This window comes from Populus alba, chromosome 16, assembly GCF_005239225.2.
Source record: "Populus alba chromosome 16, ASM523922v2, whole genome shotgun sequence".
Taxonomy (NCBI): Eukaryota; Viridiplantae; Streptophyta; class Magnoliopsida; order Malpighiales; family Salicaceae; genus Populus; species Populus alba.
This window is the reverse complement of record NC_133299.1, coordinates 7,575,964-7,648,052: the sequence shown is the minus strand read 5'-3', so window position 1 is coordinate 7,648,052 and position 72,089 is coordinate 7,575,964. Positions and strand designations below refer to the sequence as shown.

At 31.6% G+C, this 72,089-nt stretch overlaps 4 protein-coding genes across 9 annotated transcripts; 1 reads left to right on the top strand and 3 right to left on the bottom strand.

The window, feature by feature from the left end:
• The first annotated feature begins 3,468 nt into the window (after positions 1-3,468).
• LOC118063007 (uncharacterized) lies at positions 3,469-11,768 on the top strand. Its single transcript, XM_035076916.2, has 3 exons — positions 3,469-4,801; positions 9,661-10,803; positions 11,331-11,768. The coding sequence occupies exons 1-2, from the start codon at positions 3,561-3,563 to the stop codon at positions 10,757-10,759; spliced, it is 2,340 nt and encodes a 779-aa protein (XP_034932807.1). The 5' UTR covers positions 3,469-3,560; the 3' UTR covers positions 10,760-10,803; positions 11,331-11,768.
• Positions 11,769-14,914: 3,146 nt separating this feature from the next.
• LOC118062556 (heterogeneous nuclear ribonucleoprotein Q) lies at positions 14,915-19,798 on the bottom strand. 6 transcript variants are annotated; one of them, XM_035076369.2, is made up of 9 exons: positions 19,617-19,796; positions 18,148-18,952; positions 17,950-18,069; positions 17,617-17,757; positions 17,347-17,520; positions 16,765-16,972; positions 16,505-16,698; positions 15,756-15,841; positions 14,915-15,257 (listed from the first exon to the last, which is right to left on the bottom strand). In XM_035076369.2, the coding sequence occupies exons 2-9, from the start codon at positions 18,553-18,555 to the stop codon at positions 15,131-15,133; spliced, it is 1,458 nt and encodes a 485-aa protein (XP_034932260.1). In that variant the 5' UTR covers positions 18,556-18,952; positions 19,617-19,796; the 3' UTR covers positions 14,915-15,130. The 6 variants fall into 6 exon arrangements, with proteins under 6 accessions (XP_034932260.1, XP_034932264.1, XP_073261480.1 ...); XM_035076373.2 differs by having other exon boundaries at positions 18,148-18,589; XM_073405379.1 differs by having other exon boundaries at positions 18,148-18,564.
• Positions 19,799-47,311: 27,513 nt separating this feature from the next.
• Positions 47,312-54,607, bottom strand: LOC118062542 (signal recognition particle subunit SRP54, chloroplastic). Its single transcript, XM_035076346.2, has 15 exons — positions 54,357-54,607; positions 54,094-54,232; positions 53,744-53,811; positions 53,565-53,666; positions 53,022-53,174; positions 52,819-52,896; positions 52,319-52,444; positions 52,091-52,193; positions 51,370-51,470; positions 50,674-50,811; positions 50,454-50,597; positions 50,118-50,193; positions 49,177-49,262; positions 48,949-49,074; positions 47,312-47,713 (listed from the first exon to the last, which is right to left on the bottom strand). Exons 1-15 carry the CDS (start codon positions 54,534-54,536, stop codon positions 47,606-47,608), a joined length of 1,728 nt encoding a protein of 575 aa, XP_034932237.1. The 5' UTR covers positions 54,537-54,607; the 3' UTR covers positions 47,312-47,605.
• Positions 54,608-65,014: 10,407 nt separating this feature from the next.
• Positions 65,015-69,021, bottom strand: LOC118062502 (uncharacterized). Its single transcript, XM_035076284.2, has 7 exons — positions 68,882-69,021; positions 68,608-68,783; positions 67,439-67,509; positions 67,208-67,309; positions 66,916-67,071; positions 65,880-65,969; positions 65,015-65,360 (listed from the first exon to the last, which is right to left on the bottom strand). Exons 1-7 carry the CDS (start codon positions 68,953-68,955, stop codon positions 65,127-65,129), a joined length of 903 nt encoding a protein of 300 aa, XP_034932175.1. The 5' UTR covers positions 68,956-69,021; the 3' UTR covers positions 65,015-65,126.
• Between the last annotated feature and the right edge of the window lie 3,068 nt (positions 69,022-72,089).

Genomic DNA, 72,089 nt, shown 5'->3' with positions numbered 1-72,089 from the left:
AAAACTTTTAATATGGTCCCAGTTTTTCTGAATAGATTAAAACTTTGCTAAGGATAGGGTTTTTCCATGTGAAGACAAGCTGCAGGCATGCATATAACAATGACCGGCTCCTTTCACTCCAAAGACGCATTTTGGAGACTGACGAGCAGTTTTGAAGGCTACTGAAGTGGGCACAATTAATTTGTAGTCCTGAGATTGAGGTGGAAGAGTATGCAACAAAAGAGAAAACAGAGATCTAGATGTTTAGAACTGTGTTAATAGTTGTGTTTTTAAAATATATTTTATTTGAAAATATATTAAAATAATTTTTTTTATTTAATTTTTTTTTACATTAACACTTTAAAATATTTGAAATTTTAAAAAAATAATTTAAAATAAAAAATATTTTTTTTTTTATGGCCACCGTAAAGAAGAAGAAGAAGAATGATGATGATGAACGGAGCTGTTTGTTAAACAATTCTCCGTCCAGAGCTTTGGCATTTTGTGGTGTATTTAGTAAGAGAGACAATGATGACACAACTAATCCTCAACAAATGACCTTCTTTAGTCACCAAAAACGAGGAGATTGGGAAAGAAAAAACATGCTTCGATGGGACTTCTCTCCTACTATATTTATATATTGATCTCATTAATTTATATTTATGTTTGATGGAATATGTATAATAATTGATTTACATTTACTATTATGAACGCTGCCAAAGCCAAATTAAAAAAAAAAAACATGAGTTTTATCTTAAATTACTATCGATTATACTATTCATTTTACAAAAACATTCAGTTATCCATGTTCAAGTAACAAAAAAAAATTAATGAAGTTCTATAAAACTGATTTGAAACTTTAATCTAGTTGGAAAATATAGAATCAAGCTTAAAAATGTTTTTTTGAATTGTTTTATTTTTTTGGATTGATTTTATAGTGTTTTGGGGTTAAAAATAGATTTATTTAAGTTTCTAGAATATTTTTTTTAAAGTATTTTTAAGTAAAAACAAGTTAAAAATTGAGTTTTTTTTTAGTAACACTAATCCTAACTTTTCAAGCATCATTAATTGTTGAGATTTAAACTGGGTGATGGTGATGATACAACACGTTGTCTGACCATTTAAAAAAATAAAAGAGCTAAATGTGTTAGCCTGACATTGCAGGCAGATGCTTCCATTGACTTTATTTTTGGGACTAGCAAGGGCCTCAATCCTTTTAGTTAAATACCTAATCTTTTTATATTACCCTTTTATATTTTTATATTTTGATTCAAATTCATTATAAATAAAATATCATGTAATTTTGCCATTATTTTAAAATAAGATTATCTGTTTTTATAATGATATTAACAATTACTTTGTGAATTATATTATATATGAACCTAATATGAAAATTTTATAAGAAAATATGCTTATGAATGTTAATTCAAAATAAAATATTTATTTTGTTGTTTTTTAACTATTTTTTTTTAAATGGATACTAAAAATAACTGATATAATATCACTATTTACTCCAATTATCTCTCTCTCTCTCTCACACACACATATATGTTCCATCAATTAAGAGTGTGTTTGGCAGTGTGGTAGTGATTGCTTTTCAAATAGCTTTTCGTGCCGAAATACATGTCGATGATTTTTTTTTATTTTTTAAAAATTATTTTTAACATCATCACATCAAAACGATCCAAAAAGTATAAATCAAACTCAATTTTAACAAAAAAAAAATTAAAATTTCAGCAAACACAAGTTCAAACTCATTACCAAACGGTCTCTAAATTTGAACGTTGAAAGAATATCCCAAATTCTGCTGGCAAGGGAGAAGAACTTGCTAGCTTTTCCTTAAAAAGACAAAGAAAAAGAAAAAAGAGGATTATTGCATAAACTCTGCATTTTCCGCATGAGATATACATGCTCAAATTCAAACTCTTCTGATTTGGGTTTTTGCTTCTTCTTCTTCTTCTTTTTTATTTGGTGAAGAACAGGCAATCTTTTAACGTCAGTGAAGACGATCTCTCATGGAAACAAATCAGTAACAGAGGACGGCGCTTTGTAATGGCTCCCACCTGCACCATTTAACAGCCGCCAATAAGGTTTCTTGTCTTATTTCTAGAAGACGAACCTTTTCTAAAAGTTGCCTTCCCCAGTAACGGACAACGGAATTAGGCCAGTGTGCTTTTTTTTTTAAATAGATAGGACTATTATTATAGCTAGTAAAAAAAGACATTAAACTATATAACTCTGATTTAGGAATGAAAAGCTAAAAAAAAAAAAAAAGAAGAATCGGAATCGGAATTGAGATAAATAAATCAAAATAATATTTAAATTCTTAATTCTTTAGTGAAAATAATAAAAGAGACAAGAAGGTAAAATACCCTTTATTTTATTTTGCCAAAGATGGTTACAACTTCATCCCTAGAAAAGTGTTTTTTTTTTTTTTTTTTTTTTTTGTTAAGGAGAGCATAAAATAGGATTTAGATGGTGCATTTACTTCATTTATTTTTATATTTTAAATTTTTTTTTAAAATAAATATCCTATATTAAAAATAATATTTTTAAAATATAAAAAATATTATTTTAATATATTTTTAAATAAAAAATATTTTTAAAAAACAGCAAACATCCACAGAAAGAAGAGACAAACATTTCCTTCCTCCTATCGAAAGACTGTACGGTCGTTATCCAAGGCCCAAGGGAGAGGTACAGGCACCTAGATTTTCTCGGCTAAAACGTTATACAAGTAGAAGGGGCTAGAAAAAGTGTTTCGCTACTTTATGATAAAATATGTAAAACGTTTCTAGATTTTCAATTTTCAATTTTCAAACAAGAGCAGTGCTGAGAAAAAACCAGCCATGAGAGAGAGACCTCATGCTCATCTCTCCTTTCCTTTAGTCATTGTATTCAGTATTTTTATATGTTTGGCTGGCATTTCCTTGCCCTCTTTTCAGAGAGATTTGAAAGCTGAGAGATGGGGAAGAAAAGTAGCAAAAAAATATACACAGCTCCCTCCTCCTCGGGACGAACTGCAGACATTTAACTGAGTTTTTAGGCTAAAATAAATTGCCGATGTTTCTTTATAACCTTAACTTACTTGAATATTTTGAATATTTAACTATGGTTTATCATGAATTAGTGACTCGTTGCTGTACAATTTGTTTATTACGCGTGCCACAAGCACACATGATTGATGGGTTCTAAATTGCTTGTTTCTCCTGCAGAGACCAGGTTTCATGGTTGTAATGATGTGATTAATAGGCAACTTTCTAAGGGTTCAAATTGAAAGGATACTACAAGAATTGGGCCAAAAAGGAGATACAGGAAAAAGTAGGCAACACTAAGAGAAATAACTGAAACTAACGAGGGCTTTCTAACAAAACAATTAGACATTCGAAAATTTCGACCGTTGGGTCCGTTGCAGACAAGACACAGGGTAGCGGTTAAGTTCTTCGGAAAAGAAAAGGAAAACAAAAAACACTCCCCCACTTACTTACGTGCAGTTATCTCTTTCAAAACTGCAAAGAGATCGAAGAAACCACCAGACGAAAAGTAAAAAAAGGAGAGCAAACCCCACAAGATAAGAAACAATGGGATGCGTTTCTTCAAAACTCTTCAAGAAAGAACTCCATCAACAAATCATATTCAACAATGGCGGCCACTGTGTTGACCACGTGGTCTCTCTCACTTCTTCAACTTATGGTGCTCTCAAACTTGACTGCAACAATCAACATCAACAACAACCACCACTACAACAAGAACAAAAACAAGAGCCCATCAAAGAAATTGTGGAAGAGAGTAAGAGATTGCAACCAATATCGCCAACAAAAGAAGATCCAGAGGTTGTTAACACTTGGGAGCTAATGGGAGATCTTGAAGAAGGAGTACCCGTTTCAAGTCAAACCAAGAGAAGTCCAAATTCGAGGGTTTTGCTTCGTGGGTTTGCTGATTTGGACCTTAGGAGTCCACTCAAATTCTTGAATCAAATTGGGTCTCCAAGAAAGGCGAAAAGTTATGGTGGCAAAGAAAATAAGGTGAAGAGATCATCAGATTTTAGCCCTAGACCGGTTTTAAAGGCCAACAATTCATCAGGGAATTCGTGCAAGGCAGTGTTGAGATTGAGTTATCCTGTGAAAGCGTCTCCAGTTGGGGCTAAAACAGAGAATTTTAGAAGAGAATCTGGATTCTCTCCGAGGAGGAAGAGTAGTTTTATTCCTCTGTTCGATCCAGAACTTGTTGCATTATATAAGAAAGACTTGTCCGAAGAAGAAGAAGAAGAAGAAATCGAGAGGATAATTTTACCAAGTTCAAGAACCACAAAAGCAAAGAATTTGCGAGATTTGGAATCTATCCTCCAGTCTTTCGAACAAAAACACCCGCCTGGAGGCGAAAATAAGGTCGTGATTTACACTACTACATTGAGAGGAATTAGAAAAACATTTGAAGATTGCAACACCGTAAGATCTATTATTGAGTCACATCATATTCATGTTGTTGAAAGAGATGTTTCCATGGATTCGGGCTTTAAGGAAGAGTTAAGAGGGCTAACGGGTACGAATGAAGTCAAAGTTCCACTTGTGTTTGTTAAAGGGAGGTTGATTGGCGGTGCTGACCAAGTGGTAAAGTTGGAGGAGGAGGGAAAGTTGGAGATTCTGTTTGATGGAATCCCGAAGGGGCTCGCCGGAGGATGTGAAGGGTGTGCTGGGGTTAGGTTTGTGATGTGTGTGGAGTGTAATGGGAGCTGCAAGGTTTTGCACGAGGAGCTGAAGAAGATGGTTAGATGTGGTGAGTGCAATGAGAATGGGCTGATGCAATGCCCCATCTGTTGCTGATTGACAATGAGGTGTGTGTAGAATTTTATCTAACCTTTTGAATTGATCTTGAGATTGTGAGATTTTGACCAGGCTTGGTTAATTCTTGTGACTGTTCCTCGTCAGGAATTAACATAGATTTACTTCATGATGTTTCGATATTGAAATAGTGGAGGTACTAAAGTGGGTTTTAGGCCTCTTGTCAGATTGACTGCTTGTGTTTCTGGACATTAGCTGCTTAATTTGCTAATGTATTATATATTTCACGGATTCTTTAGAAATTCCTTGCACATATAAGCACTAAACCTTAATTTGTTAAACAAGTGTTTCTGATGCAAATTTGCTTTTGAGCTCCATTAACTTTGCAATTCAGTTGGTTCTAGATGTTGCGATGAGGATAACTTCTGTGCCTAAGCAATTAGACATGAAAACCAAATGCCATCAGTGTAAAAGCTCGTGTAAGTGATTCAGTGGCTCGCCAGTGAGGTACTGAATATTGGTGAAGTCTGGAGGCTACAAGAAAGAAAATGGTTGGTTATTTGGAGCTGCTCCTAGAACTCTAGTTTCTGGGGGATTTTCTCCCGCGATCATCTTACAAATTAATCTTTTGCTTCCACTTCCTTGATTATTGTGAGAAATTTGCCAACTGAGTCACTGTATTCACAAGAAGATTAATTGTGCAGATAAAAAATTAATACATCTGTTCTGCAGAAAAAAAAAAAAGAGTGTTGAAGAATTACTGAAGCAGAATAGAGAGATGTAAATATTCTCCATCTATTATGCATAAATAAAACTCAAGATTATAAATGAGGTTCTGTTTTGGGTTTTATGTTCCCTGTGTGCTGTTCAATAATCTCTCTTGTTTTAGATATGACTTGATGAAAAATTGATCACGGTGGTGATTGATATATACCGGCAACCTTTCCCTGCTCATTGAGCGTCGCATCCAGGCACACATGGAAATATTAATCCTAAATGCATAGCAGTAGTAACTTAAGGGCACTATCATCCTCATGCTTAGCAACTTTTTTGGAAGAAAAAGAAAACTGAAAGATTCAACAGTGTGAAAATCGTTGTTACGTTAACACATGAGAGGATACATGCCACTTACGTAAAGAGGGGGCTAAAAGGTTGAAGTGAAGATTAGCTAATCAATTTTACTTAAAATTGGAAGCAATTCTTTTAAATATTATCTGAATGATCACCGTAGAAGGAGAATAAAATTGCACTCCCAGTAATTAAGAATAAAATCCTACTTAGGATGGAATTTTATGTCCAGTTGAAAGCATGGACTTCATCAAAAGATGGAACGTTTCCATATAAACTTAGAAAACATTATCATTTAATGGAGGTTTAACATGAAGCTGTTGTGCATTACAAGATTTACTATAAAATTTAAACACGAATTACCATCTTTCTTCTCTTTACCACCAGAGACATTGTCAGAACAGCCTTAAGAACAAAGCACCAGGTCTCTGGATACATGATTGAAAATTACAGGCTGATGCAAGAGTATTTGATAAATTTGTATATAGATTTACTATAATATTTGAACCCCATGGATACTCTATCTCAGCATGGTGTATAGGACACCCACCAAGCAACATAATTATGGAGGTGGTGGCTTAGTGGTAAAAAGTTTTCAAACTCTGTTAGTCAGGACCCGTGGGATTAGTCGAGATGGAGTTGGCCCGGGGAAAAAATATTATTCTCTTTCTATTCCCTTTTATTTTTCTACAACATGATTCTTGAATCCTTTGCTAATAATTGGTTCTATCCCAACTTACGCATCATCATTGGTATTAGAGCTCAAGATCCTTTCTAATGGTGAAAAATGTTAAAATACAAGACATCCTTAAGCTTGAGAAATCCTTCAAGTTTTTCATGTAAGAAAACATTGATAAATTTGATAGGTTTATAGGGGAAATTGAAAATAGAATGTGAGAAACTGGCAAAATCATAAAAAATAGGACGAATATTCTTAACTTGTTACAGGGCAATCATCGACCTTCCAAGGATATCTCCAATAGCAAGTTTTCACCTAACTATAGATATACTAGCACACTATACACTATAACGTTTACTTAGCAAGCAACAAAACACTTACCTAGCTAACCCTGATTTTAGATATTATAGGTTTTAGGAGCTTCTTCTTTATGAAGAGATGCAAGGCTACACATTCATTTTAAGTTTGTGAGCATAAAGGCATTCATATAATGATAAACATCATCTTCAACCTAAAAGTTTAGACTAATAGGTTATATATTTATCTTATATATAAGCACCTATGTTTTTTATTTATTTTTAATATGGGATATTTACCATTCATACGTGCACTCAACAAATCTTTCCTTCATATATATATGAGTCAACTCCATTTAAACACAACTTCTTTCAGCAAAAGTATATAACAATTAAAGTGTGATATCTGAAACTTGGAATTTATCTATTTTTCTTAACCATAGGTGAAGCAAACAAAGACATGGGATCCTAACCAAAATCACTCATCTAGCTAAACCATCATTTTTTTATATATACCAGGTTTGTTAGAGAGCTTCTTGTGTTTATGAAATGCATGGACCTTTGTTTATAATGGATTTGCACATAAAAAGGCTTATATATAATGACTCAAAAATCTAAATAATAAGTTATATATATATATATATATATATAAAAGTACCGTACTATCCCATTCCTTTTTAATGTAAGATATTTACTACTCATATGTGCACTCAATCTATGAGCCTATATCATTTTTGTAAGCTAAAAAAAAACCTCCCTACTTTTTATGGAAAAGACATCAATCAATAGGTTTATGAACACAATTTGTTTCTTTAAAATCAAACTCCTATATGAGTATGAGAAGGTTCAGTATGTTCTACTTCTTAGATGATAAGGCTTTGCTTTACAAAACCCATAAACCAAACACCTTACCTATGATTTTTTTTTTTTTTGTGTTGTAAAATAATAGAATTATTCATTCTATACCTAAATACTCTAGTAAAACCAAAAAGTAGCTAAACTTAAAAATCTATGAAATTTGATATAGTTGATTAAGTGTTGATTTTTTATACAATTAAATTGATATTTAATTACAAAAAGGGTTATTAGATTTATCAAATTATCTAAACTACAATTTAATAATGTTATCATAACATAAAGAAAGAAATAGAAATGCTTTGTTGGGTCCAATTCTTCTTACAAACACATTGAAACTATAATGATGTACTTAAAATGGTTAAATTCATACAATGAACGTTTTTATAATATTGAATGAACAATCTTGGAATTTGGGTTTATAAAACCTCATGTCATTTTATAAAAAAATTAAATATTTTTATTTAAAATCATTTTTTATATAATTTTAAATTATTTTAATGTACTATATCAAAAAATATTATTTTAATATATTTTAAAATATTTTTTTTTTTAAAAAAAAATAGTCCCTAACGTTACATACAAGAATGCTTCAACCATTTACCACCTTGCTCCTTACAAATGGTGCCCCATCAAAGTTAAAAATTCCACAATGTGTGCAAACATAACATAGTTAACAGCTACAGTTGAACTCTTTTCTGATGAATTTCTCTCTTTCTTTGTCTTGAGTCATGACTTGCCATGTAATGCCCATCTGGCATTTTCGCTTACGTTGCAAAATCTCATTGGAGAATGGTTATCCCTAGACAGTGGATATTTCAGATATCACAAAATTATTGTGTACACGTGTAGTCACCATGATTCACTTGGGTGTACGTAGGCAAACATGGGAATCAATATGGTAAGCATTACATGGTTTCTTTTGTTTCTACATTTTCCTCTCTCTCTCTCTAAAAACTGAGTTGCCTCATTCAGTACTAAAAGAGAAGAAATGGGTGGTAGAAAGAGAAGGAAAGTGAAATTGTAAGTTGGGTTTTGTTTCTATTAACTGAAAACACTATGAAGTTTGTTACTTTACCATTTGTTTAGCATAATTTGTGATTTAATTGCTTTAGTATTAGGGTTTGTTATTACATCTTTTTAGGGTTTTAGATTTTTTAATATGAAGGGGTTGTGTGCTGATGCAAATTGGTTGTTTTAGACTCTGTTTAGTAGTCTTTTTTATTGAATTGTGGGAAATTGAATTAAAGTTGAGTATTTTCATTTCAGTGTGATGTGGGTGTGATTTAGTTATGATGCTTTGGGTTTAGAGTGATTTCACTTTTGGGTGATGTGGTTTGGAAATTTGAATACTACTCTCAAATTTGAACATTGATCCTAGATGGGTTTCCTAGAATTGCCATATTGTGTGTCATGATATTGTGATTTTTATCAGTGCTGATTCTTTTATTGGGGGTGCTATGAGCTACTGATTTATGTGATTGATTTCTGGATAAAAAATGAATTATTGTTTGAATTCATCTTTGGAGATTGTGTAATTTTTAATAATTTTGTAGCATAGAGTGATATTTCGCAATCATCGTGATCATGATTTTCTGTAAACCAATTGCCATATTGATCTTGTAGGTGATACGCAGTTACCATGATTATGTAATTTGTGCCCTTTTGCTGCAATCAATTCCTTTATAATGGCAGTGGTATTTTATGATTGCTTGTAATGCTGTCTCCATACTGTTCTTGATTTGAGAAATTCCACTTTTCATTTAAGGTCCAAATCAATCACTACTCTCCCTGAAACTGAAACTGCAAATGAGCTATTTTATTTTATAGTCTTTTACTTCGTCAGCCTTTTATTTATAAATTGCAAATTAGAAATCTATCTCATGCCAGTCAAAATAAATAAATAAAAAAAATTGAACTTTTATTGGAGTTACAACTTCTTTTGAATAATTTATAGTTGGCTTTGCATTTTATTCCCATATATGTGCTTTCCATGACCTAGGTTATCTGCAAGGGTGGTGGATGGTAAAAGAAGAAAAACAATGAATAAGAAAGCAATGTTGGAAATGCAAACTTGGTCTGATCTTCCCATAGAACTTCTGGAACTGATATTCTGTCGCTTGTCGCTAGAGGATAATATCCGTTCCTCCATTGCTTGCAAGAGATGGAACACTGCTGCCATTTCTGTTAGAGTGGTAAACCATTCACCCTGGCTTATGTATTTTCCAAAATTTGGTAACATGTATGAGTTCTACGATCCAGCTCAGCGCAAGACCTATTCTCTTGAGTTGCCAGAGTTGTATGGGTCAAGAGTTTGCTACACCAAAGATGGTTGGCTGTTGCTATACAGACCCAGAACAAACCGTGTGTTTTTCTTTAATCCTTTCTCACGGGAAGTTGTCAAACTGCCAAGATTTGAATTGACATATCAGATAGTTGCCTTCTCTTGTGCCCCAACATCTAACACCTGTGTAGTTTTTACAGTTAGGCACATCAGTCCCACAATTGTTGCAATCAGTACTTGTCATCCTGGGGCAACTGAGTGGGTTACTGTTAATTATCAAAATCGCTTGCCTTTTGTGAGTAGTATTTGGAACAAGATCGTTTTCTGCAATGGACTCTTCTACTGTCTAAGTCTCACTGGTTGGCTTGGTGTGTTTGACCCACTGGAGCATACTTGGAATGTTCTTGCTGTGCCACCCCCTAAATGCCCTGAGAATTTTTTTGCAAAAAATTGGTGGAAGGGAAAGTTTATGTCTGAGCATAATGGAGACATTCTAGTTATTTATACATGCTGTAGTGAAAATCCCATAATATTTAAGTTGGATCAGTCAAAGATGTTCTGGCGAGAGATGAAAACCCTTGATGGTATGACACTTTTTGCCAGTTTCTTGTCATCGCATTCAAGAAGTGACCTCCCTGGCATGATGAGAAACAGCGTCTACTTCTCTAAAGTTCGTTTCTTTGGGAAACGCTGCATATCTTATTCTCTTGATGATTGTAGATACTATCCTCGTAAGCAGTGTCATGACTGGGGAGAGCAAGATCCTTTTGAGAATATCTGGATTGAACCACCTGAGGACCTCTCATCCTTCATTTGAACAGAATACAAGCGATGCTTGTTATGTATATTCGAGTTATGCAGGTATGCTGCTAAAACTAAAGTTAAACCATTTCTTACATGAAATTATATTTTCTTTCTTGCACATAATTGAATGCCGCTGATGCTCCTTGTATCTGTTGTAGCTCATGGAAATGTGATTATCCTTGAAAGGACTTAAATAAATTCAATGCTTATGTTTAAAATACTTGTCTGATGTAAAGCTAAAAGATGTACTGATTTATGAAGATTGAAATACAAGAACAGTTTGAGCAACAAATATTTGCTAACAATATAACCAAGGGAAACTTATAAGTGAGATTCACCAATACAGGAAAGAGTGACTGCTGTTTATCAGTGACACTAAAAGCTTAGAAATGTCAAACTTAGAGTTATGATTAAATCTGGGCCTCTATATTTACTCTTACGTTTGACACAAGGATCTGTCTGAAAATGTCTTTCAAATGAAGGCTTTGGATGGTTGTCGTCTTTGTATTTGTGTCCCTTAGTACTTGATCTACATTGTTTAATATTTAGTTAAATGTTGTTCTTTATCACTGCGTTTGCCGCAGATCGTGGAGCATATTTAGAGTGTTTACTAACTCGCATTGAGATGAAGCTGTGCATTGAAGTCTGAAAAGCTTTATGATGCAGTAACACACACATGCAGCGCGGTTGAAACATATATTAGAAAGTCTTCAAATACAGGGGAGTGAGTAGCCTTGAGGAATACCGAAATCTACTCCACACAGATATTCTGCCCTTTTAGGATCTCAAATTTAAGATCCATTGGAAGGGCCCCTGTGTATGATCATCTGTGCATTCTTAGACCTATAATCTGTGTTCCAAATATATTTCAAATAAATATGTTAGCTATTTTTTGTACTGTTGTATTCCTAATATTATTTACTAGTTTAACGAAGTTGGAAGTTTGGTAGCTTGAAAGATATTGATTGGTGGAATCAATATGAGAATGTGGTGTTAGTCGGCCTAATTTGTTTCTCTGGAAATTCCTTGTTCTCGAATCTGAAGTGTTCCAATTTGAATAAACCCTGGAAACAAGAATGTGATCGTATGATTGTAGTTTTAGTTATCAAACGATAACCAGTATATTAGAGTTATAGCGCCCTAGCCTGTTACATTAACGCAACAGTTGGTAATATGCTAGCCATATGACCCTGTGACCTGTGATTTGCAGCTGGTCATATTTATCTTTTTTTCCAACAAGAAAAAAAAACATATGCAGGCTCTATTTTTTTATATATAGTAAATGAAAAAGTAAAACATAAAAAAAAAAAAGGGGTGAAATTGAAAATAAATTTTTTTTATAATTAATTTTAAAAAAGACATGAGTTAAGCACAAATAACATATTAAACTCACGTTATATTTCATTAGATTTAATAAATATTTTTTTTTTTTTTTTAAAACTATACACCAATAAGGTGCATGAGACTATTTTTATATATCAAACAATATTTTTTTTCAAAATAAAATAAAATTAGGGGTTGGTCGTGGGACCGGGAAAGAATAGCCTTAATTTTTTTAAAAAAAAAAAATTGATAACACAAAAAGGGTTTTTTATTCAATTCAAATAAAAGACATCTTTTATAACCAAACAAATGATGAAATAATGTATTCTTTTTAATTTTAAGGGTTAAAATATATTAAATTAAGAAAAATAAACAAGTCAGGTATGTGGATCTTCTCACATGCTTAACTCATAAAAAATTATTACTTCCCATGTTATACCCCCACAAAAGAGATCTAGCCTGCAAGCTAAACCTTTTTTTGCTATCAACAAAGAGTGGATGATGTGTCATCTTTGACATTTAATCTAATTTTTTTTTTAATTATAAACAACACAATTGACTACTAACCTAGTTTCTAGTAATCAAGAGTTATCAAAATTTTAGGCTCTTTGTATTTTTATCCTAAAAATTCAATTTGTAATCTATTTTTTACCCAAAACATCTAGAAAAAACTCCAGATATATTGATAAAATCATTCATGACCTTATGAAACCATAAAAAAAAAAACCTAGACAACTTAAAACCAAAAATCTTCCCCAGTTCAAATATATATATTTTTAGGTAATTTAAAGGTGAAAAAACACCTAACTGGAATTCCTCACATCAAAAGAACATTTTGACACCAAGATCAACTATATTGGTGAAAATAATCAGTCAGGTGATTTTTCTCTAGACCATCAAATCAAATAACTTTCTTTTTTCTCTCTCAAAGCATAGATTGAAAAAAAAAAAAAAAAGTGTTGGATAAAAATTGACTTTTTAAAAATTTTACAAATTGGAAGTACCTAATATTTATAATTCATAAAAGTGAGGACTACAATGAACATTTCACCGCACATTTCCTCTTTCTTTACTTTGATCCCATGTATTGTAATCTTACCCTTTCCTAATAAGAGTGATAATAATAATAATAATAAAAAGAGTTTAGGGATGAAAAAAGAATTGCAATGTGGAAGTCTAAAAAAAAATAAGACCGAAATAATCTAATAAAAAAAATCAAAATAAATTATGAAGCAAATTATATCAAATCACTTGGGTTTTTGAGATTGGTATAACCTCATAGAAAATAAATCAAAACAAATCATAAAGTCTAATTTTTAATTAATAAAATTCTTGACTAGTGAATTAAAAAAAAGGTCAATTAAAAGAAAGGAAAAATCAAGTCAATATTGTTAACTTGTCAAATCCATAACCCATGTTTTTTGGTTGTGACAACCTCATAAAAATTAAATCAAAACAAAATTATGATGTCAAATATCCAACAAATAAAATGTTGAAAAAATGATATTGAAATTGAAAAAAAAACATAAATAGATTTTATTTAAAAAAAAAAAAACAAAATACTATTGAAATAAATAATGTTTTTGTGAGGAAGTGCACACTAAAAGCACCACCTTTTTTAGTGTTTTGTTAACTAGATTGGTGGTTCGCACTATCATGGGCCAGATCAAGCTTTTTCAATGCAAAAAAAAAAAAAAAGGATGCTCAAGATTAAAAAAAAAAATGACAACAATAATAAATAAACCAAACAAAAAAAATTAGCACTGGTCAACCTGAGTAATCTGCTAAACTCGTGACTTGGCACATGAATATGAGATAACACTAAGAGAAGAAAAGGAAAAAAAAAAGTCAAGCCTAAGCCCCAACAAACCCAATATTGAATAATAAAAATGAAAAACAAAATCAATTGTAAAAAAAAAAAAGTCAATCTATGCTAAATTTTTAATCTTGTGACCAATTTTGAGGTCAGAATTACACTATATACAAGAAAAACACAAAAAAAATTATAAAGCTAATCTCGATTAAAAAAATTCTAATTAACAAAATGTTGATTGATGAAATTGAAAAAGAAAGTTTCAATGAAAAAGAATTTTTTAAAAAAAAAATAGTAATTAAAAGAATAAAGATAAAACTTTACATAAAAAATAAATGAAATAAACTGTTGAGGGATGCATTTAAAAAATAAATATTAATTAAAAAATGATTAAAAACAAAACAAATAGCAATCAAAATAATAGGAATCAAATCTAGCAAATAAAAAAAATTGACGAGTAATGAAATAAAAAAAAATACTTTTATGAATTATTTCAAATAAAATAAATAATAATAAAAAGAATAAGGAATTAAATCAAACAAAAAAATAAATTGAAGAATTTCTTTAAAAATTTTATAAAATCTAGCACAAAAATTAAAGAGAGAAAAAAAAATCATTGATGCTAAATCAGAGGTTCATTAACCGTAAGCAAGCATGCATCGCATAGTTATAAAGAGCCAAAACAATTCAAAAACTACTGTGGATGCTTGTGTTTTGATATCGAACAATGTTATGCACGTTACTTGAAGAGCATGAGTGTATCTGCATGCTTCTAAATGATAAATAAATGCCAACAACTTTTCAATTTTAAACAATATTTTACGTGTAAAATATTAAATTTACCCTAACCTAACCTTCTTATATATAAAAAAAGGATTAAAAAAAAAATCTTTAGATGCTAGTTAAAGGAGATTTAAATTCAATGGTAATTTAGTCATCTATTATGCTGTCACGAATAAGTCAAAACAACCCCTTGGTTTTGGTTAATATTTTTTTTTGCTTTAAAAAAATTGGCTGCAAAAAAAAAAAAAATTGAAAAAAAAGTACAAGCTGTCTTCAGTCGCTTTACACATGTAATCTATTAGTTTTGAGAATTCATTAAACTACTCAGACTGCCCTGTGAGTTCAGTCTGAAAAAAACAAGGCAAAAGCCGTAGCGTGTTTGCACGTCAGTTTTTCTGTTCATCCAATTAATCAAATGTCGAACAGCAACATTTAACTCTCCCCCTTTGCATTTTCACTACCAAATCAGTATGGGTTGTATCGGCTGCGTCCACGGTCATTACCACGTCTGCCACCACTCGAGCTGCCAGCACCACGACCCCTGCCACCCTGTGGCTGCGGAGAGCTGTGTGCTTGCATTCCAGGCTGTTGGCTGTGGAAAAATAATAAAAGCATCTTAAATTTTGGTTAACAGGTCATCATTCTGCAGCTAATCAAATTCAGGATTTTCATGGATTAAAATCACTGGTCTGGTAAGTCCAGCATATAGAACATCTTTTCACAACATAGTAAGCTCAACCATCATGTACATTGTGCTCCGGGTATGATATAGTCAGATGGTAGTGGTGCTCAATTCGCAGTTTGGCACACATTTTAGAATAAATTTAAAGGTAATCACTAATGCAACATGAAAATACAGAGAGGTAATACCCAAAATTCCAGGTGCAGCAAGAATTTTGAAGCAATGAAGGGAGGTTGTTGGGCAAACAAGTAAATGAAAGGATGATGACAAACAATCAGCCAACCACTAGAAAGAGCGTGCACAAGTCATGGTATGGAATAGCAAAACACAGAAGACTGACTTTTAATTTATATATCTGGTTGCTGTTGGGTGTGCAACTGATGGTAAATAAATTAAAAATGTACTTACAGGACATATCCAATCCTTCCGTCAGGCAAAAGCATAGGCATCATTGCCATGCCAGCAGGAGTCGGTCCCCTGCCATAGATAGCAGGCTGCAGGATTTTGTCATGCCAATGAGCAAATATACTTGATCAGAAAGTTTGAGAAAATTTCAATACTCGCACTAGACATCTCATAACAAAGATAACTGATTAATCCTTATCAATTACACAGCTTGAATGAAGATCTAAATTGCAAACTTTTAATTGAAAAATTACTTATTATGAGGATAATCCATTGCTTAATGCAAAGCCATTTATTGTTGTCATTTAATTATGTCTATTGTGGTAAATTCAAGTATGCCTTTGGCTCTAAGTTCCTCAAAAATATTGTCAATCATAATAATCATACTGAATTAAAATCAATAATAGTTTGCATAAAGTAGTTACCGACTGTTAAATCCTAGAAGCAATTTTGTGAATCTTAAATCATACAAATTGACATTAATAGGACAAATTCCTACCAGTAGTAAGCATAACCATCTTTATTTCTGTCTTGAAATGAATAAAAATGAAACAAGCTCTTCAGCATCAAACCATAAAATGAAAAGTTGAAATAACTCAGACTTTCTATGTTGACAAACTTCTCAAATATTTTGTTCCTTAATAAATCCTAGCAGACCACCATACACATGCTTGTTCCATGTGTCAAAGTGGTGCTGTGCTGTGTGTGTGTGTGTGTGTGTGTGTGTGGTGCACAATAGAACATCAGCTTACTTGTGTAAAGCCAGCAGCGCCAAAGCCTGCACCGAAAGCACCATATGTACCCCCAGCTAAACCGTAGCCAAGTTGAGGTGGAAAGTTTGAGTACAAGGATGAATTCTGTGAATTTGGCCCTCCAGAAGGCTTCTGATCAGTATGAGGTTTTGCAAGAGAACAATCCAAAACTTGACCTGCGAATGAAGAGGCACCTGTCATTAATAGAGAACATTCATAAGTGTAAATAAAGACAGATAGATTTTAAGAGGAAAAGTTACCATCAATTTCATATTTCTCAGTGTTCTTCAATGCCTTCATGGCACTTGACCTCTCTGCAAAGTGCACAAAACCAAATCTGCTCTTTTCATGTCCTGGTTTTGCAGGTGGAAGAACTACTTTTGTGACTTTTCCGTGATGCTCAAACAGCTGCCTTAGACGATCCTGAGTAATATCTTCAGGTAAATTCTTGACATATACTGCCTTGACCTGTACCAAACATATTAAGTCAGTCATGACTCAAAAACTTCCCAAAAATAAATGATTTGATAAATATAACCGCACGGTGACTTGCAGTTGCACACAAACAATTGTCTAAGAAGTAAGAAATCAATAAAAAAGTGTTAAAAAAAAAAGAGCAACAATTCAGATGGAAAAGTTGGTCTAGTGTTGGATCTGGAGATGGGGGAAAATGCTGCTCCTCATTACCAGTCAACATCCCAGAAACAGGAGCGTTTGGCATCAATCAAGAAGGCAGCAAGACAAATGCAGAAGCATCTCAAGCAGATGAACTAACTTTTTTGATAGCCAGAACAAAGCCCTACTACATAAAATGGAGAACAAAAAATGACAATGCAACAGACCTGAGACGCAGCAGAAGATCCTGCATTTTTAGGATCTGCCCAGCTCACAGTAGGAGCATTATCATCAAGTTTAAATTCTGGGCTTGACATCTTTTTTCTTGAGTATTCTGCACATGCATGATTATAATACTCAATGAATGCAAATCCCCGATTCCGGCTCGGGTTCTGTGGGTCCTGCGCAACCAAGAAAAAATAGAAAGATCACTGCACAATTCATCATCAGACTACGTTGTCTATGCATGTATACACAAAAAAATAAAGCACAAAAACCTTCAACAATTCCACCGAATTGACTCCAGGCCCAATCTTTTTTACAGCGTTCTTCATATTTTCTTCTCCCCAGTTTCTTGGGACATTGCCAATAAACAGTCTATGATTTGCTTGAGATGTTGAACACTTTACCTTTTTACCCTGAAGAGAAAGCAGGAGTTAAAAGAACATTCATACAAAATACCTTATACAAGAAAAATAAAAAATGAAAATAACATCCATACAGCCTAAAGTGAGAAAGATAATAGTGAGCACAAAGTCCATTGCCAGCATGAAGAAATGTTTTTTCTATGACTAATATCGTATCTATAAAGGAACTCAGAAGCAGGATACCTTAAACTCAGTATTGTTCAACTCTTCAATGGCCTTAGAAGCCAATTCCTTTGTTCTGAAAGACACAAAAGCATAACCCTTTGACTCACTTGAATCTTTTCCCTTCATTATCCTTACCTGCTATCAGCATATACAAGATTTAGTCCATCCAAACAAAAGAAACATAGACAGGGCATTTGCAAAGACAAGATCAGTTACCTCTGTTACTTCTCCTATAGATTCACAGAATTCCTTCAAATCCCGTTCAGAAGCACTAGGAGGAATGCCACCAAGATACACCTCTGATCCATGAGGAGGAAGTGCAAGAAGCTCAGCATGTTTTCTTTGCTCATCTATCTCCTCTTCACCATCTGCGCCCTTTTTCGAATCTGCTTCATCAGCAGCCTCTTCAATTTCTTCCTCTTCTACCTCCTCTTCAACCTCTTCCTCTATCTCTTCCACTTCCACTTCCTCCTCCTCTTCTACTTCTTCATACTCAACTTCTTCTTCCATTGTCTCCTCAGCTTCATTGTCACCATCAAGGTTAACCTGCTCTTCAGGCTCAACAGACTTTTCAGGGATATCTGGTTCATCAGCAGATGCACCACTCCCCCCTGATCTTGGCATCTTATGTATCTAACAAAAGAATCTTGCAAGGAAACTGTGAAGCAAGCACAGAAGCCAGAAGCATTCACAGCAGGAAGAAAGCAAGTATGGAAAGGTGGAAACAAAATGAGAGGCCAAATGGAGTTGCAGGATAAGAATCTCGACAGAATTTGTGCCATGAGATATTGATCCAAGGAGTTTTATGCGAATGATAGTCAAATAAAGGGATCACGAAAAATTAGCAAATAGCTCCAGCGTCAGGCAAGAGAGAAGAAGGAATGACAAAAGAGAGGATAATGATCGATGATGATGATGTTCGACAGATGAAAAAAATACTTAAAATGAAGTGATGAATTTCTTGAAATTTAGATATTGGCACTGGCCCAAGAAACAACAGCCAGTTTAATAGTTTAAATATCTATCCGGATCAGTACATCCAACCAAAAAACAAAAGAAAAAAAGAAAAGAAAAAGAAAACACAAGTAATGAGAGATTGAACGAAAGTGATTCACATCATAAAACATAATTATTATGAAGCATGAAGTAATGAAACAAAAACAAAGAAGCTATATATTCCCATATAAAAATAGTCAATATAATAACAAGCAACAGACACAATCTGATCTTGATTATCATTCGAACCTTTTCCTTTTCAACCTAGCCCCCCGTCCTCCCCTCTTAAAAAACCCCAAAGCTTAATATCTTCGAGAATCTTTTGGGACTTGCAGCTACATTGCTACTACTGAAAAACACCTTCATGCGCCAATTGATAACATTTTTTTCAAGAATTAAGTTCAAGTCATCCAATTCCTACCATTTATGAGCTAATTCTTCACCACTTTTTATAATTATGAATTCAAATCAAACATTCAAAAAATCCTTCTTTTTTTATATATTAGCAGGAAAAAAGGAAAGGAAGAAAGAAAAGACAAGTTCTTCCAAAATAACATAAAGAAACTAAAAACAAAGCCAGCAGAACCAGAGAAACCAAACCCACAATCTAATTCTTGACAATAACCAATTAGTTTCGATTAAACCAAAGTATCTCACATTAAATTCATCAAAGAAGAGAGAGCATTTACCTTATTAGCAGCACGAAAATTTGAGCTGAGAAATTACAAATGAAGAAGAAGAAGAAGAAGAAGAAGCTATGAATGATCGATTTTTTCCTTGAAAAATGTTAAAACCTTGTATTTCTTTTTATTTTTTCCTATCAGCTCTTTATTTTCGCGGACCTTGCAATCTAAAAAACAGGATGAGGCGCTGTGCCCTAATTTAATGGGCCAATAAAGAATAACGCCGCATTGGATAATGGATAACATTATCGAATAAGATACCTATTCCAAGGGCCTAATTAAGGATATGCTTAAAATAATAGCTTTTATTTTTTTAATTATGATTCCAAACCCAGCAGCCAAAAAACAATGCCCCTGTACTAACCAAGGTTATTTCTCATGTTTTGTAGTAGGTGTTTGCCCGTTTTTTCAATTGGAACGAAATTGTTTTTTTCAGTTTAAAAGCGGAGTGTTTTGTTTTTTTTTTCAAAGCATGTTTTATTTTTAAAAAAAATTTAAAATCAAAATTTCCAAAATATTAATGGTTTTTTCAAAGTTTGAATTTAAATTAACTTTTAAAAAATTAAATTTTTAATAGTAAACATATAAAACTGAAAATTAAAAATATTAATATAAATAAATTTTAAGTTTAATTTTAAAATATTTTTAACTTTCATTTATTTATTAAATTTTATATTAGTTTTAAATTAATCATATTAATTATATATTAAAACATCATAATTATATTATATAAAATATCTAAATTAGTTACATAATTTTAAAAATAAATTTGGCCGAAACATGAAAATATAAAAAACCGGAATGGTTTCGGCGGAATTTGACCATTGGAAATTTCCAAAAAAGATTTAAAATGAGCCATGAAATTTGTTCCGTTTTAGTTTCGTTTTTTTGCATTGGTATGAAAGGGATTTCGGCCATTCCCGGACGGAATGGAACGAAATTTGACAATGCCCCTTGGTACTAACAACTAAAAATAGCTTGGGATGAGAAATTTCTTTTTCATTTAGTTTCAAGTTTAAGTCTTGTAATTACTAATATAATAATTACTGAAAATTTATATAGTTATTAATTTCAAAAGGGTCAGATTAGTTGAGGAAACACATAAACTAGTTCAAACACCCACGTTAATAAAAAAATTAAAAAAAGTGATTTAATAATTTTTATGAATGGTAAACCAGTCAAATATATTTTTTCAACCATTTTGTTACCAGCATCTAGTCGTAACTTAGTAATATAATTTTTTATTTAATTTTAATTTTTAGTATTAGATTGATAATTAATTATTTTTTATTGTATAATAAAAGTTTTTTACTTTGTTTTGTTTAATGGTTTTTATTTATCGATTTTATTCTTTAATATGTGGTTTTTTAAGTTCTTGATCCTTTTATTTTATTTTTTTTATTTTTTATATTTTAATATGATGTTTTTATTAAATTTTATTTTTTATTATTGAGTTGATTTTTTCTTGAGCCTACCAAATAAATAAGGTTACATTGAAACAAATCTCATCTGATTTAATTTAAAATTTAGGCTAAACAAATAATGTCAAAAAAATAATTTTAATGAATAAAATATTATTTTTTATGTTAAAAAAATTAATCTAAGCTGCAAAGCACAATCAATTAACTAATAACTATTAACTATTAACAGTTGTTAGAAATTAAAGATTGAAAAGCTAGCATGGATTTTAATAAATATACACTGTGTGTTTTTCCTTCTTATGAGCAAAGGAGATGTCTTTGCTTTGATGATATTAGAGTAATTGGTTCATGCTTTGTTGTTGGTCATATTAAAAAAATATTTGATAGTAAAATCTTGAGAAAAAAATTAAAATTCAATGTATATGGAGTATAATTTTTTTAATAACGAGATGATGGCTTTTTCAATCAATTTAAATCAATTTAATTTAACTTGTCAAATTGGATAATTCAAGTTATGAATTTGATTAAATTTAATAACGTTATTTTGCTGAAATAATTTTTATATAATTATATGACAATAAAAATATATGCTAATGAAAAAATAATTAGATAATATTTTTTAAAAAATAATGATGGGTTGGAAAAAACTTGCTAATATTAATAAAAAAAAACTGTTATATTTTTTATTTGAAAACAAAATTAAATGGGATTTAATAAAAAAAATATTCAAAATACATTTTTAATTAATTCAATAATTTAATATTTTAATAACATTTTAAATTAATTAATTAATTGTAAAAACACTTGTAAATTTAAATTAATGAAAATAAAGCAAGCTAGACATGTGCCTGGCTTGAATTAAAAAGTTTAATTAACCACGCCTAAAAGCTCATGGCTTGTGTTTTAGCCTTTTTTATTTTTATTTTTTTTAGTAATGATATGTTGTCTGTTTTATTTTTTAAAATAAATAGATGATATATTACTTATTTTTAGTTAGAATCTAGCCACTATTTTATGACTAAAAAAATAAGAAGGGACTTTTTTTCACTAAAAATTTATATTTTAATATATTTTTAATCAAAACACCTAAAAATTACCATAAAAACCACTCATCGGACCCAAAACACTCCAAAATAATTTTTTAAAAAAATCATCTAAATCTCAAAAATTAAAATCAAAACCCAATATGTTGATCTCGTCATGTTTAGAGAAAAAAAATTATCACCATCAAACTAATCTTGTCGAATATAACCCTTTGATACCAAGCTGGGCTATTTTGATTGCCTAAATCACAACCGATAACTCTCTCTTTTCTATCATTTTGCAATAATTTTTTATCTTTTCTCTCAAATTCAAGGATTAAAAATTAAATAAAATGAATTTCTGAACCAAAATGAAAATAGTCACAAAATTTAGAGCGAGCCATGTATTTTCTGTGTATTTTACATTCGTGTTTTTTTATTTTTAATTTGATAATTTTATCATAATTTAGAACCTAATTTCATCTAAAAAGGATTGAATTTAAAGAAAAAAGTTTGAAAATAAAAAAAATATAAAATCAGTTGCTTTATTATTCATATAAATAGTGAAGAACTTGGAAAAAACCCCTAGATATTTTAGTTTTTTCGGTAACGAGAACTTTGGTTGTGCTTGTTATTTATTGTTTAAGAAAAATTATCAAAGAGGATATTTAAAATTAAGAAAAATTATCATAGAGGATATTGAAAATTATGGCACATTTTATATGTTGTTTTTATTATAATATTACACTAGCTACTTGATATATGCTCCATTGTCAAATATATTTAAAGTGTTTTTAACACAACAAAATTTATTGTTGTTGTTAACACATTTTATAGTATCAAGAAAAATTTTAAATTTTAAATGTAAAATTAAAATTTGATTCATTTGTTTAGTAAAATAAATTAAAGTTTATGTTTTTCTATAAATATTAAAAAGAGTTGTTAACGTTAACTAAAGATCAAGTTAGTAGATTGATAAATAGATAAAGATTAATACATTTGATCTCATGTTGCAAAAAGCCCTTTAATTTATTTTTTGTTTAACCATATGAAAATACATTTTTTTTTTAAAGAAAAGTACGAATTTACATTCCATAAAGTAAAAAACTAAAACAACTTTTATGTTCTATGTTCTCCATTTAATAAAAATCAAAACAACCATAACAGATATGAGAAAAAAAAACATAAATCAAATTTGAAAATTTAAAATAAAGATAAAAAAAACTTATCCCTCTAATTAAAACCCCTTTATCCCCTTAACATGCGCAATTGTTTTGGATATTTTTTTGACTATTTTATTTATTTATTGACAATATTTTGGCATAATCATAAAAGAAAGTTTTAATAATAAAATAATATAATAATAATTTAGAGGTGAATGTATTAAAAAAAAGAAGCATAATACAATGCTGGGGGTGTTGTTGAGAGGAACTTTTTAAACATGCTATTAAACTTAGCTTTGCTTGGCTAGTCAACATAAAGACTCCCGACCTAGCTCCTTGTTTTGCTCATGATTTAAATTAAATTATGTAAAAGTTAGTTTTATATACCCAATTGACTTAACAAGTCCAAACATGACCTAATTGACCGGGTTAAAATATGATTTGACTTTAAAGAAGGGTTTCATTACTCTCTTTTTAAAAAAAACAATATATATTAAGATGATAGTTTTTTGGATTAATCCATATGAACCTGTGTTAACCTATTAAATATATGACTGAGTAATGGATTCAATTAGGTTTAACAATTTTTTTTTTTTGAAATCTATTTTTTATTCATTTATACAATAACAAAAATAAACATGTATAGTAACTAACCAAATTAAATTTAAGGAAAAAACCATCACAAAGGCCAATTAAAAAAGGAATGTTTCGAATATTAAAAAAAAAAACTATAATCTAATTTGAAAATAAAAAAATAAAAAAATAAAAAACTGAATATTATCTAATAAAATAATATCTCAAATATATTAATTTTATTTTAATGAATGTTAATAAGATTGAAAGAAAAAAAAAATAAAGGTAAAAAAAGACCATATATTTAGGCCTAAATGAGCCATTACACCTAACCCATTAAAAAAAAGGCCAAATGCTTGTGCTTGCTTGCTTGGCCACATGTTGTTCACCCTTAAAGCGGGAAGATGATGCGTTGTCATGAATGGTTTTAAAGATAGTAGACAATACGTGGTTCACGTCGAGTTCTAACTTTTTGGATTCAAAATATTTTTTTTTCCCAAAACACCTAAGAAACACCCTCTAAATCTCAATAAATCTATATCTAACCTTAAAACAGCCTTTAACTAGTAGAAAAACAAAAATAACCCAAATTAAAAAAATCCAAGCCCCAATATATTTTTTCAGTAAGTTAAAAAAATACCTAAATATAACTTTACTTGTCAAACAAAATCTATTGACACTAAAAGCAACTTTTTTTATTGTCAAAATATAGACAATCAATAATTTACTTTTATTTTTGTTTTGTTTTTAGTAACTTTTTTTCTCTCACAAAAACTAAGAACTAAAACGCAAAACAAATAATATTTAGAATTGAAACGTCAAAATTTTCAATAAAAAGAAAAAAAATGGAAAAACCGTTGGGACAAATTTTAAAATTTGTGCCTCATTAATTGTAAAAATAAAGAAAAAAAACACATTTTTTTTAGTCATAAAATTGGTCCCCCAAAGTTTTAATTTGTTTTAAACAATAAAATTAAATTTTATTTTGTGAAATCAAGTATTAACTTAATGCTATTTTTTAAAAAATTAGATAATATATTTTTTTTAAATAATGATGGGTCGGAAAAAAACTTGCTAATATTATTAAAAAAAACTATTATATTCTTATTTGAAAAAAATTAAAATTAAATGGGATTTAATAAAATAACATCCAAAATACATTCTTAATTAATTCAATAATTCAATATTTTAATAATATTTTAAATTAATTAATTAATTATAAAAAAACTTGTAAATTTAAATTAATGAAAATAAAGCAAGCTAGACATGCGCCTGGCTTGAATTAAAAAGTTTAACCACGCCTAAGAGCTCCTGGCTTGTGTGTGAGCCTTTTTTATTATTATTTTTTTAGTAATGATATGTTGTCCGTTTTATTTTTTAAAATAAATAGATGACAAATTACTTATTTTTATTTAGAATCTAGCCACTGAACCTTGCTTTACTCAAGCTTTCACGTGGCGCCCCAGGGACTTTTCACGTTACTTCTCCACGCCGCCGACTGAACTATTATTGGGAGGCCTTACTAGGGGGAATCAACTCCTTCATCCAAAAGCAAGAACTCGATTGAATCCAAAAGCAAGAACTCGATTTGGGTGAAGGTTCATCTTTAAATCTGTCTCCTTGTAATGAACAAACGACTTTTTCTGCGTTAGAGCGCAAGGTGCATAGAAGATTCATTTACTTTATGACTAAAAAAATAAAAAAGGACTTTTTTTCACTAAAAAAAATAAATTTTAATATATTTTTATTCAAAACACCTAAAAATTATCATAAAAACCACTTATCAGGCCCTAAAACACTCCAAAATAACTCAAAAAAAAAACAAAATCATTTGAGTCTTAAAAATTAAAATCAAACCCAACATGTTGATCTCGTCATGTTTAGAGAAAAAAACTATCACCATCAAACCGATCTTTTCGAATATAACCCTTTGATACCAATCTTGACTATTTTGATTTTCAAAATAACAACCGATAACTCTCTTTTTTCTATCATTTTGCAACAATTTTTTATCTTCTCTCTCAAATTCGAGGATTAAAAAATAAATAAAATGAATTTCTGAACCAAAATGAAAATAGTCACAAATTTAGAATGAGCCGTGTATTTTCTGTGTATTTTACATTTGAGTCCTCTATTTTTTAATTTGATATTTTTATCATAATTTAAAACTTAATTTCATCTAATTAGGCTATAAAAGGATTCAATTCAAAGAAAAAAGTTTGAAAAAAAAATCAAATGCTTTATTGTTCATATAAATAGTGAAGAACTTAGAAAAAACCTCTAGATATTTTAGTTTTTTAGTTAACGAGAACTTTTGTTGAGCTTGTTATTTGTTGTTTAAGAAAAATTATCACAGAGGATATTGAAAATTATGGCATATTTTATATGTTGATTTTATTATAATATTACACTAGCTATTTGACATGTGATGAATATATTTAAAGTGTTTTTAACACAACAAAATGTGTTGTTGTTTATTAACACATTTTCTAGTATCAAGAAAAATTTTAAATGTGAAATTAAAATTTGATGTATTGGTTTAGTAAAATAAATTAAGGATTATGTTTTTCAATAAATATTAAAAAAAAGTTGTTAACGCTACCTAAAACCCAAGTTAGTAGTTTGAGAGATAGATACAGATTAATACATTTGATCTTATGTTGCAAAGAGCCCTTCAATTTTTTTTATTTAATTATATGAAAATAATTTTTTTAAAGAAAAGTAAGAATTTACATTCCATTAAAACCAAATAATTTGCTAGTATAATATCTCATTTTCTTATTAATATATTTTTTTTTAAAATACAACTTTTATGTTCCATGCTCTCCATTTAATAAAAATCAAAACAACCATAACCATAACATGTATGAGAAAAAAAAAGCATAAACAAAATTTGAAAATTTAAAATAAAGATAAAAAAGTTATCCCTCTAATTTAAACCCCTTTATCTCCTTAATATGCTCAACTATTTTTGGTATTTTTTAATCATTTTATTTTTTTATTGACAACATTTTGGCATAATCATAAAAGAAAGTTTTAATAACAAAATAATATTATGATAATTTAGAGGTGAATATATTAAAAAAAACAAAATAAGTATAATACAATGCTCGGGTGTTGTTGAGAGGAACTTTTAGATGTGCTAGTTGGTCATCATAGTTGGTCACCATAGACACTCCTGACCTAGCTCCTTGTTTTGCCAATGATTCAAATTAAATTAGGTGAGAGTTGGCTTGATATGCCTGATTGACCTAACAAGTCCAAACATGACCTAATTGACCGGGTTAAAATGTGATTTGACTTTAAAGAGATTTCAAGATAGGGTCATCATTACTCTTTTTTTTTTTTTTTAAATAATATTAAGATGATTGTTTTTTGGATTAATCCATAGTAACCTTTATTAACCTACTAAATATATGATGAGTAATAGATTCATTTGGGTTTAACAACTTTGTTTTTTGAAATTTTTTTTTATTAATTTATACAACAATAAAAATAGACATGTATATTAACTAACCAAATAAAATTTAAGGCAAAAACCATCACAAAGGACAATTCAAAATAGAATGCTTCTAATATTAAAAAAAGCTATAATCTAATTTGAAAATAAAAAAAAAACTAAATATTATCTAATAAAATGATATCTCAATTATATTAATTTTATTTTAATGAATCTTAATAAAGATTGAAAGAACGAAAAAACACAAAGGCCAAAAAAAGACCATATATTTAGGCTTAAATGAGCCCATTACACCTTACCCATTAAAAAGAAGGCTAAATGCATGTGCTTGCTTGTTTGGCCACCTGTTTTTCACCCTTAAAGTAGGAAGATGATGCATTGTCATCAATACTCTTAAAGATAGTAGACGATACGTGGTTCATTAGAGTTGAGTCTTGATTTTTTAGATCAAAAATACTTTTTTTTCACCTCAAAACAATTAAGAGACACCCTATAAGTCTCAATTAACTCATATTTAACATTCAAAACAACCTTTAACTGTTAAAAAATAAAAATAACCCAAATTAAAAAAAATCTGAGCTTTAATCTATTTTTTAAGTAAATTAAAAAAAATACATAAATATAACTTTTCTTATCAAACATAATCTATTAACACTTAAACTAACTCTTTTGATTGTCAAAATATAGACAACCAACAATTTTCCTTTTCTTTTCTTGTTTTTAGCGACTCTCTCTTCTCATAAGAAAATAAGAATTGAAACGCAAAACAAATAAGATTTAGGATTGAAACATCAAAATTTCAATAAAAAGATACAAAATGAAAAAACCTTTCGGACAATTTTAAAATTTATGCCTCATTAATTGTAAAAATAAAGAAAAAAACCTTCTTTTTTTTTTTTAGTGGTAAACTTGGTCCCCCAAAGTTTTAATTTGTTTTAAGCAATATTAAACTCTTTTTTACCAAATCGAGGATTAATTTAATGTCAATTTTTTTTTTTACATTGGGAGAACTTTATAATAAGTTAATTGAAACAAGTTATGAGTTTCAATTCCTGGTCAACTTAACATGGATGAACAAATTTCTTTTTAAAAAGTTTTGTGATTGAAATAGAAAATGTTTCAAGAAAAAAAAAAATATTGTGCACTATGTGTTGTGCAGTCAGATTTTGATTTTTTGGTAATAGTCATGGTATGATTTAATTATGTCAAAAGTATTGGCTGAGGTGAAAATCTTGTAATTCTAAAACTCATCTTGAGACTTAACTCATGATTCAACTGAATTATTTTAGGTTAATATATATATATATATATATATATATATATATATATAAAATGTTTAGAAAAAAACTTTTTTTAAAAAAATTAAAATTCCAGTAACACAATTAAAATTTCCAAATCCCAAGCCAGTTTAGAGCATAGTTTTGAAACCCGACCCAACGATCGACCCGGTACAACGACTAGGTTACGGGTCAGATGGGTTGACCTGGGCCAACCCGGGTCAACAAAAAAAATGTGTTTTTTTATAGTTATAGTTTAATTTTCTCTCAATTTGTTGTTAGCACAAACAAAAACAGGGCAAGAAACAGAGCCCAGATTCAAGCAAATTGCTTGCAAGAAACAAAAAAGGATTGACATAGAACTTACATCCATGAAGAGAAACGAAACCAGTGAATATAAAAAGGAAAACTCATTTTAAACAGGGATGGATCAACATCCAATAGTATGGTGGATCATCTTCTTAATTTTCAAATACAAAAAGGAAAACATAAATTACCCATGTAATTAAATACAACGAATTAAAAACTAGAAAACCCAGAAACCAGAAAAGCCAAAAAGCCACAATGGAGAAAAAATAACAAGGAAGAAAAGGATATATAGTTTACCTGCAAAACGCGGTTCTCCAAGTGTATAGTTACTGGTTTGCTTCATCAATCAGTAAAGAACAAAAATTTGAGAAAGAAGAAAACTGAAGAGAAACAACAAAAGTTAGAGTTTGTTGAGGCAAAAGAGAGACGAGAACTTACCAGCTATGACTTGCCTTGAAGTTTTTTGTGGGTGGAGATTCCTCTGCAACTGATATGGCTTGAACTTTGAAGAGATTAGGATTATGTGAATTGTGAATTTGTGATTCTGTCTTCACATTGTAATGCAAATGGTTTGATAATTTAACAGTCAAAAAGATAACACGGTGACGTTTTATTTATACATATGAAAAAAACATAGCTGGGTTTCATCCGACCGGGTTCCGGGTCGACCCGCCGGGTCAACCGGGTTTCACCGGGCCATCTCCCAAACGGGTTTTTACCTATACCCGGACTGGTCCTAGGCCCGGGTCAGCCGGGTCCCGGGTCGACCCACCGGGCCGGTCCGGGTTTTAAAATTATGGTTTAGAGAATCGACCTGATAATCCGGGTGACAGAACTATGAAAAATATTGTACAGGGCAAGCATCATCATGAGACTCTGACAAATAAAAGGTTTACTTGTAAACTATTTATAAAAAAATTTGCTCAGCCGTTATAATTAGATCTCGTTAAGGATCAGATTAATGTCAATATTCAAAATCCCCGCTGCAGATATATATATATGTTAGGGAAAATATTATTGTTGTTGTTGTTTTGACTTTTGAGATAGAACAATTTTTTCCCTCGTGTTTGCAGCGAAAAATCAATCTCCTCCCTTTAATTCATTTTTGATTAATTTCCTCGATAATTGAGATGTGGAGTCGAAATGGACAATTCGATAATTGTTTTCCAAATGTATCAATTACCTCACAAGGAAGAAGATTGACTTTTTTGCTACGTACGGGCCTAATTTGGCATATATATATTTCCCCAATTTAGTGGGAAATTGGCTAAAAATAGAAGAAGAAAAATAGGTATATATTTTCTCCTTTTGTTTCGTTCTAACAGAGCCATTTGTTGCAATTCTGGTTCATCTTCGGTTTTTCAGCTGAGTGGAACTTTATCTTTCAATGCCTGCAACAACGCTTTGAGTTCATAATTGTATCACGTGATGGCTGCAATACTCTTGACGTATTCCGGTCAAATAAACCAAGGGACGGAAAAAGGCATGCGTACACACTGCCATTGCTGAATTAATGCTAGCGTGTAGTCTGAAGTTTGCACTCTGACGCATGCATAAGCCATTAACGTCCATGAGAAATCGAACCAATCAAAGTAAAATGTTTCGGCTAGATATGTGTACAGGTACTGGATCAACATGGAATCAGTTCACAAGAAATCATGACTTTTTTATTAATAAAACCAGAAAAAAGGGAGAAAAAAAAAACAGCACGCAGAACTTTCAACTACCAATACATTGTTGAAGCTGGAAAGGATAAGTTTTGAATGATTAATCCAGCTAGAAAATCGTCTAAATGTGGGAGGTCCAATTTCTCGTCTAGCTGCACAGGATTGAATCTTGAACGCAAGGGCTAAAAGCTCAGTTCCCGTCAAGCACAAACTACTGAATGTTGCTCTATAAATACCCAACATCAGGGTCTCACAATGTACAACAACATCACACAAGTAAGAGAGGGAAGAAGATCAGAGAGATGGCGTCAGACTGTCAAGGTAATTATGAATAAACTCATAGTTCATGATTCATTAATGGCATTTGTTAATGGAATGTGCATGCATGTGTTGTAACAAAAACATAAAAATATTGTCTTTGCATTAATTTGCAGGTAAGAGTTCATGGCCAGAGCTCCTTGGAGCACAAGCAAGGGTTGCTGTAGTGACAATTGAGACGCAGAACCCTTACGTTGACACTCAAGTCGTGCTGGAAGGAACGCCGGTGACTAAGGATTTCTCCTGCTCTAGGGTTCGTGTTTGGATTGACCAAAACAGAATTGTTACTCGCGTCCCTGTGATTGGTTAGATTTCAAGCATGCTGTTGCTGTAATTACCATAATAATGCACTGATCGTCTTTCTCCCAAAAATGAAATAAGGAGTGACGATTCTCCAATGTCTGCCCTTTTCTGGTTATTGTACTCATTAATAAGAGAGATGGATGTCTGCAATATTATTATTATGCAATCGTGTTTTCGCACAAGACCAGTTCCATTACATATAATTTACTAAATTTTATTATTTTTCTTCATTTACAACAAGTCTCTCTCACACACATTAGCCATGATTATCCAAAATTTACATTTACAAGATTCATGTCGAAGAACCTATCGGGTTAGTTATTTTATTTGATAAAATAGAGTTGTTTTGTTAGTAATGTTTGTCAAAAAAATTTATTAGAGGTTAGAAAAGGGATAATGGCTTTGGTAAAAATCGTATACTCGCAATATTCTCCATGAGGACGAGGGATGAGGACGAGGATGTACTCTTAATTTCTTAATTAATTAATAAGAAAAATACTTATGTGCCATAGACTTTTATATTTTACAAGCTTCAATGTTGTAATGTTGTTGCTCTTTGGTTAATTGTTTTTTTTATAAAAATTACTCTTAAGGTTTTATAATTGGTTCAAATTATGATTAATTATTATACTTTAAAAAATTATAATTTATATTCTGAATTTAATATCCTCCGACAAAAGACTTGATAAAAAAAATCTTGATAAAAAAATTGTTTTTACATTTAATGACTAAATAACTTTTTATATTAAAAATTACAACTTTATCATTAAAAGTAAAAAAAAAAACCAGCCACCACCTTCAACCTTTTCTTCTTCTCTTGTCTAAATCCTAACCATAACCCTAAATTCTCAAAACTTGTATGAGATGTTCTCGACCCATATATGATTCTATGTGGTGTTTTGCTGTTGTGGGTTATTGAACCAAAAAGGTTAAAGACGGCTGATATTAAATTCAATTTCCTCACATTTATAATTTTCAAGCTTCAGCATTGTAATTTTGTGTGCAACATGTGTGACTTGCAACAGCCAATGGAAGAAAATTTTCAAGGTTTTGTAGGAGCTTCACAATTACATGTAAGCAAATACGAGAGCAAGGTTTTGTCTATGAGAAAGAGCTTCCTTTGTTGCCGAGAGGTTATTGAATACTAGGAGTGTTCAAAAAAACCGATCAATTAAAAAAATTAAAAAAACAAAAAAAAATTAATAGAAAAAATCGAATCGAGATGAAAAATCAATTAAATCAATTTTTAAAACCATAAAATCAAACTGGTCCAATAAAAAAACCCTAATATCTATAAAAATTAAGAGGGGTATAAATTAACCTAACCCTAACATAACCCCCTTAACCCCTCACAAAAAGCTGCCACCCAAGAATACTTCTCTCATTCTTCCTTTCATTTTCGTCTGCTTTGCATATCATCTCCATCTCATTCTTGGCTTTCACGATCAATTAGTTCAATTACTTATGGGAAATTCCCATCTTTTTTTTTACTGGCCTTTTTATTTGCTCTGCATCTCATATCATCTCTATCTCATTCTTTCTTTCCCACATTATCTAGCCGAACACAAATCCATCTTTCCATCTCCCTAGCTTCACTCTTTGGTTCTCTTTTCTTATTTAAAGGTAATTTTTAACACTATTTGTCCATTGTAAACATTTGTAACCTCATGTTTCTGCAACATGACTTTGCATTAAAAAGAAAATAATGAAAATTGAGTCCTCCTTTTTAATGTTATGGAAAAGATGGAAAAATTAACCAGCATGGACATAAAGCATTTGAATAGATATAATTGTACTAAATCGGATCTCATATTATAAATCTTATCAATTACATTATGAAATTGTTTGAAGAGAGAAATTTGATTTTAACAATGTTATCTGATTAGATTTTAATGGATTAGGTTTACTAGTGTTACTTAAAAAAAACCAAACCGAACCAAACTAGTTCGGTTTTAACTGGAATTCGGTCCGTTTTGTATTTTTCATAATCAATCTAATTCGGTTTGGTTGGTTTTTTTTGTCCAAACCAAACTGTGAACACCGTTATTAAATACCAATTTGTATTTCTTATAACCTTTTCTCTCTCGATATTTATCCATCCTTTGTAATGCAATTTTATTGAATTGATCGAGGTAGTGTAAGAGTGGGTGTAATTAAGTTTATGATTTGCGTGTGCTTGTTTTTTTTTTCCTTACATCTTTTTTTTTTTAACTATTATAGATTAAATGTTAGATGCCTTTTAGTTATAGATATTTTTTTTCTTTGTTTTTTTAATTAATCTTTTTTTGTTTAATTTAGTTTGTTAATATTAAATTATTTATTTATTTATTAATTTATTACACTTTCATGACACGGATCCCATGTTTGACGGATTAAACTGGTTTGACAAGTTAACTTAATTGATTTAGATTTTTTTTTTTATTTTTTAATTAGTTTTTTCTTTCAATTTCATATTTTAATATCGATTTTATTGAAAATTAAATTTTATGATTTGTTTTAATTACTTTTCATTAGATTATCATGATATCATGAAGGGATTTTATTGTATCTCTCCTCGCAAAGCACTATTCATTTGAAACAGTGTTTGCTTTGTTTTTTTTCCTTTTTAAGTATTTTTTTTTTAATTTCATTCTTTAATATTACTTTTTTTTTTTAGTTTTCGTTATCATACTTTCATGACACGGCCTTGCAACTAGACCCACATTCAAAATTCTTGGGCCTAACACTGTAACTAGACCCACTTAAACTTGGGTCATGCAAGTTTAATATTATTATTGTCGCACCCCCAAAAAACTAACAAAAAGAATTTTGTTTGCGACATTCGACTGTCGACTTTCGTTTTGTTCTATTTTGCTGATTTGGTTCTTTGGAGTCGCCACCTAGTATTTTGGTCACTAGGAACCCTAACTGGTCTTTCAGAGATTCTAAGGCAAGGGACTGGTTGCGTAAAGGGAAGGTATTAGCACCCCTAGTACGCCCTACCTAAGGTAAGCTGCTTGGTGTTTGGTTTGCTCTATAATTGCTATGGTGTTGGTATTTTCTAGGCTCGTCAATTGATTTGGGATAGAAATCTAAAGAGATTCCATGTGCTTTGAAAGCTCATTTTCCCTTAGTATTTCGAGAGTTTGCGACTCGTAAATCGTGGAATAAAAAAATTAAAATTTTGAAATGCCCTCGATTATAATCAAGGCTTCTTTCAAGAATGTGTGCGGATTTATTACTCCCAATAATATTTTGGATATTCATCCTTTTAAGGATTTCTTTATCCAAACATTAGTGGTGAATAATAAATAAATTCCCCCCTCAAAATAAAATTTTTATAGTTTTTGGAATATTGGCCAATACCCTTTGGAGTTTTACAAACATGTTGTAAAATCCAGAAATGCAAGAAAATAATTTGTGTTTAAGAAATCTATGCGAAAACACATTTTTCAAAACTTCCAATATTTTTTTTTATATAAAAAGAACATTCAAAACATGTTAGAGTATTGGCCGTATGCATGAAAACAAAACATTTTTTTAAATAAACATTTTTTTTTTGTTAACGAAAACCGGGTATTTTAATACCGGATTTGTATCTTTACAATATAAAAATACAAATCGATATTGACCAAAATACAGTAATAAAATTACAGAAAAATCACAAATTTCTTTGAAATAATTTTTGAAGATTTTTTTTTTTTTAGGGCTGGACCCAGCAGGGCCCACGTGGCTGGGCTGAACCTAGCAGGCCTCATGTGAACAGTGAATAGCATTTCACTGTTCACGTTAATTATATTTATGTGAGCAGTGAATTAGCATTTCACTGTTCAAGTGAATTATATTTCACTTGAACAGTGAAATGTAAGGAAATGGTGCATGCACAGCGACGAAGGGGGTGCAAACCTGGTGGCAGAAACGATGTTAAAGACGATGGCAAACACTCCCAGTGATGCTGGTGGCGGTGGAGAGGCAGTTGACGAGGTCTCCCGGTGGTGCTGACGGTGGCAGTGGCTGGGAAGCGCAACTGTTTTCTGCAGTATTTCTTCTTCTTTATGTAGACGCACGTACCTCTGTCTTCCTCCTTTTTGCTTATGTCTGGTTCTTCTCCTCTTGATCCCGGGTGTTTCCTTCTGTCAGCTGTTCATCCTTCTCTGTGTACAATGGTCTCCCCTCTCGGTCGTCCCCTCACTGTCTCATTGCTTTTTTTTGTTTTGTTTCCTCCTCCCTCTCTTCTCTGTCCGTTCCTTCTCCGGTTTCTTCTCTCTCTCTCTTCGGGTTCTCTCCTCCTCTCTCTCTTCGGTTTTCTTTGTTTTTTCTTTGGGTTCTTTTTTTTTCTTTTCTGTCTTCTTCCCCTTCTTCTCTCTTTCGGTTCTCCATTTATAGAACCAGCGGGCGTGGCTTCACCGTGGAGCCAAGGAGCGGGTCGAGGAGCGGCTGTCCAGGCGGGCCTCCCTCGGCTTCGGCAGCGCGGCGGGTGGTCGGCCAGTGTCTTCTGTCGGTGGCCCACCGGCGTGGGGCCTCGGTCGGTGACAAGAGGGACCTGCAGAAAAATAAATAATGCAAACTTTTCCTTCTTCCCCGCTGTAATGTTCGGGGGAAGAAGAAAGTGAACAGTGCCGTTCAAAACGGCACCGTTCGGTCTCTTTTTTTTTTTTTTTTGCATGAAACGACGTCGTTTTGGATAAAACACGCCGTTCCATTTTAAAATAAAGGTGCCAGAACATTTCTTGAATCAGTCCTTAATCATCTGTGTTCAATTCAATTTCGTCCCTTCCAATTTCGGTCCGTCCCCATAGTTGGCCGCGTTTTCCACTTTGATCCTTGGCCTCTGATTTATGCAATTTAGCCCTCAATTGATCAATAAACTTCTAATTTCTTCAATTAAGCCCCTGGATCAAATTCAAACAGCCCCCTCTATCTTTGCACCTTCCCCAAATTGGTCCCTGGTTTCGGATTTTTACAATTAAGTCCCTAATTGGCCATTAAACTTCAATATTTATGCAATTAAGCCCCTGATTTGACCCAATAAATTCCTAAAAAATATATTTTGGCCCCAGAACTTAAATTTCTTCTAATTAAAGCCCAAATTGACTTAAAAATCAATTTTTCTTGCCATCAAATCTTCTATAAATTCAATCAAAAATCCAATTAAGTCCATAAACATTCAAATTTGGGCTTTTCTCCTTAAAATTCAAATTTTCTTATCCACCAGGGTCCTCATCCTTCAAGAATATATTGTCAAAAATTCAATCCTTGTATTTTTTAAATTCCTTGACAAATTTTCTGACTGTTTTCTGAGCGCTTCTGCCTCCTGTTATTTTTTCTAAACTCTTTTGGCCATTTATTTTATTTTTCATGGGGACCCAAAAATGGGTTACAACAATTATTAATATTAAAAATATTATTATTTTTATTATAATGAATATTGATAATATAATAATTAATAATATGAAAAAAAATATTACTAATATTGGAAAAAATAACCTATAGATTTGTTTTGAAGAATAAAATTAAAAAACTATAAGAACTTAGGTAAGATATGTTTAATATTATTATTAATATTATAAACATTATTATTGTCGTTATTATGAATATAATTATTAATAAATTTTAAAGAAAATCATAGATTTGATTTGAATGATAAAATTAAAAATTATTGTCGTTGTCGTTGTTGTTGTTGTCATCGTCGTTGTTGTAGCTTCTGTTGCTGTTTTTGTTGTTGTTGTTATTATTATTATTATTAGTGTTATTCTTATTCTTCATATTTTTATTATTATTAAATTTGAAGAAAAAATATTACTATCGAAAAAAAACCATAAATTTAATTTGAAGGGATTAAAAACTATAAGAACTTGGTTTAGACAAGTTTAATATTATTATTAATATTATAAATATTATTATTTTTATTGTTATTAGGGGAACCAAACCCCAGAAACTTGGGTCTAGCTAGGGCACCAGGCCTAAGTTTATAATCATTAGTATTATTTTTATTGTTATTATTATTATTATAATTATCATTAATAATTTTTTTAAAAAAAATATTATTACTATCGAAAGAAACCATAAATTTTAATTCACGAGATAAAAAATTATAAGAACTTGAGTCATATAAGTTTAATATTATTATTAATATTAAAAATATTATTATTTGTATTTTAAATATTACTATTGGTATTATAATTAATATTATAAATATTATTCTTGTATTAGGCATTGCAGCCAGACTTAAGGCTCTTAGGTCTAGCTTTGCAGATAGACCTAACGCTATTGGATCTTATCTTTTTTATATATTTTTTTATGCCAAAAAAATTGATTCGCGGCGTAGCGCAAGCCACCTAACTAAGCACTACACTAAAATAAGTCGGTTTTTTTTTTTGATGTTTCACTATTCATATAAACAATGAAGAATCTCAATATATTTATTTAATCCAAATGATAATAAATGCATATCATAATTCAGTTGGTTTGTACATATATCTAGACTTCGAGAGCTGTTAAAGTCAATATTTTCTTTAAGATGATAAATGATATGTCATTTGTATTTTTTTTTCAAAAAATAATAAGGAGCGAACAACATCAAAATAAAGAAAGGCTAGGCCCATTATTGTTGGGCTAGGTATTAGGCTTGTCATTTTTTGTTTTTATTCTTTGGTTTAATATTTTGACACTTTGAATTTTTTTTACCAGATTAATTTAGTTCTTTATTTTTTTTATTATTTGGCTAAATATTTTGCTTCTTTAATTTTTTAATTGATTTTTATTTACTTCATTTTTTTTAATACTAGATTGATTGGGAAATGGGCTTTATGATTTATTTTTTTCTGCTTTCTACAAGGTTTATCAAGGTCTCAAATAAACATCTATTTTAAGTTTGATGCTTGATTTTGCAAGAACATATATATATATATGATTAAATAAAATAGTTTACAAAAAAACAAAGTTAATAAATCCAATGAAGGTCATGAACTGGATTGCAGGGTGACCAAGGTTGATCAATTTGGCATCTTCTTAATATATTTTTTAAAAAGTTATTTATCTTAAAGTTTTTTTGAAAAGTTAATTCATGTTTTTACTAATCATTCAAGTTATCTTTGAACTAAAAAAATCAACTAATTTATGTTTGGTCAACTTTTATGTGGTTTAAAAATGATTTTTTTTTTAAAAAAATCATAAATAGCTAGATATAATGTGTGTGGAATACATTTTTAGTTTCCATGCCGCTACCACCGCTGACACATCCATTATATTTAATCCTCAATGGTCAAAACATTTTTTAAAAAAAAAAAAAAACCCACACACACAGAAGCATCTCCCGATAGCTAACATTTGTTTGTCATTCTTATGTAATATTCTGGTCAAAAGAGTGGATGGAGGAGAAATAACTTCATCATCATCCATTCAATAGCAATGCTTTACTCATCAAGGAATCTAGAATATGTGCAAATTCGGTTACATATATACCAGATGTTTTGCAAGTATCAAAGCTTGATGATACTGTTCGGAAGGGTGGTATGTTCTGTATTTGGATGTTTTTTTAAATTATATTTATCTTTAAAAAGATTATTAAATTGAATTTTTTTTTTATGATTTTAACATGTTGGTGTTAAAAATAAAAAAAATATTTTGATGTATTTTTAAATTAAAAACACTTTTAAAAACTTTCTTCACACACTATGAAACATAAATAAAATCTGAAATAAAACAGCAGAGCAGATTTTTTTTTTTTTTTCATAACCCAATTACCACTTAAGCTGATAAGGTTGATATTAACATTAATCGAATTGAAAGGGTCAAGGTACAATGTTTACTCAGCCGATATTTATCTATTGGAAGTCTTATGAAAATGTATGACTTAATTTTCCCAAAGTAAAATCATTTTTTTAAAAAAAAAAAAAGAGAAAAAAAAAAAATAAGACTGCACAATTTCGTTTTTAGCTGTCCGAGAATTGAATTTTAAGGCAAGGGATAAAATATCAGCAACGGTCAAGCACAGGGGCATCAAATGCTGCTTTATACTATCTCAAGGATAAAATACAAATATGAAGCAACAGATAGGAACGATACTACAAGGAATTGAAGAGCATTAATTAAGAAAATAAATGGCATCAGAATGTCTGGGTAATGACCAAAACTCCATCTATAGCTTATAAATGGCAATTCTAAGCATAATATTAGTAACTAACAGTTTTGCTATATATAGTAACAATTGAGACGCAGAAATCCCGACGTTGTCACCCTCATGTTGTGTTGGAAGGCGAACGATTGCGACCACATAGTAATTGTGCATATGTTTTGTAATTAATTACTTTAATGACATACATACACACTGTATTTTTTAATTCCAAGAATAATGCCTGCCATTGCTGAATTAATGCTAGCGTGTAGTCCGAAGTTTGCACTCTGACGCATGCATAAGCCATTAACGTCCATGAGAAATCGAACCAATCAAAGTAAAATGTTTCGGCTAGATATGTGTACAGGTACTGGATCAACATGGAATCAGTTCACAAGAAATCATGACTTTTTTATTAATTAAAACCAGAAAAAAGGAAAAAAAAAAAAAAAAAGACAGCACGCAGAACTTTCAACGACCTATACATTGTTGAAGCTGGAAAGGATAAGTTTTGAATGATTAATCCAGCTAGAAAATCGTCTAAATGTGGGAGGTCCAATTTCTCGTCTAGCTGCACAGGATTGAATCTTGAACGTAACGGCTAAAAGCTCAGTTCCCGTCAAGCACAAACTACTGAATGTTGCTATATAAATACCCAACAGCAGGGTCTCCCATGTACAACAACATCACACAAGTAAGAGAGGGAAGAAGATCAGAGATATGGCGTCAGACTGTCAAGGTAATTATGAATAAACTCATAGTTCATGATTGATTAATGGCATTTGTTAATGGAATGTGCATGCGTGTGTTGTAACAAAAACATAAAAATATTGTCTTTGCATTAATTTGCAGGTAAGAGTTCATGGCCAGAGCTCCTTGGAGCACAAGCAAGGGTTGCTGTAGTGACAATTGAGACGCAGAACCCTTACGTTGACACTCAAGTCGTGCTGGAAGGAACGCCGGTGACTAAAGATTTCTTGTGCTCTAGGGTTCGTGTTTGGATTGACCAAAACAGAGTTGTTACTCGCGTCCCTGTGATTGGTTAGATTTCAAGCATGCTGTTGCTGTAATTACCATAATAATGCACTGATCATCTTTCTCCCAAAAATGAAATAAGGAGTGACGATTCTCCAATGTCTGCCCTTTTCTGGTTATTGTACTCATTAATAAGAGAGATGGATGTCTGCAATATTATTATTATGCAATCGTGTTTTCGCACAAGAACAGTTCCATTACATATATATGACTTCTCATTTTTTCTTCATTTGCAACAGGGCTCTCTCACACACATTAAGCCATGATTATCCAAAATTTACATTTACAAAATTCAAGTCAAAGAACCTATTGGGTTAATTAATTTAATCTAGAATGGGACATACTATAGTAATTTGATAAAATAGAGTTTTTTTTGTTAGTAATGTTTGTAAAAAAAATTTATATATATATATTAGACATAGAAAAGGGATAATGGCTTTGGTAAAAATCGTATACTCGCAATATTCTTCATGAGGATGAGGGACGAGGACGAGGATGTACTCTTAATTTCTTAATTAATTAAGAAGAAAAAACACTTACGTGCCATAGACTTTTATATTTTACAAGCTTCAATGTTGTAATTTTGTTGCTCTTTGGTTTTAATCTTTTTGCAAAAATCACTCTTATGTCTTATAATTGGTTCAAATTACGATTAACTATTATAATGAAAAATTATAATTTATATTCTGAATTTTATATGCATGCCACCACCAACAAAAAAAAAAAACTGATTATTTATATATTTATCATTCTTTTGTATTCAATAACTAAAAAACTTTTATATTAAATATTATAATTTTATTATTAAAAAAAAAAACTAAACTAGCCACCACCAACAACCTTTTCTTCCCTCATCTTTCCTTACCTAAATCCTAACCATAACAGTAAATTCCTAAAACTTGTATGAGATGTTCTTGACCCTTATATATGAATATACTTGCTACCCTAAATATATTAAATATATTAAGATTCTTCACTATTCATATAAACAGTGAAGAATCTTAATATATTTGTTTAATTCAAATGATAATAAATGCATGCCGTTTGTTGGTACGTATATCTAGATATCGAAAGCTATAAGAATCAATATTTTTTTTAAGATGACAAATAACATGTTGTTTTTATTTTTTTTAAAATAAAAATAAAGAGCAAACAATATGAAAAAAAAAAAAAAAACTCTCCATTTTTGTTGGGCCAAGTGTTAATCCTGTTATTTTCTATTTTTATTCTTTGTTTAATATTTTGACACTTTGAATTTTCTTTAATTTTGTTGGGCCAAGGTTTAATCCTGTTACTTTTTAATTTTGACATGACTTTTAAATAATATTATAAATTTTTCATAAAGTTTTAATAATATTTTTCAATTGTTAATTATATGATATGAAAATTACAACAAAAGCTAAAAGGTTTGAAGTAAACAATATTGTTCCTAGCTCCTATATAAACACTATGGATTACAAAATAGTAAACCATAATGTTTTTTTTATTGGTTTATTATTATTATTATTATTAACTCAATGCTTATATTATATATGTGTTTAATGTGATTTAGAGTTGACAATTTATTTTAATAAGTCTTTTATATAGTTATAGCGGTATTGAAAAAATATCTTGACATCATGATATGGTCTATGTTTTTTTAAAAAATTTGTTAAATAAAAAAAGTCTTGAAAGACCCTAAGATATTAAATTTTGTAGAATCAATTACGTAATTGTGAGCTTGGGGGGTAACTCGGGTTTCTTTGATTTGCAGTTTTGCTTATGTACTTTGTTTTTTTTTTTTAAATTGAAATTAGTTTTATGATCTTTTATTTTTACAATATAGTTAAAAAAATAATTTCAAAAAAACACCATTTTATTAAATATTGGAAGGTCCATGGATCTATTCACAGGTTTGACAGGTTTAACTCTTATTTTTTAAGTTAATTTTTTATTTCACTTTTGATATTGGACTGATTGAAAATTAAATTTCATAATTTTTTCATTCCACTTTTTATGAGGTTATCAGGATCTAAGAAAAACATCCTGATATTGGGTTGCTAATCAATTTTGCAATCATCTATTTTGTTATTATATAGTTAAATAAATAATAGTTTCCAAAAAAAAAAAAACAAGTTCTTAATCCCATTGGAATCCATGACCTGGTTCACGGACTTAACTTGTTGACTTGGGTTACCCGATGAACGAGTTTGACAGGTATACTCATTGAATCCAATATTTGTTTTTTTAGTTTTTTCTTCTTTATTTTTTAATTGATTTTTCTTTACTTCACCCTTCTTCAATATTAGATTTGTTGGAAAATATACTTCATAATTTATTTATTTTTTGCTTTTTATAGGGTATTAACAAGCTCTCAAATAAACATTTATTTTAAAGTTGATGCTCGATTTTGTGAGCATAATTTTTTTTTCATATGATTAAATAAAAATAGTTTACAAATAACAAAGTTAGTAAACCTAATGGAGTTCATAACCTGGATCGCAGGGTGACCATGGTTGGTCAATTTGGCATCTTCTCAATATTTTTAAAAATGTTATTTGTCTTGAATTTTTTTTAAGCTAATCCATATTTTTACTGACCATTCAAGTTGTTTTTGAACTCTAGAAATCGATCAATTCATGTACGGTTAGCTAATACATGATTTAATTAGAAAGTCGAGCTAAACAAGGAGCTGCGGTTGGAAGTTTCAAGATTGATCCATTTATACCTGAAAATATTGTCATTTTAAAAAAAAAAAATCCATTAATATTTTTCTTTTTATTAACGTATCTCTTGTTTATCTTAGCGAACGAAAGGATTTTAACTAGAATTTTTATTTTTGTTAAAAACAATTATGATTATTAAAGCAAGTTGATAAAAAAATATCAAAATAGTATGTTCATATTTTATGTGTGATTGAAAGCTAAAAATATCATAATATAAGCTAAAGATAACAAGGAAACGTGATGAAAATTGAACATTAACGAGGTATTTATATTTTCTAAAAATTTAAAAGTTATTTTTTTTTAATTTAAAATTAATTTTTTTTTAAATTATTTTAATATATCAATATTAAAAATAATTTTTTTAAAATATTTTGAATCATAACAATTGCTACACTTCTCAACATCAGTTTAAAAATCAGAATGTTAACCTTGAGGGGTGTAACTCAACTGGTTAGGTTTTAGGTTTGCTTCCTAGAGGTCACCGGTTCGAGTTTTACAAACCTCAAGGTCACTGGAGGCTTACATGATCATTAATTTCAGGGCTTGTGGGATTAGTCGAAGTGTGCATAAACTGGCCTAAATATCCATATTAATTAAAAAAATAATCAAAATATTTATTCCACAATATGAAATATATTTTTCTATGCCGCTACACCGCCGACACATCCATTTCCTAATCCCCAACGGTCAAAACATAAACCAAAAAAAGAAAAAAGAAGCAGCTCCCGATGGCTAACGTTTGTTTTTCATCATTGTTTGTCATTCTTATGTAATATTCTGGTCAAAAGAGTGGATGGAGGAGAAATAACTCCATCACCATCCACTCAATAGCAATGCTTTACTCATCAAGGAATCTAGAATATGTGCACATTCGGTTACATATACACCAGCTGTTTTGCAAGTATCAAAATTTGAAGATACTGTTTGGAAGTGCGGTATGTTTTGTTTTTGGATGTTTTTTTAAATTATATTTATCTTAAAAGATTATCAAATTAATTTTTTAATGTTTTCTATTTTTATGATTTTGGTATATTAATGCTTTCGAATAAAAAAATTATTTTAATGAATTTTTAAAAAGCTTTAAGCACCATAACATCAAATACAAATGAAGTGTGAAATAAACCACAGAGCAGAATGGTTTTATATATATATATATATATATATATATATATATATATATATATATAACTCAATTGCCACTTAAGCTGATAAGGTTTTGATTAGCATTAATTGAATTGAAAGGGTCAAGGTAGAATGTTTACTCAGCCGATATTTATATATCGAAAGTCTCATGAAAATGTATGACTTTTCCCAAAGTAAAACTATTTGAAAAAAAAACAGAGGAAAAAAAATTAAGACTGCACAATTTTAATTACAGTACTGGTTTGATAACTAAGAGTTAAGCTCCCTCGTTAATGTCAACATTCAAACTAGGTTGTCAGAAGTGAAATTGTCGTAAATCCTTTAGTCTTGATATGGATAATCTGCTTAATTTTGACCAGACCGAAAACTAGACATAGTGTGTGAAAGTCTAATATATATATATATATATATATATATATATATATATATATATATATATATGATCTATTTAATCTTAATTGAATGATTTAAATTCATGCAACATGAGAAAACACACAAATAGGAAAATGAGAAGATGCGCTAAGTCATTAGTTTTGATGGCCAGAGAGAGAGAGAGGGTGAGCGCCTTCTTGATCAATCATTATTTTGAACGCATATATCGTTAAAACGGAGAAAGAAACATTCTGGGGGGTTAATTCACCGGTAAAATCATGGGAACGGAAGTCCGATATCTCTCGTCGCTAGCTGTACAGAATTGAATTTTAAAGCCATATTGGTTATAATTCAGTAACGGCGAAGTCAAGCTATCGAACACGAAGCACTATAAATACCGATTACCATCTCAAATGCAATCACAGATTTGCAGCAGAAAGAAGTATTTGTTAGAGGGTGAAGAGCATTAGCAAAACACAATGGCTTCAGAGTGTCAAGGTGAAGACTAAACTCTGTCATATAGTTTAGAATTAGTAGCATTTGTATAAACTGCAGTGTGTTATGATACAGTCATTTGTGCCCTTTGCAGGTAAGAGTTCATGGCCAGAGCTCCTTGGAGCACAAGCAAGGGTGGCTATAGTGACAGTGGAGACGCAAAACCCTAATGTTGATGCTCAGGTTGTGCTGGAAGGAACGGTTGTCACCGGAGAGTTCTCTTGCACCAGGGTTCGTGTTTGGATTGACAGGAACAGAATTGTTACTCGAGTTCCAATAATTGGTTAATCGTTCTGCCAAAAATGAGATCATAAGGAGTCCCTTGGTGCTTATTTTAATATTGTACTAAATAAGAGATCATATGTTCTCCATGCATCACTGTGTTGCAACTCAAATAAGACCAGCTTAATGCTGTTATTTTAGTTTCCGCCTGAATTCCCTTTCTGTGCTGTGCAGTAGAAATTAGTAAAACCAACTCGTCCAAAAATAATTAAGCAACACACGATTGAGCATTAGCATTGATCTCATTGTTGTTGTACTCTACGATTATATCAAATTGCTTCTCAAAGAATTTCAAGAACAATTTCCCAGTTAGACATAAAATGGCAGCAACTTTAAACATTTAAGACTTGAGTTAACATCAATTGTTTCCTTCGATAATAATAGTTATTATTATAAAATGTAGCACTTAACAAAGCAAGGTGGAGTTTCCATGCCCATCCCTCACTGCTCCGTAAAAAAACAGTTCTCTAGAAAGAATACCTTGTGAGCTCAAAACAATAGTTTCAAAAACGATTAAGATCCCAGGAAAAAAACTGAACACTTGACGGAGCTTATAATATCATCTGGCCAGTGATTTCATTTCTCTCTCAACTTTTTGGTTATGGCAAATACTGCCCCGGCAACGGCGACGATGATAGCTGAAACAAAGATGGTTGTTTTGAGATTTTGCAAAGCATCCTGCTTTTCCCTTCGCTTTTTTTGTGCAGCCTCATCTTGTTCCTGAAATGCAATGAGAGTATACTTCAAAACTTTGCTGGAGAAATAATATACCGGTACAAGAACGAGCAAAGAACAAGCAAGAGGATGTTTGATCACTTCCTCTTGTTTATCCATCCCCAGTGAGATTCTTTTGTATTGTCATTAAAAAAAAAATCCATACTTGCGGGCATATCAAGAGGGTGATGGAATGAATTTCTGTCAGCATGTTGAAAGCTCTTAATTACCAAACCAGATGCATATTTCCAAGAGCTTGGGTAAAGAAAGGTAATGGAAGTATAGATAAAGAGCTCGCATGAAAGCTTGATGTAATCCATCATCCTTCTCTTTCATTTCAACTCGACGAGATTCAAATTTTCAGATGTCATTTTACAACAACAAAAATGTAAAAATAAATAGGGGGCTGAGGGGATTGAAGGGACTAATGGTCTTTACTAATTTGTGCACATTCTTGTACAACCCCCTTTTTGTATAGATGAGCTTATGATTTGAAGATCCTTTTAATAACCAGATGAGCAAAAAGGCAAATCGAGATTCGCATGCAGAAAAATCAAGATTCGCGTAACTTTTCTGCACAGGCTAGTTTTCAATATCAGAACTTAACATATAGAAAATCAAATAATAAACGATTTCAAGAAAAAAAAAAACATCCAGAATTTTGATTGATGTCCTTTTCCTATTGTACTGTGTGTATGTACTGATTGAATTGATTGAGTGCAAAAGTACCTGCTGCATCTCCTTCGTGGTGGAAATATCTGATGATACAGGATCAACTTCAAACTTCCTGTTTAGGGCAGGGTTCAATGCTTTATCAACATCAGCCTCTGGAAATGTCGACTCTGTTGAAGCTCCGTATGTTTCCATTTTTCTTCACTCTTAATTCTGTCCTTCAAGTATGTGCAACCTTTTATCTCTTTCTGTTCTTGCCAAGGAAGAAGGGGGAAAAAGAAGAGACCTGTAAAACTAGGCCTTTAAATAAATAGTTATTTACAAGTGTCATGCACAGGATAATCAGATGCTAAAAGATTGCTACTGTTTTAGGGATCTCGACGACTTTCTCTACTTTGTTCATCAAGAATCACAACTTCCCGGGAAATCTGTCAGATTTAACTACTTCTTGGATGTACATAATGACAAAATCACCCTTAGAGCTTAGCTTCTTGTCATTATTTGCTTTACATGGCCACCGGTCCTCAAGCAACATCAGTAAGACTCTAACAGCAGACAGAACATGTAGTTTGACATGTCGTTTGAGAATAATGAGCTGGATACCTTCAGCAGACAATTACAGTGTCCTGCTCTTAGGTTGAACATGAGCAATAAACAATCTGTACAAAAGAAATATTACCAGAATGACATGATTTTATCTCAACCTTCGTTGCCATTACATACATGTCTGAGTTCTTAAACAAGTTTTCAAGCTTTAATACATGGTTCTGGGTCATGAACACTGGTGAAAACATTCTTATCTTAAAAATTTGATCTCATGGAGAGAGCAATTAACTCTCAACTCTCCAATCCCATGTGACTTTGAACTCCGCCTTCTTGATAAGGAGATATCAAAGAGCTGGTAACACAACTGTGACTATGATCCGTTGACTTCTGGTCATTGTTGCAGTGCCTGCCAACTAATTAGCCCTAATTGCTAGACCCAAAACCATGAGGACTCGCCCTTGATGATACCGAGTCAACAAACCGCTTCCTTGATTCTGATTTTCTCCTCCTCCTTGCAGTGCCGGGAGGAGCCTTATCCAGGAGACACCCAAAAAATCAAACAATTAGAGTGGGCTAGGACTAATTGGATTCTGGATATGCGTAAGCTTCTTGGTTTCTCTATTGGTTTCCAAATATTCTTAACCCCTTCAAACAAGGGAATCGCAAAAGGCATACAATTATATAATACAGCAGGTGGAGGACCATGCAAATTTTACTGCCTTTTCACTTTGTCAAAGCTGCAGAATAGTTTGGTTAAACGAACAAAATGGAAACCACAGAGAAGTTTTTTCCTGATAAAAAAAAAACATGAAAGTACCAAGTTCCATTTACCATGTTGACACTTGAAAGTATTTTGTATGCCATACAATTTTTAAAAATCCAAATAATATACTGTTTAGCTTATTGTTTGGTTTTGTGAGCCGTCTAAATGAATGGAGCAGATCATGCAAGGAAAACTTTTCCTTCAATCCTCCCTAAAATGAATGGCGCAGATCATGCAAGGAAAACTTTTTCTTCCATTCTCCCTAAGCGGAGTCTAAAGACAGAGATCTCTACCTTCTCAAAGGTCATCTTTTTTTTTTAAAAAAAAAAAAAAAACACTGTACTGCCAAACATTTTTATTATCTAATCCTTGGTACATTTCTGCCATCCAACTTAAACTACGTCACAAAATTCTGCTTTTCAAAGTACACTCCCACCATCCATTTAAACTAGTATTTGAAACTAGTATTCTCTCGTCTAAGCAGATAAAATAAAACATAGAAATAGAGACAATTAACTCATTTATGCAACATAACTTTTCACTCATGATATTTATCTTATTCGAAGTTTCACAGCCTTGGAACGGATTATGCAGTAATAAGGATGTAATAAAGTAGGTAAACATAACCATTAGAACTGAATAGCAGAACTTTTTCAGTCTTTAGAATTGCTGAGAACATTCTGTACAATCATTAAAGAGTGCAAAGAAAAAGTAGTTGCTGAGTACAGAATGAATATAATCAGATTATGTGAGTTATGGACATTCTGTCCATAACTCACATGATTATATTTTTTCTTTGCACTCTTTAATGCTTCTTTTGCTGTCCATAACTCACATGATTATATTCATTGGTAAAGAGTTGCTGAGTACAGAATGAATATAATCAGATTATGCATGACTCAGCAACTCTTTACCAATGAATATAATCATGTGAGTTATGGACAGCAAAAGAAGCATTAAAGAGTGCAAAGAAAAAATATACATGCATAAGCACACAAGGTACCTTCTGTTCGGTTTTTAGTGCATCCTCAAGATTGCTCAGGGAAGGAATAGATCCACCCTCCATCACACCCATTAGGTTCTTCATTCGAACACGCATTTGGAAGAGTTGGGCAACAAGTTGGCTCACCTAGTTTTGATGTCACAAGTATAACCATGCAAAAGTAAACAGCTAAAATATGATAGTACAGAATATTTTCCAGTGCACACATCAAGTAGCAAGCGTGCATACCTGCTGCTCTGTTTTTCCAGAAGCCTGGGCAACTCTTTTCCTCCTTTCAGGAGATTCTGCTAACAATTCTGGTTTCTCTCTCTCCTCTGTAAATTAAACAAGAAATCAGAAAGCATTAGGAGGACTGAATATTCTGAAGGGTTAAACATGTGAACACTGTATCACATAGAAAGAAAAAGCATGCAACACAAATCTTTATGAATTTTTTTTTAACAACCAACCATTTAGACCTTCAGTTGCATTGAATAAAATATTAGATGCATTTCAACTAGAGAATCAGCCAACAAGCAAAACTGACTCCAAAAGACTGGCTTTCGTTTCCAAGACAAACAATGAATAAAGGAGAGTCAAGTAGAAGTATGAAGGTTCAGAAGCAAGAATAATAGGTAAATGAATAGCAGAGAGATCAGTAGGCGTGGCTAAAAAAAATTTATTAAATCTTCACAAGGCAACACTGTCACGCTTTATCCACATGATTGGAATAAGTTCTACTTTTCCAAACATGTTACACACTAGAAATGCTGGTTAAGAAGATGCATGCTAGGCCAGATAATAAAAGGTTTGATGTCTTTAGTTATTTTCAAAATGAATCCAGAAAAAACTTGTAATGCAATACTCTGACAAGGAAACCATTGAATAGCTCTTGTCTCTGAGTAAATTCAAGCAACACATCATGTACTTATTGAATCCTACCCAACAAAGTTTCTTATAACACAAGGACTTATCATAGTCAAGTACTGGATTGAAGTTTTTCTGGAGTACATTTGAAGAAAGAACTGTTGATAAGAGGATTATAAAGACTCGGCAAAAAGCCAGATTAGATGAGTGCAATTGTGCCAAAAGCTCTGGTGTCTTATCACCACTATATCACAGTATACATGCTTAGTATAAGTTTTGTATGTCAAAAGCAATTTAAACAAAAATCAGGTAGAAGAAGATACCAGGAGTCATCTCTTCAATCATTGCTTCCATCATCTTTAAATTCTTCTCTGCTTCTCTAACTTGTGCAGGAGTAACCTGTTTGCATGCACATATAGGAAAATTAGCTGAAGCTTCTTCCATAAGCATACGAAGTTACAAGGCAAAGAGAGGAGCAACATAAATCTTAGAAACTTCCATCTTTTAAGTTCATGAATTGAATCCCAAAAAAAGAAAGTAAAATACCCAATTCTACAATACTTAGATCACTAATCCAAAAATCAGAGCATAGGTATCTTACACCAAACCAGCAAACCAATAACTGTGAAATATATTGAAGTTAAGGGAGACTTCCATACCTTGGCCATTCCTGGGATCATCCCTATGACACGAGTCATGGAACCCATCTTAGCAACAGCACGAGTTTGCTTTAGGAAATCATTGAAGTCAAAATTGGCACTCATAATCTTCTTCTGCAATTCTTCAGCATCTTCTTGGCGCATCTGTACAGACAAATCAATGAAGAATTGCATCAAGATACATTCAAGAAAACAAGAAATGGAGCTCGCTCGAACTTACAACTTCTTGAGCCTTCTCAACAAAAGATAGAACATCTCCCATTCCTAAGATGCGTCCAGCCATGCGATTAGGGTAGAAAGGTTCAAGATCCTCCATTCGCTCTCCCCGTCCTACAAGCTTGATTGGCTTTCCTGATACCTGCCATCACTCAACTACTAAATACTAAATATATATGAAATATCTGTACTGTTAACTTACTATTCAGTACATCTTCTTTACCAAACAAAAAAAGAAAAATCACCAAAAAATAGCACTAAGAAACAACCAACAGCTGCTGTCACAAGTATACATCAGCTGCTCAAACAAAAATTACTTCATTCACGCATTTTTTTTCCAAAGGAATTTTTTTTTTTTTTTATCAAACCACACTAAATAACCATTTTTCTCTAAATTTATAGATTACTCAGCTGTTTTCAATATTTTCCAAAAGGGCCAAAGAAATCGTATTCAATTTCCCTATAACATAATCCCAAGGCCCTAATCTCATACAGACAAACATCACAATTCCTTAACAGAAAAACAATCAATTTTAAGAAAATTCCTTGACCAACAAAGGAGATACAAAAGATATCATGAAATGAACAAACAATTATGATAATTTCCATCATTTGTCATAGAATCACAAAAAACTCATACTCACATAAAATCAGGCTGCTATAAAATAATGAAAAAATCTGAGGAAATTCAAACACAGACCTCTTTGACACTAAGAGCTGCGCCACCTCTAGAATCCCCATCCAGCTTGGTCAAAATGGCACCCGTAATTCCAATTTCAAGATTGAATGTTGTAACCAGAGCTGTGAATGTACCCAAAGAAGAAGTGTGTCCATGAAGTAAGTATGAGAATATGAGTTCCATGCATGGTTTAAGATTATAAATAGGACAAAAGAGAAAAAAAATGCAGAATTGGAACTATACAACATGCATAGGATTATATATTGAAGCCCATATGGCCTACTAAGGAAAAAAAATGTATGGCTGTAAGTTTGTCAATTTCCTTTTAAATGATTCATCACAAAAATGAAGATTAACATAAGAAACTGATATATTAAGAACAACAAATTCGAGAAGGTTCTAATGGTACAAGCTTTAGGTAAAATGGGCAAAACAGTTCTTTCAGTTTCTTATACAAAATATTACTAATGATAGTTAGCAGCAAAGAAGTAGAATTTTATGATATTTGTTATGCACTTCTGACACACCTACGTTATCTGTGAATATATATATAGAAAAGAAATCGATAGCTTGTGTAACATGGTAAGAGCATTTTGCAAGACAGAATAGTCACCTCATTAATCTGTAGATTCTATACAAGAAATAACAGTTTCTTCAGGCTCACTTAAAAGATTGTGACTAGCAGTTCAAATAATAACCAAATCATTTGACCACTATCAAAGAAAAGTGAAGGCCAGAGTACCTGCAGCTTCTTGCCCAGTCATTGCATCCACAACAAGCAAAACCTCTGTTGGATTCAATATCCGTTTAACATCTTTCAGCTCATCCATCATCCCTTTGTCTATCTGTTAAATGTTACCAAAATAAAATGTATTCCAGTTAAATAAAAACTACGTGCTGCAAAAACAGAGAATGAAAAGGCATATTTTCCTACTCTTTAGAAGATCATACACTCAAAGAAATTATTAACCTGAAGCCTTCCAGCAGTGTCTACTATGACCACATCTATGTTCTTCTTTTTGGCCTCTGATAAACCTTTCCTAGCTATTTCTGAAGGCTTAACATCAGTTCCTTCTGTATAAACAGGCACACCTACCTGTCACAGGCTACAACTAAATATAAGAAAAACGAGTAATATAAAAGACATATTATCAAAGCAAAACAACGATCTTATTAACTACTGTAACTTAACAAACATGGAAATTAGTTCACTTCAAGTTAATAAGAAACGTCATATTTAGTATTTCATCTTGGAGTAGGAAACATGAATAGCCTTTGCCTTCACAAAATTAGCATCACTATAAGAGTCATCTCTACCAGTAAAAATGCTCACTTTAATTGCACATTTCACTTGACAGCCTAGGCCAAACCCAAAAGATAGGCAAATGCCTAAAACACCAAACAACAACATTAATCCATTACTCTTCAAATAGGTACTAAAGCAATTTCCTGACAGTCAGAATTCAATACCTGTTCACCCAAAATAACAAGTTGATCAATGGCAGCAGGTCTGTAGACATCTCCCGCAATAAGCATGCAAGACTTCCCCTGTGGTTTCCAACACAACTGGTGTCAACAACATAACTAAGCATACAAAAAGCTTATCAACAGCCAACTACAAACACCCACAAACCCCAGAGAAAAGGATAGAAGTTGTGGCTTTCAAAATGCACCTGTTTCTTAAGGTAATTAGCTAACTTCGCACAAACAGTTGTCTTCCCAACTCCTTGTAGGCCAGCCAATAATATTACAGTGGGAGCAGATTTTGCAAAGACCATTTCAGATACCTCTCCACCCATCAATTTCACAAGCTCATCGTGCACAATCTGCAAGAACCAGATATTCATAACCACCAATACAAACACGACAAGGACTTCATAGCTTTTCTCAACTTCCACATTAAAGTCATAAACTCACTATATAACACTCATCAAATTATTGTAAGTAATCCTCACTGCCTCCTAGGAGTTTTTATGCATGCTGCAGGCTTGATTCAATTCAAATGTGAAAACAAAGACAGTAACTTAGACAATAGAAGAATACAGCACCAGCTAAGCCAACCAAACAATAATATTTAGTGAGCACATACAACATCGAAACTGACTGAAAATTTATTGAAGTTCACAAATATAAAGAAGGAAACTTCACTACTTTTATTTCACAAATCACTCAGATTAATTACATTTTAGAAGTATTTAGTTCACAGAAATTTATACCTTGACTAATTGCTGATCAGGTTTCACTCCTCTAATCAGGCCAACACCAACAGCTTGGTCACTGACTGATTGAACAAACCTTCGAACCACAGGAAGGCTTACCTGTCAATAGACCAACCATAATTTGTTTTTTAAAAACATTAAAAGAAACTCGAATTCTAGTTTGCAAATTCCCTCACATCAGCTTCCAGTAGAGCTCTTCTAATATCCCTCATTGGCTCCACGATATTCTCCTTGGTCAAAACCTCTGCAGCAGGTAAAAAAATTCAACCGCAAACAAAAGCCAAACACCAACAAAATGAAAATGTAAAATATTTAAAACAGAAAAAGAAAAGAAACCCACACTTTTAATCCATCTATAGATACCAAAATCAATGCTTTCCTTTTCTTATTGTTTGCTAACATTCATGTATTTTTAATAGCTAAAACACACTACTCCATGCCTAAATTTGCTAGCTTTTTATTAAGGAAAAAAGAAAAAAGAAAAGAAAACTAATTGAATTGACAAAATAAACATGTAAGCTCTAACCTTCTCCTTTGAGCTTGTTCCAAGCAGATTCGAGACCACTAGTTAACTGACCAAACATTTCTGCTTTTACCACACCACCTCCCATTTCTCTTCCCAAAGTAACAACACTCTTGCAATTCACCCACCTCCACATCTCTTTCTGTTCACCACAGGTAAAGAGAAAGAAAAAACAAGAGAAATTTGTACATCAAAAGATAAGCCGAATTAAAAAAACTCCAAATTTACTAAAATGGGAGTTGTTTTCTTTTCTTTCTTGAACTTACAGTGAATGAATTTCTTGAGGAAAGCGAAGTGACATTATTGCTTGAGCCAGTCCACGAAGAACAAAAAGATTTAGTTGAATATCTTGGACAGCTTGAATAGTAAGAGAGAGTCTTGTTGTTTCTCGAGAGAGGAGTAGAGAAATGGCGGGAGGCAACGGTCGAGAACTGTACGGCCTCCATTGCCAAAAGGTAACAAGCTCTCTTTTTTTCTTTTTTATGTGTAGAAAATCTGTTTGTTCTATCTTCTTCTTTATCACGTTAGTTGGTTTGGATAATACGCGGACTATGGCTTTATTTTGATTTCTGGGATCAGAGCCGTGAAAATATATGACGTGGATATTTTAGATCAAAATTAAGCAATATTTGTATTTACCTAGTCCCTATAGTTTTAAAAATTAAATATATAGTCCATATGGTTTTCAACATCACACTTTTGACTTCAATTTACTAATAAATCTCTTTCTTTCATTTTTCCAATTTTTTTCTTGGAATAAATCTATTACCTTTTCGGTTGATAGAAAAAGCCACAATCTAACAGTATTGTTATAACTTAATCTTGATCTATTTATTTTTAATTTAATTTTATAAAATTAACATTAAAAATTAAAAATTAAGAATTTATTTTGATGTAAAATATAATTTGTCAATTTATTAAAAAATTAGGGATTATAACATATTTTTATCATTCTTTTCTTATTTTTGAGACAATAATAGTTATTTTTAAAAAAAAATAATTATTAATCAAATTTCAATTTTTTAAAAAATAATAAATTTGTTTAAAACTTTGTTTTTCATGTGCTATCAAACTTTTATATTATAAATACAAATCGCATACAAAAAGAAGGAGAGGCCATTACAAGAAATCCAGAGGAGACATTACAAAACAAAAAACTAAAGGGAAGGCATTACCAGAAAACATAAATCTATTTTAAAGAAGGGAGCCGCCAGCTCCAGATTTTTTTTTTAAACTCTCCACGAGCTCCATCTTCATCAACTTGGTCACACACCCTGATCTTCCTCCCTGCCGCCAGAGTCCCCCTGCGATCCCTCCCCTGTGTTTCTCTTCCCTGTCAGAACCTAACCCAGAGACAGCCCTTAGCATTTATCCCTGCCAGCAAACTTCACCGTTCGTTTTCTGGCTAGCATTCATCATCTCCTCAGCCGTGGTGGTGGTTGCGTTCCTCAGCCACCCCCAACATCTCAAACCGTAGGCAGCTTCAGTACAAAGAAGAGTTTTCCTTAGAACTCAGTTCCAGCAGCAGCTTCTTCTTCTTACCAGCACCCAGAGCAACACCAACATCACAAAGCAGCGACAGAAGGGGAAGATCATCCTACAGCAGCAGCTCTGCACCAGCATGGTGGACGAGAGCTACATCAACAAAGTCTTCAGCATCCCCATTGTGGTCTCCTGTTTCGGCCATGAATGAAACGGCAACACTAGGAGCAGCAATAGCAGGAGCACCACGGGAGTCGTGGACTATCCCAGCCTCCATTGAAGCAATATTTAGAAGCTCTCTTTCGCACCAGTAGCCGTGAGCGAGCTCAAGCCAACAGCAGCAGAGGAGCTCCAGCAACTCCAGCAAACTATAAGCTCCAACAGGCGACCCCACCGTGTTCCTAAGGCCAGCGTCCACCGGCTCCTCAGCCGTGAGAAGTTTTTCTCCACTGTAATTAGCTTCCTCTCTTCTCCCCTGGCTATGGGTCCAACCATCAATAGTATTGGGTGAGTCGTTGCCTCGTTTTGCCATTTTTAATTAACCTTTTATTGTGCAAGCATGCATTGTAATTCACGAATGCTTGCTCAGTGCAACAGCAAACCGGGTCACTGGCTTTGTCTGGCTGCTGGGTCTACCCCAGCCCATACGACTAGGCTAAATCCAGCTCTAAAAAATTAAAAATATAATAAGAAATAGTTTAACAAATTTTGAGATTTTATTTATTGGTGTCAGAGTCAGGAATACCGTATTTTTTGGGTTACATAATATTTACCAACACCAAAATTAAAAATATTCATATGTGAATATTCACAGACATGAAAGTCAGGAATATTATAAGAAGACCATAAGAATTAAGCAAAAATAAACACTTGAAAATTTGAAACAAAACTAATAATGCAGTCTGCTTCAAGTAGGATGCTTAAAAGATGATAGTATCTTTCCTTTCATGCAATCAGTTTCATACTATAGAATCTTTGTTGACCAGTTATGGTTCTTAATAACCATAATACTAGGTAGTGACTCCTTAAACTAGACATTTTCTAAAAAAATCAAGATGTCAAATATATGTTTTTTTTTCATGAAATTTTTTTAAATAGTTGTCCCGATGTCCGAGTGTGACAAGCATTATGATATTACTACTTTTATGCTCATTTTATGTTGCGGTTCATGTTTCAAGTTAATTTTTAACCTAAGAAAAGGGTACATGTGTGATGGATATTAAAAAATATAGGGTATTTTATTTTATTTATTAAGAGTAGAATAATATTTTTATTTTATTTTCAGTTTACCCTATATATAATCTCTTTGTATTTAGGTTAAACTTATTCCTTTATATTATTATGATCACATCATGCAATATCAATAAAAGTCTAGTCTCCTTCTCTCTTATTTTTGTATTTCTCTTTATTTCTTTGGATTGTTTAACATGATAGCGAAGCATGATTTTATAGAACGAGACTTAATCTCAAACACAGTTTCCACGAATCCAACTTTGAGAAGATATTTATTTAGTTTTTGCAATCTGGTATTTTGTTTTCCTTTCTTTTGTATTCTGGTTTTCTTTGTTTGTTGATTATGTTTACTGAAATAGATGATTCGTTTCAGTCTATGAGTGTGATAGTTGAAAAAAATTATTTATATTAAAATTATGTGATGAGAAATTTTTTAAAGGGTAAAAGGATGTGGGGATATGTTAGTGGAACTTCTGTAATACCTAAGAATACTCATAAGAGTTATGTTACTTTGATAGATGCTTAGGAAGCAAACAATGCAAAGATTATTACTTGGATTAACAATTCTGTTGAGCATTCCATAGGTATACAGTTGACAAAGTATGAGACGACAAAGGAGATTTTGAATTCTGCAAAGGTTATTCACGCAATTAAATTTTACATAGCAATATCAATTAGAAAATGACATACGAGCTCTTTACTAGAAAAATATGAGTATTCATGAGTTTTATTCTGCTATAACAGATTTTTAAGATTAATTGGCCCTTACAGAATTAAAAGCATGTGGTGCATATTGCTCTTATAGAGCAACAACAATTGATATTGTTTTTAATTGTACTTCATAGTGATTTTGAAGGACTTAGAGATTTAATTTTGTGTCATTCTCCATTGTTTTTTGTTAACTTAATTGTCAGTGAATTATTGGCTGAAAAAATATATTTTTAGTCTTATTCTGAAAAGGAAATTCTTTCTACTTATAATCCTTCTATGCTAGCTATACCTTTTAAGTCATTCTCTAATAATCAGAATAAACATTACACAATGATTGCCTTCAATAAATACAGTTTTTGTAAGCAGAAAGATCATTGAAAGGCTTAGTGTTCCAAGTTAAGATAACATAATCAAGTTTGGAAACTTAACAACTAGTCACAATCTAATGTTCATAGATCATATCAGGGCTACAAACCATTATACCATAATATTGTAGTAGTAGTTTCATCAGGTCCTTTCACCGATCCTAGTACTCTAGCTTAATAATTTCAAAATTCTCTCCTTACAGTCACAAATTATGTTTGTTTATTCTTGCACAAGTCAGTTGTCTCATAGTTTTTCAGGTATGTCATATTCTAAATAGGTCTTAGATTTTAGTGTTTCACATCATATGTTTCATGATTCTTCATCTTTTGCTTTTGTGTCTCATTTGCCTTCTATTCTTTTTTTTTTTTATTAACGTGGGTGTCCGGGCCAGCTTGCGCGCACCACGACTAATCCCACAGGCCCTGAAGTTAACGACCATGTAAACCTCCAGTGGTCATCATATGAGCAACCTAGGGCTTGAACCTGAGACCACAGAGGGAGCAAACCTCTTGGTCTCAGGCTCTGACCACTAGGCCACCACCTAGATGGTTGATTTTTGTTATGATTGATGATGGCACTTTCATTCCCTTAGCAGATATTGGTTCTATTGTCACACCTCACTCTCATTTTTTCTTCTTCTTATTTTCTCTATCCCACCCTAAAAAAATATAGGTTTGTCCACTTTGTTGTTGATATTTCAACTCCAGTCCTTTTTCTTTTGATTTTTAATTTTTATCCTTGCCTTTTTATTGAAGTTTTATTTGTTTTTAATTCAATCATTCAAATCTAATTTGTCTTGTATAAGTTTTCTCGATTAAACCCTTCTTGATTTCTATGTTTTTTTTTCCTTAGTTCTTTTATAAAAGCTTCAACATTTTCAGTTTCATTATTCAATCTAGGTTTATGATGTATTTGTTTCCTTCTATTTTGGTCCTTTTTTATCATTTTCTTAAATTTAATTTTCTTTTCAATTTAACCCTTTAATCAATTTTTTTCTTAACTTATAATTTATTTTTTAATTTTAATTTTCATCATCATTCTTTTAATTGCTATTTTTTTTTAGATCCTTTTGTGTAATTGTTTTCTTTTTCGATTTCATCCTTCGACATTTGATATTAGATTGACTTTTTTCAATATAATCCTCCAATCATAACTTTTTTCCTTTTCTCTAATTTATTTTTATTTTCACACTCATTCTTCTAATTGCTATTCTTTAAATCATTTTGTATAATTAATTTTTTCTTTAATTTCATCTTTCAACATTTGATTTTTTCATATATGGTACTTCTGATCTAATGACCCATCATAGGTTTGAAAAGTTAATGTGGGTCAATATCCTTTTTTGACTTCTTTGTTTTTTCAATTTAATTTAATTGCATGAATAACCTTGGGTTGGGTGTGGACTCGTCCAGACCCAACTTCCACGCCCACCTTGGGGTTAGGCGTGGAGTTGTCCATGCTTAACTTGGATCTGGGCGAGCACGCGTCCAGACCAACTTGGGTGTGCGTGTGGATGCGTCCATATCCAACTTGGGGTAGAGAGTGGACGCAATCATACCCAACTTGGGTGTGGGCGTGGCTGAGTGCCCCAAGTTGGGCGTGGACATGTCCACGCCCAACTTAGGTGTAGGTGTGGACGCGTCCAAGCCCAATTTCGGGTTAAGCGTAGATGCGCCTAGACTTTTAATTATAATAAAAATAAAAATAATTATAACACAAATAATACTATTTTTAATATTAATACTTTTAATCATAATAAAAATAAAATTAATTATAACACAAATATTTTTAATATTAATAATAATTGTTTTTTCAAATTTATTAAAAATTTTATTAGTAATAATAATAACAACAACAACACAATGATAATATTTTTAATATTCACACAATTAATTATAATAAAAATAATAATATTTATAGCATAATTGTATTAAGAATTTCAAGGATGATTATAACACAAATAATAATATATTTTATATCAATAATTTGAGTTATAATAAAAATAATATTATTTATAACATAAATATTATTATTTTTTATTTGAACACTTTGAATTATAAGAGAAAAAATAATACTTAAAGAACACATTATTATATTAACACATGTGGTTGGGCATGGATGACACGACGAAAATATTGATGTCTTCTCCCAAGTGCAGGAGTGTCGAAGTAATAAATAACCCGGCAAGACCGGGGTCGAACCACAGAGAGGTTAATTGTACAAATTATAAATAACAATACTAAAACAACAACAACAACAATAATAATAATACAAAATAAAATAAACAAGAGGCGGTAATACCGGCCAAGTACTTCAGACAATAATAACAAGAATTTACAATAATAATAACAATAATAATAATAATACAAAATAAAATAAACAAGAGGCGGTAATACCGGCCAAGTACTTCAGACAATAAATAATCAGTACGTGGCGTTGTTATACCTGAGAATGATCTAAAGATCGGGTCACAGGTTTCCAGCCTATATACTGAATTTATGAAAAGATGAAAAAGATATATTATATAATATAAACAGAATGTAAATAATAACAATAATAATAGTAATAACAACAACAACAACAACAACAACAACAATAATAATAATAATAAAAAGAGGAGGAAGAAATTAATGAGAACTTTGAGATGGAAGATTAATGTAAGGATTAAACAATAATAAAAACAAATGTCAAGGTTAGAGGATCCACCAATGGTATTTCAAACAATTATAATATAAACTCTTATTACTCAATTTGGAAACCACACACGAGGGAGGTTCCAATCAGATGATTTGTCATTAATAGCTCATTATAAATTATTAACATGATCATATTAATTATCTCATTTACATAACATCAAACTTTTAAATATTATCAGGAATTCATGATGTTAATTGATGTTAACAACAAATCAAGTACCTTTCATAGCCCCAGGTGTAGGTAATACCATACGGTTGGGTTATGAGAGTGCCAAACATTTGTTGTACCAAGTATTATACAACACAAATTTAGATTAACCATTTAACAAGCAAGGTATTAAGAATTAGTAAGATAAAAAGATAAGACATGTTAATATTAAACATTAAGGTCCATATTGAGTTTACATCATACTTGTTCTTACACCATTAGTGTAACCTTTTCACCTTGACATAATAAACTTAGCCAAACATAATGAAGAAAAGAAACATAAATAAACAAAATAAAAACATAAATAAAATACAAGTTAACTAAGGAAAGGAAAGGAAATGAAAAGCATAAACAAGAAATTAATGAAAGCAAAACTTAAGAATTACAAAAAATATAAAGAGAGAAATAAAGAGCATGAACTTGATCTGAACAACCAAGCCCCTAAATACATGGCAAATGCCTCCTTTTATAGGCCAAAATTCGGAATTATTGCTTTGATGACTCATTGTTGAGTGGGTGGCTAACTTTTGACTTAGTGAAAATCCTTATCATCTTGTCTAAATAAAACGAAAATGCTAGCATCAGAACTGGGTCCAGATGTCCAAATAAAAGTTCTAGGAAATTCTCTTAGCTTTCCAGGAAAAAGAAATGAGGTCATTTGGACTTCTAGAACTCAAGATATGGGCTGAACATTGAACAGTATTGGGCTGCAGGACAGATTCGGACTTCTCCGTTGTTGCTATAATTTGGACTTGAAAACGGCCTTCTTAGATCTTGATGTCCAAATGAAAGTTGTAGGCCTATGTCTTATCAAATCTCTGTAAAAATTTCAGATCATTTGGATATCTAGAACTCGAGATATGACCCAATTACCGAACAGTATTCCAGTTTGGACTGCACCAACGTCTCTTTTCTAAGCTTCACCCTTCTTTATCTTCAAAATTCCAGTAGTTGAATTCATCAATCAATCCTTTGATTTATGTGATATGCCTGCATTTAAGATGAACATTTACCATATATTAGGGTAATTTATAATATTAGACATGTTATTATAAAACATGCTTTAGTTAAGGAGTTATTGATACTTTAAGTGCAAAATGATGATATAAACCCTTGATAAACATGCACTTTTAAGTACTAATCAATGGACACGTCCAGACCCATCTTGAGGTTGGGCATGGACACCTCCTCGCCCACCTTGGGGTTGGGCATGGACGCTTGGGTTTGAGCAAGCACGCGTCCAGACCCAACTTAGGGTTAGGCGTGGACGCGCCCAGCCTCAACTTAGGTGTTGGCTTGGCTGGGTGCCCTAGGTTAAGCGTGGATGTGTCCAAGCCCACCTTGAAGTTAGGTATGGACGCGCCCAAACCCAACTTGGTTTGGGGTTAGGCGTGGACGCATCCAGCCTCAGTTTGGGTTTAGGCGTGGCTGGATCCAGCCCCACTTGGAGATGGGTGTGGCAATGGACGCCTCCAAGCCCAACTTCGGGTCTGCCAAAGACAATCAGGTCTTTTGCCTAGACCCAAGCGCCAGGTGGTGATTGGGTCTGGCCTGAGCAAGGGCAGGGCTGCCCAAGTGCCATGTGCCATTTGGGTTGTCATAGCCAACCAGGCAACTTAAGCGCCAGCTGTCCTTGCGTGGGTAACGCCAACGCCAAGTGCCCGCTCCCCATGGCCTGCAAGTCCACCAAAACTTGCGCTAACCCATTTTTTTTCAACCATCCCTTCAATACCAAATGCACCCTAATGAAAAAGACAACTTTATCCCTCACATGCTACCCTTGCAACTCTGTGTCAAGAGCTGGGCTACCATTATTAGGGGTGATCATTTCCGGTTCGGTTCGGTTTTTACATAAAAAAATTACCCAAATCGACATTATTAATTTTAAAATTTTAAAACCGAAACCGGTTCGAATCGACCGGTTTCAGTTCGGTTTTTATTGTTCAAAAACCAGTAAAACCGAAAGCAAATCTCAGTGTTCGGTGCCCACAAACTACAAACAAATGTCGATATTTGTTATTCAGGAAAACAGATATGTCCAGTGCCCACAAACTACAAGCAAATCTCGATGTCCAGTGTCCACAAATTACAAGCAAATCTTGGTTTCTGTTGTTCAAGAAAACAAATCTGCCCACAAACTCCAAGCAAAATAAAACTTAATAATAATAAAAAAACCCACAAGATGCAGAGAGAGATAAACTTGAAATGGAGTTAGAATCCACGAAGAACACTTTGGCTTTCCACGACCATATTTCAAAAGTTGAGAGCCCTTCTTCAAAGCAATTAAAGCCTGCAAAATGCAGAAAGATGAACCAGTGGCGTGATACAATTGGCATCTGGATGATATGTTACTAAGACAACAAAAAAACAAAAAGGTGTCATCTTTGAATTTAGTTAATTGTTTTACACATATTTTGGCACAACTGCTGGGAGAGATGAGAATTGAGAAGCAAAGAGAAAAGGAGAGAAAAAAGGGAAGGGATTGGGAGAAGATGATGAGAGGCAGAGAAAAGAGAGGTGGATGATGAGAGGGAGAGAAAGGGGGTTGTTAGAAGATGATGAGAGGAGGGAGGGAGGGAGGGGGATGATGAGAGGGAGAGAAAGAGAGGCAGTGAAAAGATGATGAGAGGGGGGAGGGAGGGGGGGCGGCGTCTGCTGAAAGTTAGTTTAGGTGTAGGGTTTTTTCTATTTATACTTGCTTTTCTTTTTTTAAGTGATGGTATGGTTGAACCGGTTCGGTTCGATTCGGTTTAATCGGTTTCGGACTTTAGAAACCGAAACCGAATCGAACCAGATTTTTTTTGTGATTTTTTAGTCGGTTAATTCGGTTTTTTTTTTCGGTTCGGTTTTTTTGGTTATTTTTTTTCGGTTTCTCCGGTTTAATCGGTTTATCGGTTTTTTTGCTCACCCCTAGCCATTATACTACTTTAATCCATAATTTTTTGTGTCTATGTAAACAGTAACAAAGATACTAAGCCCTTTTAGTATATTAGGGAATAAAAAGGGTAAGTAATGTAAAGATATCAAAGGCTCTAGTCCTGCCACATGTCAAAAGATTAGAGAATGAAATGGTTAGAATGTTGTTAGTAGCTGTAAGTCTTGTTTGTCAGTTAAGAGAATCAGTTAATATTGTTTAGTGAAGAATAGACAACGTGAATAAGCTTCCTACTGTAGCAACATATAAACAGGTGTCAAATAAGGAACGACATTCAATTAATAAAATAGTGAATCAAAAACAGAATTTCTTCTTCCTCTTTGTTTAACAGAATCCTTCTCTGCTTTTCTTAATATCTCTCTATTCCTTTTTCTGTGTAAATCTTACTATCCTAACATGGTATCAGAGCTTTGAGATTCTTGATCTTGAGACCTTAGCTTCTGCACTCTATGATTTTTTTACTCTTGTTTCTGATTTTGGCTTCATTCTCGTCTTATTCATGAAATTCTTCTGTATCAGTTGATTTGTCTATTATTTGTTTGATATATTGTCAAACTGAAAATTCTTCTTCAAATCTTCAACTTTCTGTAAGATTCTTCCTTCTCAATCTTTGATTCTCTTATTTTCTACTTCTTGCACTCTAAAAAAAATGGGACTACTTCTTAACTTCAGATTGTTCAATCTTCTATTAATATTTGATTCTCTTCTTTTCTACTTCTTGCACTCTTAAAAAATGGTGACAACTTCTCAACTTCAGATTGTTCAATCTCCTATTACCTATTTGCTTCTTATAATTTCTACTGCTAGGACAGTCAAGCTTGATGATACAAATTACCATGTTCCAATTTTATAATTAGCTCTTCTAAGCTTGCAATTAAGGGGGAATGTAAAGATATCAAAAACTCTAGTTCTGCCACATGTCAAGCCACATGTCAAAAGATTAGATAATGAAATAGTTAGAATGTTGTTAGTCTTGTTTTCAGTTAAGAGAATTAGTTAGTATTCTTTAGTGAAGAATCGACAACGTGAATAAGCCTCCTATTGTAGCAATAATATAAACTGATATCAAATAAGGGAACGACATTCAATTAATAAAACAGTGAATTATAAACAAAAAAATTTCTTCCTCTTTGTTTAACAGAATCCTTCTCTGCTTTTCTTCATCTCTCTCTGTTCCTTTTTCTAGGTAAATCTTACTATCCTAACAATCAAGAACAGAACTAGCGTACAAATCAAATCACGTCAGCACAAAATATCTTGTAACTAGATACGGGAAAAAAGGCAATGACAAAAGAATCGGGAATTTTGCTTTCTAATTACGTAATGCCACAGTATGGCATTGCAATTCCAAATATAATTAAATAACAAGAAAACAAAATGGAATTATACAATCACACTTGTTTGATCAAGCCTGCAATAGGTACACTGCATCAGTTCCAGAAATGCATATATCTTCGACAAATGGAATGGTTTTCCTTACAGTCAATCTCATTGGAACCCTCATCGCGACATCACTTGTTTTATCTCTTTCCATGCATACGGCAGCATAATGAGAACTGGCCAGTTCAAAAAGTCCAAATTGCCAGTTGTTTGTGAGACTCACAGGGTGGTCGGAAGATTCCACAACTACTTCAGATGCCTGGTTGCAGAATTTGAATGAATCGTTAATCAACAGCTTGCTTAATATGATTACTGATACTAAACAAGTAAAAAAAAAAAAGAGTCAGGAAGATACACAATGTAGAAAATCAGAAATACTAGGAGAAAAAAAGAGTGGACCATCTAAGGTTATTGTTTGCATAAACCCTGAAGAACTACCATTTTAAAAGTGACTATACAGTATCCAACTAAAGGAGCTTGAGGGAGAAAAAGAAAAGGCTTCCTGTGCTATACATAGGACAACTCGAGTATCACTTTCAAGGTGACCTTTCTTTATTTATTGCCCAAAGCTCAAAGCACAGCCATGAACTTACCAAACTTTATAGAATAGTTTATTTCCTTAACATTGGCTATGTGCTTAGGCAGTATACCGTCCAGCAATGTGTTCCCGTGGACATAGGGCTATTGATCACACACTTCAAATTATTTTAATCTCTTTGCACACATTTCTAATTTGCATCGGTGCTCTCTCAAAGAAACTCGAAGATTTAGGACATACCCCAGAATTGGTAGCATCCTTCATGCGAATTGTGAAAGTCTTGAAAGGTGCAGCAGAGAAGCCTCTTCCCAAAGCTTTCACATATGCCTCCTAAAAATAAGATCCATCAGTGACAGGTTTGAGGAAAATATATTCGGCCTGTAACTTTCCATGACAAATTGTTTTCTTGGCAGCATCTAAAGCTTTCGAATTGAACATAACTTGAAACAAAATGCATGCTAAACTCAGTCAAGCCTTGAATTCGCTTGTATCTTCTTCTTCTTTTCTTTTTTTTTTACTTTTTATGTGAGATCTTAAATAAGATTAAGTTTTTTACAAGGAAAATTAAGTTGGTACATATGGGAGTGATTCATATACATGCATATTTCTATGGTTACAAATGACAAGTCTATTTGATATTCAATAACATGAATGCAACTGTAGGACAGATGTAACTTGTAACTAACTATAGGCCCATCTAGAAACATAAAAAAAAAAAAAAAAAAAGACAGGAGTGAATTCTATTATCTAACTGTTTAATAAACTTTTGCACCATTTTGTCAAATGCAATTGAAACTTATACAGGCTACCTGATTGGAAAAATGTTTGTCTAATTGAACAGGAGAATGGAAGAAATAACTTGCATATTTCTTTGACTGTATATCTACAAGTGAAAGGAGAACTGATTGATAAAAAGAGAGAAAATATGTTGGACATAAAACTTAATATATTTGGTCCTAATAAATTGACATGGAGGTAGATTTTACTGCTAAATACAGAAGCAAGGAAAACACAAAATAAAAACAGTAATAAAGTTCTACAAAGGATCACGCATAAATCGACTAAAAGGATGAGTAAAATATCTCATGCACCTTGAAAAATTAAATTTAAGCAATTAGGCTGACTGATAATAATTTCGCATGAAAATGTTCAATACGAGACTTTATTCTTGCATTTTACCCCAAAAAAAAAGAAGAAGAATTGAATATGCCAAGAAGCGTGTAGCTTTACAAATAAACTAGCATGCAGTTTTACAATAACATAGCACCAAGCTCACCTTGAGAATCCATAATTTTACAAATTCCTGGCGCTGAACTTCAGAGTCAGAAATCGCACTTAAGTGTTCCACTTCATATACAGAGAATAACCGCCGTGCAAAAGCTAAGATATCGTTTTTTATTTTTCTTTGCTTCTCTTCGACATCAATACCAATCTAGAATTACAAATTAAAACAGGCCTAGTCAATTTATTATAAACCAGCTGAAACTTTAATAGAGGCATCCAAGGCAACCTGAGGCATCATTATCTGAAAATATACTCAAGAGAATAAAAATAATCAGAGTACATACTGGTGAATTCACAGTCACTCCACAAGCTATCAAAGATGATGTATGTGAGATATTGAAATGTAATGGAGAAGGGCACTGGCCATCATCACTTTCCCACACTAGCTACACCATGAAAAGCCATACAAGCAGTATAAAAATGAAAATGAGCTTCAAAAAAATGTTTCTTTACAGAAACATGTTCCACAAGAAAATAATAGTATCCCCATCTGAATTAACAAAAGAGAAACCAACCTCAGGCTTTCCATGAACGTTCTTCTTGAACTTCAAAGATCTTGGATCAACAACATGATTGTTTATCTGATCTAGTAATAACAAACATTATTAAAAAAAAAAAGTCTACATGATCTTTCTTCTATCCAATGCATGGTGCAAAACAAGCACCGTGGAATGTGTAATTCAGGTTTCAGAATTCCCACCCATCCTACAAAACATCCCATCCCTTTCTCCAAGTTTAGTAAAAAATGATAAATAAATTACTTCATCATGAAATGAGAGCGAGATCTCACTAATCTCTCTTTTTTCCCCAGAAAATTGTATGGTCCAACTTAACATTCTAAGATATTACATGTACTGCACATACAATCTTTCTCCTTAATTATAGCAGGATTTATCATAGATCAAGCAACCTTATTATCAACTGATATGGGTCTGAATTATCATAACACAAATTTAAAACTCTTAGAAAAGCTTCAATTTGTTTACCCTAAAATGCCTTGACCAATGGCATCTTGAAGCACAGATGCTACAGACACTATAACAGTGACAGATTTTGAGATGGTTGCGCCTCATAATGAGATGTTTTCCTTTGTTCTAGTTTGACTCAGTAGACTCCTTCAGATTACAATTCGCAACATTTATGAGATGCATAAGGAACAGTTCATTCCATTTCTTCAACTGGTTATCTATTTTCCTTTCAAACCAGATCTGATTAGATTGCCTCTCTGCAGAATCAAAAACCTAAACTGCAAGCCAAATATATCTTTTCCATTACTACTATAATTAATTCATAGAGCACTCAACTAGTAATACTACAATTAGCCAAATTACTCCTGCTTTTAAGATGCACACTAAACAAAACTCTAAAATGCTACAGCGAGCAAGGTTTTCTAAGTACAATTCATATGGTGACAGATTTTCTGCAGTCTACAGGAGCAACCAGAAAAGGATGCATTAATATTTGTTATGTGGACACGACAGTCACGGGCAAACCAATCCAAATTTGAAAGATTCATTTCATCAAACACCTATCGAAATCAGAACAAAATCCAAATTCAAAGCCCATTTACACATTCATTAACATAACGTTAATGAAAAATCAAAACTTTGAAGCAGTAAAGAAAAGAGTATTGATCAAATATGTAAAAGTTGAACTAAACCAGGAATAGCTAACAAAAACTTACATCTTGCAATAGTAGTACGAACCAAAGTACGAGCAAGCAAGGCTCTTTTCTGGAGCTGGTCTCCACGCATAGTCAAAACATTTTCTTTCTCACATGGAGATAGAAGTTCCATGTATTGATTCAAAAGAGACACACTCTTGAATTCATCAGGTAAAACAAACCAAACATGGGTTTCCCTTAAAAAAAAAAAAAAAAAGGAACAACATAAGCAATCATTCAGTCCAAATGTATCTCAGAGAAAGAAAAAGACAATAAAATATGTGACAACTCTTACATTGGAGATGGAAGCTGTAAGGGAAGTAGGGGAAAGGAGGGGGAAACAGAGAAATTCCTTTGAAAGCTGCGCATCCTTTAGTATAAAAGAAAACTTGCGGCTGGTTTTGTGTACTATATTATACCATCAGTTTTTTTTTTTTTTTTTCTTTCTTGTTTTTCAAGATTTAAAATTTAAGGAGTAATAACATGTCTTTATATCTTATTTGTTTAAGTTTGAATTATTATTTTATTAAAATTTCATTTTAAAATAATTTTTTTATATTTTTAAATTATTTTAATGTGATGATGAAAAAATTATTTTCAAAAAAAAATTATAGATTTTTAAATAAAAAACACTTTAAATTTTAATTTTTATTATACTCTCAAATATTTCTTTAATGTTTTTTAAAGTTGTTGGAATGAGGAAGTTCAATACTTCAATTACTTCTTTAATGTTTTTTAAGGTTGTTGGAACGAGGAAGTTCAGTACTTCGTTAGTGACAGTGTAAACAAAAAAAATGATGTTTTTATTATTTATTTTTTTTTAATAATATAAGTGTTATTTTAGAATTGTGTTAGAGGTTTTTTTAAAGTATTTTTTGTTTGATAATTTTAAAAAATTTATTTTTTAAAATTTATTTTTAACAGCACACATTAAAACAATTAAAAAACAAAAAAAATAATTTAAAACAAAAAAAATTTCAAAATTTTTCAAAAACACAATTAAACCACAATCCTAAACAATATGTAAATCAATAAAAATCCAAACCAAAGCCCTTTCGTTGTTCTATCAAAGCCAAGGCAATTATCAGTTATTTGGATTTGGGCTGTTAGCTTCTCTCCTGGAATGGAACTGACTATACAATCCCTGCCAGTAAGGGAAATTGGCCCAATCCTTAGTTTTTTTTATAAAAAAAAAAATAGTATAGTAAATTTAAAGTTTTTGTATAATAACACAATTTAAAAAAATTGATAAAATAACATATTTTAACCTTGTCGTACTTCAAAAGCACGATATTTAGTAAATATTGTTATTAGAAAGCATGACAATTTTAAATATTGAATTTCTGAAACTGACCAACTTAAAAAATTGTATTTTGAAAGCGTAATATCAACACATAGAGATGTTGTCTATCTCTTCAAAAACTAATTGACACCCTCAGTCTCTATCTAAAAGAACCCAATAAAACACTTATATTTTATCCTTTAAACAACTAAAAATCAAATTCATCCTAGTCGCTAAAAATCTTTGGATGTTTTATGTTAAAAATCCATCATTATCTTTGCTACCACCACCACCCCGTCATTTTTCTAGTCCTCCATACAAGGTAAACACACTACATTGCTATGAATTTGTGTTTGGTTTGATTGAAATGAAATAATTGTTTAAGTTGAATAAAAGGTTTATGATGAATTTAGAATTTGTTGAGTTAATGTTAAATTATTTAAGAATATCGTAAATTAGAGTTGATTTGATATAATTGAACATGAAAATAAGTTATATTAATTATTTCAATTAATTATGTGTTGCGTTTAATTCATGTTAAGTTATCGAATAAAGGGTTTTATGTGTGTTGTTAGAATCAGCTAATAATATAATTAACTACACTTGATGATTTAATGCAAGATAGCATGGATACAGTAGAATTATGATGAATTACATGTTTTATTGAATTATTGATAAGTTGATGAATTTAATATTTTCTATTGAATTATATTAATTTTCTATGAATTTGGGTTTGATTTAATGCAATTAAGTATGAAAGAAATCAATTAGATTTTGATTCATGAATTATGTTTATTTTTTTGTGAATTTGCTTTAACGTTAATTTTTTAGAAATTGATTGAATTTAATAAGAATTTTTTCAATTAGGGTTGGGGTAATATAATTTAATTAAAATTACGTATAATTGACAGCATCCAAATTGTTTTTTTTTAAACAGAATATCTTATAACATATTTATGTTATGTCATTACGTTAGTATTATTGTTCATGATGTGAATAGTAGTATTATATACAATAACGAGAGCAGTGTGTTGTTAAATTAATGACAATTTAGGCATGTCGTGTGCATAAACAAAAGAAATCATTTATCATGGACTTTGGTGGAATTATAATGAAATTGATGTTGAAATAGTCAAAATGGTGAACATCAATATTTTCATGTACCAAAATGGTTGATATATCTTATTCCAATTTAAAAAATGAAACAAACCAGAATAAATTTCATCATGCTCGAAATCATGGTTAGTTCCATAAATTCCATCCAAATTCTGGCCATAACATTTCTATTTCATTCCACTCTGGCCAAATAATGTTTTTTTTTTTTTGCTTTTTTTTACACAAATATTGTCTACTTTTACAGTATCAATCATATATCTCAATCCACCATTTGGATTCGACTAAAATTTTAGAAGTTTCCTGACATATTGTTATATCTCAGGTTAAAATTTTAGGACAATCAAAATTTAGAAAGGCCTTGTGAGATTGTTGAAGGCATTTTCATAATTTTATTCAAATTTGTAATTTTGTTTCGAAAAGATTATTTTTTGTGTCCTTATTTTAGATTGAATTTTTAAAATTTTATCATTAAACAATAGGTTTATTGAGAATTGAGATTTATAATTTGTTTTGATTTTTTTTATTTAGAGTTATTATGGTCTTTTGACCTGGATCATGGACTTAAAAGGTTAATCCAGGTTGACCTAATATGTTTTTATCTTTATATTTTTTAAAAAATATATGTCATCTTGATTTTATTTTTTTTTAGCCAAACTATATTTTTACCAATCATTCAAGTTATATTTGAACTCATCGATTTAACTGTCTCTATTTTACTTATGTTTGAAATTTGAATTGCTAAAATGAAGTTTTATGTATTGATCTTTTAATTTTACATAAATGTTTTATTACTATTAGGTTGGCTTCTTGCTATGGAAGAGTCGAGAGGGCATATTTGTGCTTCATAATATTAATGAAGAAAATGAAAGTTACACCTATGTTTTCCAGTGATTAAATGTTTGCTACACTGGACTCGATACCTTTAGAGAGAGGTTAAATCTTGATGATGTTGTAGTAGACGATGAAATCACTCAGACATGTGCTGGATCTAGATCCAGTCGTGCTACCGATGAACCTGGATCATCAAGTAAATGACATAGACGTAAATAGATAGATGAGTTATATTTATATATTTTAGGATTTTAATTATAACTTGTATTATTGA

Coding starts and splice junctions, on each gene's coding strand:
- LOC118063007 (XM_035076916.2), top strand. CDS start 3,561: ATGGGATGCGTTTCTTCAAAACTCTTCAAGAAAGAACTCCATCAACAA. Junction 4,802..9,660: donor CAATGCCCCATCTGTTGCTG/ATTGACAATGAG, acceptor TCCATGACCTAG/GTTATCTGCAAGGGTGGTGG.
- LOC118062556 (XM_035076369.2), bottom strand. CDS start 18,555: ATGCCAAGATCAGGGGGGAGTGGTGCATCTGCTGATGAACCAGATATC. Junction 16,973..17,346: donor GATCTTCTGCTGCGTCTCAG/GTCTGTTGCATT, acceptor TGTTTGGTACAG/GTCAAGGCAGTATATGTCAA. Junction 16,699..16,764: donor TGAGAAATATGAAATTGATG/GTAACTTTTCCT, acceptor TATTAATGACAG/GTGCCTCTTCATTCGCAGGT.
- LOC118062542 (XM_035076346.2), bottom strand. CDS start 54,536: ATGGAGGCCGTACAGTTCTCGACCGTTGCCTCCCGCCATTTCTCTACT. Junction 53,812..54,093: donor GAACAAGCTCAAAGGAGAAG/GTTAGAGCTTAC, acceptor TACCTGCTGCAG/AGGTTTTGACCAAGGAGAAT. Junction 52,897..53,021: donor CTAATTACCTTAAGAAACAG/GTGCATTTTGAA, acceptor TGGAAACCACAG/GGGAAGTCTTGCATGCTTAT.
- LOC118062502 (XM_035076284.2), bottom strand. CDS start 68,955: ATGCGCAGCTTTCAAAGGAATTTCTCTGTTTCCCCCTCCTTTCCCCTA. Junction 68,784..68,881: donor TTACAGCTTCCATCTCCAAT/GTAAGAGTTGTC, acceptor TTTTTTTTTAAG/GGAAACCCATGTTTGGTTTG. Junction 65,361..65,879: donor AGGATGCTACCAATTCTGGG/GTATGTCCTAAA, acceptor TTCTGCAACCAG/GCATCTGAAGTAGTTGTGGA.